Source organism: Elaeis guineensis, chromosome 7 (assembly GCF_000442705.2).
Source record: "Elaeis guineensis isolate ETL-2024a chromosome 7, EG11, whole genome shotgun sequence".
Lineage (NCBI taxonomy): Eukaryota > Viridiplantae > Streptophyta > Magnoliopsida > Arecales > Arecaceae > Elaeis > Elaeis guineensis.
The window spans coordinates 5,681,528-5,753,616 of record NC_025999.2 but is presented as its reverse complement, the minus strand read 5'-3'; the positions used below and the strand labels follow the sequence as shown (position 1 = coordinate 5,753,616).

The 72,089-nt window shown below is 39.3% G+C and overlaps 3 protein-coding genes across 4 annotated transcripts in view; 2 read left to right on the top strand and 1 right to left on the bottom strand.

Moving 5' to 3' along the window:
• Positions 1-6,914, bottom strand: part of LOC140859254 (uncharacterized) — a 9,085-nt gene extending 2,171 nt beyond the window's left edge. The window contains exons 1-3 of the mRNA XM_073260945.1: positions 6,780-6,914; positions 2,849-3,091; positions 2,272-2,784 (exon numbers count right to left, since the gene is read on the bottom strand). Coding sequence (XP_073117046.1) covers positions 2,272-2,784; positions 2,849-3,091; positions 6,780-6,914 — 891 coding nt within the window. The remainder of the gene's footprint in view (positions 1-2,271; positions 2,785-2,848; positions 3,092-6,779) is intronic.
• Positions 6,915-37,310: 30,396 nt separating this feature from the next.
• On the top strand, positions 37,311-43,981 carry LOC105035705 (uncharacterized). The gene is given in 4 exon segments (XM_073261206.1): positions 37,311-37,857; positions 39,586-39,774; positions 42,953-43,004; positions 43,007-43,981. Coding segments are annotated over 4 exon segments (699 nt in total). The 5' UTR covers positions 37,311-37,680; the 3' UTR covers positions 43,288-43,981.
• Positions 43,982-57,814: 13,833 nt separating this feature from the next.
• On the top strand, positions 57,815-63,969 carry LOC140859118 (4-hydroxyphenylpyruvate dioxygenase-like). 2 transcript variants are annotated; one of them, XM_073260664.1, is made up of 2 exons: positions 57,815-59,026; positions 63,158-63,428. In XM_073260664.1, the coding sequence occupies exons 1-2, from the start codon at positions 57,870-57,872 to the stop codon at positions 63,168-63,170; spliced, it is 1,170 nt and encodes a 389-aa protein (XP_073116765.1). In that variant the 5' UTR covers positions 57,815-57,869; the 3' UTR covers positions 63,171-63,428. The 2 variants fall into 2 exon arrangements, with proteins under 2 accessions (XP_073116765.1, XP_073116764.1); XM_073260663.1 differs by lacking the exon at positions 63,158-63,428 and adding an exon at positions 63,486-63,969 and having other exon boundaries at positions 57,817-59,026.
• The last annotated feature ends 8,120 nt before the right edge of the window (positions 63,970-72,089 follow it).

Genomic DNA, 72,089 nt, shown 5'->3' with positions numbered 1-72,089 from the left:
ACAACGCCCTAATGTGCCCCCACAGTCCTGTTAGGGACAGGAGGAAAACCTCGCCCTAACTTGAGCAAAGTCAAAGGCCCGGTTCTTTTAGACTGGATGGGGGGAGAGGCCTTACAACGCCCTAATGTGCCCCCACAGTCCTGTTAGGGACAGGAGGAAAACCTCGCCCTAACTTGAGCAAAGTCAAAGGCCCGGTTCTTTTAGACCGGATGGGGGGAGAGGCCTTACAACGCCCTAATGTGCCCCCACAGCCCTGTTAGGGACAGGAGGAAAACCTCGCCCTAACTTGAGCAAAGTCAAAGGCCCGGTTCTTTTAGACCGGATGGGGGGAGAGGCCTTGCAACGCCCTAATGTGCCCCCATAGCCATGTCAGGAACAGGAGGAGAACCTCGTCCTGACATGAGCAAAGTTGAAGGCCCGATTCTTTTAGACCGGAGGGGGGAGAGGCCTTACAGCGTCCTAACGCGCCCCCACAAGCCAGGCTGATAACGAGAACCTCGCGCCGGCTCAAGCAAAATGGAAGACCCGGACTCCTACGGGAGCCGGGTTCCGCCGCAAAGGTAAACTCCACCCGGACTCCTACGGGAGCCGGGTTCCGCCGCCAGAAAAGCTCCACCCGGACTCCTACGGGAGCCGGGTTCCACCGCAAAGGTAAACTCCACCCGGACTCCTACGGGAGTCGGGTTCCGCCGCCAGAAAAGCTCCACCCGGACTCCTACGGGAGCCGGGTTCCGCCGCAAAGGTAAACTCCACCCAGACTCCTACGGGAGCCGGGTTCCGCCGCCAGGTAAAGCTTCACCCGGACTCCTACGGGAGCCGGATTCCGCCGCCACGGTAAACTTTACCCGGACTCCTACGGGAGCCGGGTTCCGCCCCCAAGAAAGACTTAGCCCGGGCTCCTAAGAAAGTCGGGCTCTATCCGCCACTTCGCCAGCAAGGGTTAGAAACGATGGCGAGGCTCGGCCACATGACGAGATCGGATGGAAGGGAAGAGCCCTTTCCCACGACGACCTCTAAGCCGAACAGGCCAAACAACGAGAAAGGGTCAGCGAACGACAATATTAATGCTACGCGCGGACAAGATAACACAAAATGCCTTTTTTTATTTTCGATATATGCACTACAGGGCCAGGACGGCCAGAAAAAGAGGAACAAAACGACAAGAAAAAAAGGGGGGGCAGCTACAAAAAGGGGGTAACTACAAAAGAACTCTAAGGAGGTCCTGCTCCCTCTAACATAGGGTGATCACCTCCATCCCCCGACCAGGACTGCCTCAGGGTCTCCACCATTTCCTCTAGTTCTTCCTTCTTTTGCAGCATATCCTGGAGCGCCTGACGAAGTCGCCGGCTTTCAGCCTCCGCTTCCCGATGCCACTTCCGCAAAACTTCGGACTCCGCCTCTGCGTCCGCGACGGCCTTCCGCTCAAGTCCCAGTTGGATTTTTACTTGTTGAAGCTCAGCTGTCTTCTCCCCAAGGGAGACAGAAATCCCTTCGACAGAGCCTCTCAGGGCTTGGAGCTCTTCGTTATCTTGGGCGTTAGCAAGCTGCGCCCTAGTAACCAACTCCTCTGGAGACGGACTACCTCGTCCGCCGCTCGACGGAATCTCCCCTTGTGCTCCTCTACCTGTCGGCGCCAGCTGGCCCGCTGCACATCGTGGCTCATCTCGGCATCTTGAAGCTGCTTCTGGAGGTCGGAAACTTTTTGTGACCATATCTGCTCATCCCACGCTGTGAGCCGGGGTGAGTTCCCTTCCAGCTGGTCGATCCTCCTCTTGGCAGCCGACAGCTCCACTTTAAGAGCGCTGATCCTGGCTTCTTGAGCCCAAGTTCGGTCGCTAGCGCTCTTCGTGCATTCTTCGAGCTCCTTCGCAAAGTTCGCCTTCCTCGGCTGTAGTCCATGATCGCCTTCACTTGGAGACTCCTGAAGTGGGCGGCCTCAGCGGCGGCCTCGGAATAGCATTTTTTCGCCTGGCGGAGCTCGCCCTCTGACTTTTTCAACTTCTTCGTCAGGTGGAGGACCTCCTTTTTTAGCCGTTGGATAGTTGACTTCAGCGGGACCCCCAGGGGCAAGGGAAGTGCTTCGGCAGGACGCTGCCATCGGAAGATGCAAACGTCAGAGACCAACTCTTTACAAGAAGAAAGGCAGAAAAGAAGAAGCAGGGGGAAGGAAAGGTCATCCACAATAAGAAGTTGACTTTATTGATTAATTTTGAAGACAAGCGGAAGGAAATATGGCGACAAAAGAAAGATACAAGATCGGAGGTCTCAGACCTCGGGGGCAGGAGGTGGAGAGCTCGACGCGGGGGGCGCGGCTGCGACGGCGGCGGACGGAGGGGCGGCCCAGTCGTCAGACTCCTCCAAAAAGCCGAGATCAAGGTCGGGATATCTGCTGGCCATCCTCTCTCGGCAGAGCTCGAACCCCTTGGTGAACGCCTCCAGGCCGAACTGGACGTTCAGCTCCCTCATCTCCGCGGAGGTCTTGAACTCCTCCACTGCAAGGGTCCTGGCCTCCGAGACCAGAACCGGAGTTTGCTCGGCCAGATGGGCGACTTCGGCCTCCGCCTTCCTTGCCGATTCCTCCAAACTTCGCCTCTCCTCCTCCCGGACTCGCCTTTCCTCTTCCCGGTCTTGTCTCTCTCTCTCCAGAGCCTCCCGGAGGGCGGCCACCTCGGCCGTCTTCGCTTGAAGACGAGCAACCTCGTCTTGGCAGCGCTCCTCCGCCCGAAGAAGATCCCTTCTCATGCGGCCTGACGCCTCAACATAGGCGAAGAGCTGGTGCCCGATCTGCAAAGACAGATAGAGAATTACAACAAAGACCGAGCAACTGAGCAAGTAAAAATCCGCTTACCTCAAGAAAGGACCCCAAGGTGTCCCAGGCCCGCTGCTCGGGATCGGCGCGGTCGATCCTCTCCACGACATCGGACAGGATGCAACCATCGAGCAGCCGGCGGATTAGGGCCTTGTCGTTGAAGGGGTTCTCCGATCCCCCCTCGGAGCAGACGGACTCGTCTGCAGCGGCTCGGTGGCTGCTCGGCCTGCGGGCCACCGATTTTCTCCTCCTCCCCGCGGCAGGCGCCTCCGCGGGGCGGACCTCCGGAATGGGGACCCCAGTCGGTGGGCTCCCTAGGGGAGCCCGGGGGCCGCTGGCTCGGCATCCGAAGGAATGTCGATCGGGGGTCGCCTGGACGGGCGCGGCCAAGCTCGTCTCCTCCACCCTGGCCCTCTTCGCCGAGCCGGAAGTCGTCGCGCCCTTCCTTTTCTGGGCTCTCATGGCCTTGGCGAGCATCCGTGTGGCTTCGGCGTCCATTGCTAAAAAAAAAAAAAAAAAAAAAAGGAAAAGAAAAGAAGAAGGAAAAAGCAGCACCAATCAGTCCAAAAAAAAAAAAAAAAAAGAAAAGAAGAGAAGAAGAAGAAAGAGAAAAGAGGAAAAAGGAGAGAGAAAGGAAGAGAGGGAAGAAGAAGACAAGAAAAGGAAAGATGTATACTTGCTGGATCTTGAGGGCTCAGGCCGATGTTGAAGAGAAGCGGCTCCCTCAGTAGATTTGGAAGGGAAGGAGCGGGGTAACTCAGGAGCTTCTGGGCGGCCTGAAGGTCGTCCTCTCCCAGGCCGGGAGCCCGGCGGACGGAATCCCTCAGAGACCCCCAAGGGGTAGGCCCAATTCCAGGGTCGGGCAGTAAATGAAGAGAAATTTTCCCTTCCAGTTGTGAATCGAAGAAGGGGCGCCCTTCAGCAACCCCTTCTTACCGAACTGGGGGGAGAAGTACCACCAATCCTTCGCTGAAGGATGGCGTTTGAAAGTGTAGAAATGTCTGAACAGGGAGAGGAAAGGCTGGACCTCGGCTATGTGACAGAGGGAGAGAAACCCTATCAAAAACCTAAAGGAATTCGGGGCGACAGAAGCGAGAGAAATATCTAAGAAACGAAAGAAGGCGGCAACAAAAGCTGGAAGCGGAAGCCGGAGTCTGGCACGGAATGCCTCCTGGTACAAACAGAAGCGACCAGGAGGGGGAGCGCTGGCCCGGTCGGAGAGGCCAGGAAGCTCCAGATCGTACTCTGAAGGGACCCCGTACCGAGCCCTTATCAGGAGAAGTTCGTCCGGAGTCGACGAACAAGGAATAGCGCCCGGTGCGAAGACCGGGCGAGACCCTGTCCCAAACGCGGGTTCGTCCGCAGAGACAGGGGCCTGGGGGTTTGAAGCAGAAGAACTCCCAGAACTTACGGGGGCAGAAGAATCGGAAGACATTTTTCTTTGCGGGAGAACCTAAAGGGCCCTAGAAATGCAAGCCGAGAAAGGAGGGGGACGCCGGAAGTCAACTCAGGAGAGGACACGAAAGAAGAGGAAGGAGGAGAGGACCCTAAGCAGTAAGAAGGAGAAGGTGGGCACTAACCTATCTTGCTCTGGGGGCCTAGAGAGCGAGGAACGGAAGGCGCCTACGGCTCGAGAGGGCGTTCGCTAGAGCAGACTCTCGGGAAGATGACAGACGCCGGCAAGAAATCAGAAGCAGAGTGGGACGCCTGAAAGGGGGGAGGACGGGTTTAAATAGACCCTGGGATCCGACGCCATAATGATCTCGAATCCCCCCAGGCCAGTCCGCATCCGACACGTGTCCCACTCCCCGTGGCAGACGGCTGAAGATGGCTGGCGGTTGGCAGGGCCATAATTGCGCCGTACCTAGGCCAGCGTACCTGCGGGATCTTCGAAGTGTCCCCTCGTACCGCCCCAATTCGAAAAGACTCCGGCACGCGCTCATTTAATGCCAAAATATCTGAGAGCGACGGGGCACGGGATTCGAAGGGATGGTTCCGGTTGTACTTCTGTGTACTTCCTTCGTTTGAAATTCAAAACTCGGATGTAGGGGGACTGGTGTTGGGTATAAAATACCCACAGCCGGAACCCACGGCGGAACCACCATCAGCAAGTGCAGCTCCGCCCTGACTCCTACGGGAGCCGGGCTCCTCCACCATCAGCAAGTGCAGCTCCGTCCGGACTCCTACGGGAGCCAGGCTCCGCCGCCATCAGCAAGTGCAGCTCCGCCCGGACTCCTACGGGAGCCGGGCTCCACCGCCATCAGCAAGTGCAGCTCCGCCCGGACTCCTACGGGAGCCGGGCTCCGCCGCCAACATCAAAACAGCTCTGCCCGGACTCCTACGGGAGCCGGGCTCCGCTCCCAATATCAATTGCTGGTAAGCTCAATCCGGACTCCTATCAGAGCCGGACTTCACCCTTGACTTTGCTTGCAGCGCAGCTCCGCCCGGACTCCTACGGGAGCCGGGCTCCGCCGACGGCATCAGCGCAGCTCCGCCCGGACTCCTACGGGAGCCAGGCTCCGCCGCCATCAGCAAGTGCATTTCCGCCCGGACTCCTACGGGAGCCGGGCTCCACCGCCATCAGCAAGTGCAGCTCCGACCGGACTCCTACGGGAGCCGGGCTCCGCCGCCAACATCAAAACAGCTCTGCCCGGACTCCTACGGGAGCCGGGCTCCGCTCCCAATATCAATTGCTGGTAAGCTCAATCCGGACTCCTATCAGAGTCGGACTTCACCCTTGACTTTGTTTGCAGCGCAGCTCCGCCCGGACTCCTACGGAAGCCGGACTCCTACGGAAGCCGGACTCCGCCGACGACATCAGCGCAGCTCCGTCCGGACTCCTACGGGAGCCGGGCTCCACCGACGACAGTTTCGACCATTGCCGAGCTTCAATCGACAGATCCACGCCCCCTGACAGGCCCTCAAAACGGCCACGACCCTGCTCCACCTCCTGTGGCGGACTCCACGCAGTATCATCATTCCCTGACAAGCCGCAGCTGCCATAGCCGCCCTGCTCCACTTCCTGTAGCGTACTCCGCACAGCTCCATTATCCCCCTGGCAGGCCACAGTAACGACCACGAACCTGCTCCACCTCCTGCGACGGATACCATGCGATTCTCCTGACGATGGACGCCGCTCCACCCTTCATAACGGATTCCACGTGGCGAGTCGAGGTGATGCCCACGTGTCTGCTCCATTATCTTTCGCAATCAATTCCCCTGACCGTGGGCGGCCCACTACCAGGCGGTTACACCCGTCGCCGTCAGTCCGTTGCCTCCCCCGCCTATAAAAGGGGGGACTCAGATACGTTATTCTTTAAGCTCTTTTGCCTTATCTCAAAACTCTGCTAAATTCTCCGTTCGAGCACTCCATTCTTGTTGAGGCAGAGAACTGACTTGAGCGTCGGAGGGTCTTGCCGGAGCAACCCCACCTCCGGTTTAGACTTCCCTTGCAGGTCCCGGCGGCGACCGCGGCTTCCTCAACTCCAGCTTCTCCGGTGCAGGCGGATTTTTGCGCCAACAGATGGTATTTTGGGACGATCAAGATATACTTTTCATATAGTTTTTTGAAATCTATGCCATGGCAACTCGGGTGGAATCTAGTTGAGATCATTTTCAAGGTTAAATTCTATTTTTTCAACTAATTTTGGGCCTATTTTTATGTTCGAGTCCTATTTTGATAGCTTTTTTCTATTCTAATATATATATATATAATAATAGTAAAGCGATGCATGAGTATCAAAGGTGGTATTCTATATTGACATATGGGTTTTTAGGAAAAAGAAGAGGGAGCTGCGTGGCATCGCCTAAGCTTCCCTATTTGAGAGCATGCACAGAGATATATAGAGAGACCGAAACTCTACTAAGCAAGACTAATGTTGCAATATTCGTTCACAGAAGCTGCCTTATAAAACCCGTGAAAGCTTTCGAAACTTCATGCTCATCCTCCTCATTATTGACGAGGATGTACCATCATTGGAGGAGGATAAGATGCTGAGATGGGGCAGCGACCATTGTTCACCGATCTGTCCTTGTGGCCATCGTCGAAGGAGGCAAAATCAGGATGAGACAGCGACCGTCGTTCACCACCTGAAATGCATCCCATTCTATGCATGCACAATGGAGCTGCAGGAGGAGGTTCATTGAGGGAGATCGACGATTAATTAAGATGGATGATTTTAAAAAATAAATAATTAATAACTTATATATAATAAATTTGATGACTATAAATTAGTAATCCTAACCCCCTCTATCTATTATTGCATCTCATCTTATTTCCGATTTTCTCTTCTTCTATCATTGTTTTCATTTTCTCTCCTTACTTTTTTTTAAATTTATATATTTAATTAAATATAATTTTATATAATATATAAATTATAAATCAATTATATATATATATATATATATATATATATATATATATATATATATATATATATATATATATATATATATATATATATATATATATATATATATCGGTTCGGCCGCTCCAAGCCTCCCATGGGGCCACCCAACTCGATTGAGACCCTAAGACCCCAAAAAAAAAAAAAAAGAAAAGAAAAAGTGGGGAATGTGAGTAATTACCAAGGAGAGGTCGCCTGCTTAAAATCGGCCGTCGCCTAAGCTTCCTTTTCACTGCTCTAATCCTCCCACCCGGTTGAGACTCCTGAGGACGGAAAACACAGAGAAAACCCAGGGAAACAGAGAAAAAAATCAACGAAAGCAAATGTTAGATAGAAAAAAATTAAAAGGTAACACCATTTCCCAGACCGATTGTTCCCTGTTCGCTTTTTTTTTTTTTTTTTCATTTCATTCTCTTTTTCGGAGATATTAGGGGAAGGAGAGCACCTGAGAGAGAATGGAGGGGTTTCGTAGGTTTCAGTTAGGTTTTTTATTTGGATTTCATGCGAGTTGTGGCGGTTTGAGTTGGTCCCTTGAGTTTTTGAGAGCTTAATCTAGGTAGAAGGTTTAATCAGCTGAGGATGGAAAAGGTAGGGGAAAATGAATGAAAACAAAGGGAAGACGGAAAAAAATAAAAGATAAAATCTTTTCCCGATTGATCATTCTTTTTCTTTTCATTTCATTTTCTTTCTCAGAGATCTGAGAGGAAGGAGAGCATGAGACAGAGCAGAGACATATCTTTGGGTTGGTTTTTTTTTTTTTTTTGTTGAAATCTGAGAGGAAGGAGAGCACTCGAGACGGAGCTTCCAGTTGGGTTTTTTTTTCCCTATTGAAGGACTTTTTCTCGAATATCTGGGAGGCAGGAGAGCACCTAAAACAGAGCAGAGAGGTTTCTTACATTCCGATTGGATTTTTTTTTTTTTTTTTTTTGAAAGGCATGAATGTATATATTATATATTATATTTATGATGAGTTTACATCCTAAAATATATGACATTGTCATTTAGTTTATAAATAGAAAGTAGTACACAGAAAACATAGATCCAAAAAAGGAGTTACATGTTTATATACATAGCAACACTACAGAAGACAAAAACTATAGTATTTGAAATTGGGTGTAGAACCAACAATATATCCAGCAAACAATAATTTGTAATGAGAAAAGTGGCACTATGTATTACACTGAAACAAGATTAACCACCTAGAACACAGAAAACAGGCTCAACTACACATGTAACAGCATATAAACAAGGAAATGAAGCACCGAAAAGTGTAGCAAAAATCCATTTGGTATTACTATAGAGAATAGAACTTTTATTGATGGAGCTTTAGAAAGGAAAGCATTCACGGGTAAAATTTTATAGTAAAAAATTATATTACAATATTATGCATAATAATATAATATTATTATTTTAACATAATATCACAAAATTATTGTAATATATATTATAATTATATAATAATACATTAGTAATTATTGTAACATGATTGTGAAAATATAATAATCATATGACAATAATATGTGATTATTGTATTATAATAATATAATATATTATGTGATATAATTATTATATTATGTTATTATAAAATAATAGTTGTTCCTTTAGGTTGCGGTGAGTTGTGGTGGGTTCTTATGCCTTTTTTTTCTATTAATATTTTAATTTTTTTGTAAAAATATAATATTAAGATTCTTAGTTATATTCTAAAAGAAGTTTATTATGTAAATTTTTTTTTATATGATACGGATAAAAGTTGGATTAATGATAATAATTTTTTCAATGAGAGATATAAAAAAGATGTTGAATACTTTTTTCAATTTACGAAAGAAAATATGAGGCATCTGGATGATATCATTTTTTATTCATACCGTAATTACAATAATAGGATATATAAGATCTTTAATCAAGTGAAACATGACTTATACTTATAAGGGTTTTCACTCACTTATAGAGATTGGACTTTGTATGGAGAAAGAATACCAATACATGATAGTGATAATGATATCGATGATGAAATGATGAACCGTACCAAATTTAGTGAAAACTTGGTAGGTGAGTTACATGAGTTGTTGAGAGAAATGAGGGAAGCACAATAATTTGATGATACTACTGGTGGATCACAAATCAATTTTTTTCTCTTGATAAATTAATTAAGGATGCACAACATGAACTATATTCAGGGTCCAAGTTTTCATTGTTATCTTTTATTGTCAAGATGCTTCATGTTGCGATTAATGGTCAAGAGATCGGATAGCTCGGATGGTTGGCTTATGCCTCCATGCGCATGCGTGAGGTATTGTCCGCTTTAACTTCTGATGCTGTCGCACAGAGTTTCACAATTTTTTTTTTAAATACCTCATGAGAGAGAGAAAATTTTAATCTATATAAGCCATATTTTCTCTTGACTCATAATCGATGTGGAACTAAAGAGGCTCTTTCTACATCACAACATAACCCCTCCAACCAAGAGGGAATATGTGTGAGTAGGAGGTGTTCCCACAGATGGCTAAGCTAATTATAAGCTTTTGAGCTCTCATTCTTGCCTCTCGACTATGTATTTTCTCCAGCTAACTTAAGTATCGGAGGGTCCCCCATCAGACAACTTTCGGCAAGTGGACTTATTTTGTAAGATCCTATCGCCTACCACTTAAGTGCAATAACTCGGCTCTTTGCCAACCATCTTAGTGGAGATTGGCTGCAACACTCTACATAAAGATTTTCAATAAATAGACCAATAAGTCCTTTGATATATTACTCAGTTTTTTAAAGAACTTGCTACCAAAAGATGCATCATTTTTCTCATCTTATTATGGGGCTAGAAAACTTCTATCTAGTATAGAGTTGGGTTATGAGCCTGTTGAGGTATGCAAGTATGATTGTGTACTCTTTTGGAAAGAATATGAAATAGAGAAATATTGTCTAATATGTAAAAAATCAAGATGAAAGTTTGATGATGGTAAGGGTATCAAGGTTCCTCACAAAATACTGTGATATTTTTGTTGCCCAAGAATTGATTTTGATGATCACAAACTATTTGAGGGGACTACTAATGAGTTTTCTATGTTTGAAGATTATTTTATGATATTTCAAGTAGTCCAAAAAATTGAGTTTGAAAAGCTTCATCAAATATGCCAAAAATTGAAGTTTCAGTAAGTTGGTGAAATTTTGAAGGTTTTTGAGAGTGTCCAAACTGATTTGAATTCATTTGAGAGCATTTGGATGAGTTCTGATAGATTTTGAACCTTAAATGTATGAAAAATTAGATTAGAACATGATGGGACGACCCATCTGGGTCATCTCCTTCTGTTAGGCAGCCGGCACGTAGCGTTTTGGGTCATGGCATGTTGTGGGATGACCCACTTGGGACGTCCCATGTAAGTGGGATGCCCCATGGGACACCCCACTGAGACCTGAGACCAAAACAGAAAGTAGGACTTTCTATCTGGCCAATTGGGATGCCCCATGGGACGCCCCAATGCCAGTGAGATGCTCCATTTTTTTGAGCACGCATAACGGCTAGTTTTCAGTCTATTTTTGATGTATTTAATGCGTATTAAACGCACTCCAATGGCTCAAAACCAACTCTAAGATATTCTCAAGGGTGACTGGCAACTATAAATACTCTCTTAAAGTGAAAAATCATAAGATTTTTGTAAGCTCAAAGATTAAATTCGAGAAAAATCATTTTCAGCCCTAAGAGAGAGATTGAAGTATTTAAGCACCTCACCAACCACTCTCCAGCAGCAATCAAGTATGGAATTCATTGAGAGTGTACAGTAAAGCTTCCACCCCTTAAGTATTGTATTTCTATTACTTTTATTATGTGTATTTAAGAGGTTTGTGTACTGAAATTTATATATTCTATTTTTCTTAAATAGTTTTTGGGTGTTTGAGTTTTGGAGGTTCTAAAACTCATTTGGGTTGATCCGAACCCTAAATCGAAGTGTTGAGGGTTGGTTTGTACCCGAAAAATAAGTGTTCTTACTTGAAAGGCAAGGATCGGAGGTGTCCAACGTGGAGTAATCCATTATTATCCATTTAGTGGATTGAATTTTCAAGTAGGGATTTGGAGAGTGGATGTAGGTGCAAAGTCGCACCGAACCACTATAAATCTTTTATGTTTGTTATGCTTGTCTCTCTTTTCTTGTTCTTTGTGTTCATTACTTGTTTACTTCTTATTTGTATTTAATTTTATTTTTATTGCAAGTTGATACACTTCACTCTTCACCTTGGCATATTGCTTAAGTAGTTCAATCTTTAAAATTTCAAAAAGATCCAATTCACCCCCTCTCTTGGGCTTCATATCTGGGCAACAAGTGTTATCAGAACCCGATACTCTAGTTCTTGCTTGATTTAACTATCAAGAGCTAAAGATCCATGGCAGCCTAATTTGGCACATCCGTATCCAAGGAGCATTCTACAAACCGACCTTCACTTTTCAATAGGTCAAACTACACCTATTGAAAAGCTCGGATGAAAATTTTCATTCAAGCACTTGATTATGACATATAGAGTGTTATAGTAAATAGACCACACACACCCACCAAATTAATTGATGGCTTATCTATTCCTAAACTGGAAGGTGAATGGGATGATTTTGATAAGCAAATGGCTCAGCTCAATGCTAAAGCCATAAATATTTTATATTGTGCTTTGGATGCTAATGAATTTAATCATATTTTTATATGCATGTCTGCTAAAAAAATTTGGGATAGGCTAGAAGTCACACACGAAGGCACAAACTAAGTAAAAGAATATGAAATCAATATGCTTGTACACAACTATGAACTGTTTAAAATGGAACCTGAAGAATCAATAACTCAAATATTCACTCGGTTCACTGACATCATAAATGGCTTAAAAAGTCTTGGTAAATGTTACTCTAACAGTGATCTTGTGAGAAAAGTGCTCAGGTCATTACCAAGATCATGGGAAGTAAAAGTCACTACAATCTAAGAGGTCAAAGATTTGAATGTTCTACCATTGGAGGAACTATTTAGATCCCTCATGACCTTTGAACTGACCATGAAGCAGCATACTGAGGAGGAAACCAGAAGAAAGAGGACCATAGCCCTCAAGTCAATAGCTTAAGAAGAAGATGACTCAGAAAAATTAGACAACAGCGAAGAAAATGAGGACTTGACCCTGATCACTAGAAAATTCAGATGGTTCATGAGAAGGAAAAGACAAGGGACCAAAAGAAGACCACCAGCTAAGGGGTAGCCAAGTAAAGAGAAAGAAAAGAGCAGCCCAAAATTTGCTATGAGTGCAAGAAGTCTGGTCACTTCAGATCAGAATGCCCTCAGCTCAAGAAAGGCCAAAAGTAATTCAAGAAGAAGAAGATCATGATGACTACATGGAGTGACAGTGATAACTCCACCACTGATGAAAAATCCAAGAAGAAGCTAACCTGTGCCTTATAGCACACAAAAATGAGGTATCATCTGAAACTTAACTTGAATTTATTATGATGAATTATTAGAAGCTTTTCATGAACTCTTAAATGACCTAAAAGTATTAGGAATTAAAAATAAAAATCTAAAATCAAGAAACCATGAATTAAGTAAGGAAAAAGAAGAAATTGATAAGAAAAATGAAGAATTAAATCTAAAGAATCAATCACTAATAAAAGAAAAAGATGAACTCTTTGGTCAAAATGAAACTCTTATAAAAGAAAATCAAAAACTAAAGGAAGGGATATCAAAGTTAAAACCTATAATTGATAAATTTACTTTAAGTTCAAATAAACTTCAGATGATTATTGACAGTCAAAAGACTATATATGATAAAACAGGACTTGGCTATAATACTCTAAAAAAATAAAAGTTTTTTAAAAATATTTTTGCCAATGAATCCATAAGAAATTTGCCAAATATTACTTGTTTTAGATGTCGTATGGTAGGGCATAAAGCATATACATGTTCATCAAATAAATTTAATGGTAGAAAGATTAAGAAAATATGGGTTCCAAAAGGAACCATTGTGACTAACTCTAAAGGACCCAAGTTAGCTTGGGTACGTAAGGTTAAAATTTGATCTCATGTGTGCAGGTGTGTTTTGCATCCCAAGCAACAAAAAGAAAATGGTATCTTGATAGTGGATACTCAAGACACATGACAGATGATGAATCACAATTCATCACATTGGAAGCCAAGAATGGAGGGATGGTCACCTTTGGAGACAATAGCAAAGAAAAAATTATCGGTATTGGTAACATTAGTATCACTCTCTCCACTTGTATTGAAAATATTTTACTTGTAGATGGTCTTAAACATAACCTGTTAAGTATTAGTCAATTGTGTGATAAAGATTATAAAGTAGTTTTTGAATCATCTATGTGCATTGTAACTAGTCCCACTAATGCTAGCACTAGATTTATTGGATATAGATATGGTAATATTTACATGATTGATTTGGATAATCTCTCTTTACAAAGCATGCAATGTCTTATGATCATGAATGCTAAAATTAATGAGATTAGTTGGCTTTGGCACCATAGGCTTGCACATATTAGTATGCACACATTTTCTAAAATTATTAAAAAGAATTTAATTTTTGGTTTGTCAAAAATTAGTTTTGATAAAGACAAAATATGTGATGCATGTTAATTAAATAAACAAACAAGAGTTTCTTTTAAATCTAAAAATATTATTTCAACTTCTAAACCTCTAGAACTTTTGCATATAGATTTATTTGGTCCTATAAAGATAACTAGTCTAAGAGGAAAAAGATATGATTTTGTAATTATTGATGATTTTTTATATTTTACTTGAGTTTTATTTTTGGCTTCTAAGGATGAAATATTTTCTGCATTCTCTAAGTTCTGCTAAAAGGTTTCAAATGAAAAAGGTTTACCAATTGTTTCTATTCGAAGTGATCATGGAACTGAATTTGAAAATAAAGACTTTGAAAAATTTTGTGATGAAAAAGGTATAGATCATAATTTTTCAGCACCTAGAATACCATAATAAAATAAAATAATTGAAAAAAAAATTGAATACTAGAAGAAATGACACGTACCATGCTATGTGAAAGCAAGCTTCCAAAGTACTTTTGGGCAAAAGTAATTAACACAACATATTACATTCTAAATTGTGCCTTAATAAGGTCAATTTTAAAGAAAACACTTATGAACTATGGAAGGATAGAAAGCGTAATATAGGTTATTTTCATATTTTGGTTGTCGGTGTTTTATTTTGAATAATGGCAAAGATAGCTTAGGTAAATTCGATGCTAAATCTGATGAAGCTATCTTTCTTGACTACTCCACTTCTAGTAAAGCTTTTAGAGTATTTAATAAAAGATACTAGTAATGAAAAAGTCAATTCATATTGTTTTTGATGAAACTAATGACCTTCCATCAAGAAAGAGAGAGGATGCTGATGATGATGGTATCATAGAAGATGGAATGAAGGAGCTCACCCTAAATGACTTGGATCAACAAAACAAAGATTAGATGGATGAAAAATATGAGAATGAAAACATCAATGATCAGAACATTCAAGAGCAACCTTAAGACATAAGTAATCTTTCAATGGAGGTATGTCCACAATCACTTTAAAGAATTAATAATTGATGATCCACACAAGGTGTAAGAACTAGATCTTCACTTAGAGATATTTGCAATTATGTAGCTTTTGTTTCTCACTTAGAACCTAAAACAATAGATGAAGCTGAAAAAGATAATAACTGGATAATTGCCATGCAAGAAGAATTAAATCAATTTGAAAGAAATAATGTATGGACACTAGTTGTAAGACCTAAAAATCATCCAATAATAGGAACTAAATGAGTATATAGAAATAAATTAGATGAAGATGAAAATGTTATAAGAAATAAAGCAAGATTAGTTGCTAAAGGATATAATCAACAAGAAAAAATTGATTTTGATAAAATATTTGCTCCTGTTGCTAGACCAGAAGCTATAAGAATGCTACTTGCTTTTACTTACTTTATAAATTTTAAGTTGTTTTAAATGGATGTTGAGAGTGCTTTTCTAAATGGTTATATTGCTGAAGAAGTTTATGTTGAACAACCCTCTAATTTTGAAAATCATAAATTTTTAGATCATGTATTTAAATTAAACAAAGTATTATATCAATTAAAACAAGCTCCTAAAGCTTGGTATGAAAGATTAAGTAAGTTTTTATTAGAAAATAATTTTTCAAGAGAAAAATTGACACTACTTTTTTTATAAAAAGAAAAGATAAAGAAATTCTAGTCATACAAATATATGTTGATGACATTATATTTGGGTCTACTAATAAAATTTATATCAAGAATTTATCAAACTTATGTAGGGGGAGTTCGAAATGAGCATGATGGGAGAACTCACATTCTTCCTCGAACTCCAGATCAACAAATGAAGGAAGGGATCTCCATTACCCAAAGTAAGTACACAAGAGAGCTATTAAAGAAATTTAGAATGGAGAGCTCAAGAATTGTAACTACTCTTATGACCCTTTCCTGTAAATTAGAAAAAGATGAGCATGGTAAAAGTGTTGATGCAAAACTTTATAGAGGCATGATAGGATCTTTATTATATCTGACTGCAAGTAGATCTGATATAATGTTCAGTGTATATATGTGTGCTAGATATTAATCAAACCCTAAAGAATCACACTTAAATGCTGTTAAAAAGAATTTTTAGATACTTAAAAAGAACACAAAATCTAGATCCTTGATTTCAAAACAATCATCTATGGACTTAATAGGTTTTTCAGATACTGACTTTGCTGGATGTAAACTTGATAGAAAAAATACTAGTAGAACTTGTCAATTTCTAAGAGTAAACTTAATCTCCTGATTTAGCAAGAAGCAAAATTCAGTGGCTTTGTCTATGGTCGAGGTCGAATACATTGCAGCTGAAAGTTGCTGTACTCAAATCTTGTAGATTAAGCAATAGCTCATGGATTTTGGCATTGAGCTTAAAAATATTCCCATAAAATATGATAATACTAGTGCCATCAATTTAACCAAAAATTCAATTCAATACTCTAGGTCAAAACATATAGAAATTAGACATCATTTTATAAGAGAACATGTTTAAAATAATAATATAATGCTTGAATATATAAATATCGAAAATCAATTAGCTGACATTTTTACTAAAGTCCTTAATGAAAATAAATTTTGTAAAATTAGGAGAGAATTAAACATCTTAGATCCTTCTATTTGAATTTCTATCATAATTTCGCTTCCAAAATTCCTCTAAAAATTTTTAATTCCATTATCCTAATTTGGGAGACATCTATCATTGTTGGGTATAAAATACCTCCCGACCAAAGTTTGTAAAAGTCTGACCCTTCCAGGGCTTTTCCGGCTTCCGACCTTGTGTGGCATCTCTCTGAACCCCCTCGACCGTCCGAGCTTCCGGACTTCTCCAACAATGAGCTTCTCCATTCATCTACCGGGCCGCTCCAAAGGCTCTCTAGGCTTCACTATCAGCCGACCTTCTACAGTGATCAACTATTCTTCGAATCCCTTCCAGACTTCTTCCGACTGTGGACGACCCTACTCCGAACTTCTTTCGGACTTCATCAATATCCGGGCTTCTCCAACGGTGAGATTTCTACAGTAACCAGACTCCATCCAAGTTTCTACGATGGTCGACTATCTTTCGGATTCCAACCGAGCCCCTGCGGGAGCCGAACTCCTACTGCAGACGGTCCACTCTGTATATCTACTCCGAGCTCCTATAGTGGATGGATCTCGGATGAGCTTCTACGATGGGATAGGATCTACCGATCGGGTCGCTACTCCAAGCTCCCACGACAATCGATCTTCGACCGAGCTTCTACAATAAGCAGTCTCCTTTCAGCCTTCTACAAGAATCAGACTCCGTCCGAACTTCCATAGCGGATGGATATCGAACGAGCTTCTACAACAGACGGGCTCCAGCAGCTAGATTTCTACAACGATCGATCGCCTCCGGTGTCTGCCGAACCTCCCCAACACCATTCGAGGTCCACCACCGGTCTATCCTCTGCCAGATTCTTCATAAAACCGGACTTCTTTGGTAGATAATCTTCAGACGAGCTTTCACATCAGGCAAATCCCAGACGAACTTTCCTATCAATCGAATTCCTGTCGGACTTCACCAACAGAAAGTCTCCATCGAGCTTCTACAGCAGATGACTCCCGTCTGTAGCATTAGCGCCTGAGACATCCGACAACAGTAGACTCATCAGCAACTTCGAAAACATCCGAGCTTCTCCTAGATCGACGAGATAGGGAGCTATTCCGCTCCATCAGACATCCCAGCCAAGCTCCAGCCGACAAATCCGAACTCTTTGGCAAGTCACGACAATAGCCACTATCCTACTCCACTCTCTGCAATGGATTCCACGTGGCTCCACCACTCTCTGACGAGTCGCGATAATGGACACCACTCCACTCTCTGTAACAAACTCCACGTGGCCCTGAACGACCCCTGACGCCACTACTCTCCGTAACAAACTTCACGCGGCTCTGAACGGTCCACTACCAGGTGGTTACAGACATCGCTGTCAATCAGTTATGCTCTCCACCTATAAAAAGGAGATTCGCAGATACGTTCTTCTCTAAGCTCTAAACTCTATCTCAAAACTCTGCTAAAATTCTCACTCGAGCACTCCATTTCTGTTGAAGCAGAGTACTGACTTGAGCATCGGAGGATCTTGTCGGAGCACCCTCAACTCCGATTTAGATTTCTCTTGCAGGTCCCGACGGTGACTGCGGTCATCTCAACTCCAGCAACTCCGGCTTCGGCGGAATTCTGCACCAACAGAATTGGCGCTAGAGGAAGGGTGGCTGTGTCTTCGCAGTACCCTTGTTCTTAAAGGAGTGCTCAATGGGACTGCCTCCGATCATCTTCTCCGACATCCTCTTCTCCTTCTCCTACTAGATCTCTACCTGATGCCTCCCCAAAAGGCATCCACCAGACGATCCATGGCCTCCGCGGTCAGATCTCAGGCTCTGGCCTCACCTCCAATTTTCCAGGCTCTTCCTTTTCCTCCGGCTTCGACAACGGTGGTCGGCATGGAGCAGTTCGACCTGCTGGTTCAGCAGGTCAGAGGCCTCACCGAAGCGGTGCAGGCCATGCAGCAGCAGCAGCAGCAGCAGCAACAGTCGCAGGCATCAGTGCGGTTGGAAAGAGCATCATCGGAGTTCCAAAATCCAGCAGTAGGACAGGCCACTTGGGCCAGTCGCCCTGTCTTCCCCGAAAAGGAGAATCCGAGGGTGGAGAGCCCTCAGTCTGATCACAATTCCACTCCCGGAGGATCCCTACCTCCACTCTGCCAGAAGACCCTCGAGACTCGCAGTCGAGAGGACCTCCTAGATCGAAAGCTCCAGAAGATGAACTGACGGATCCAAGAGCTCCGCCACGCTCCCCCTGCTTATGGTAAGGACATCTGTACTGACCCTCCTTTCTCTCAAATGATCATCAACACCATCTTTGGAGGGCCCCGAAAGGGAGCGGCCAGTGGATTGGCCGGACCGCTCAAGCGGCAAAGAACTAAAGGATCTATAACCTTTACTGAAGAAGACGCCCGGGAGATCCAATTCCTCCATAATGATGCGGTTGTGGTTTTTTTAAATATCACTGATTATGATGTATGCCGCATTCTTGTTGATAGTGGAAGCTCGGTCGATATTTTGTTTTACGATGCATTCTCAAAAATGTCCATCCCTGATGGTCGGTTAGGGCCGATTAGCTCTCCGTTGGTAGGGTTTACTGGCGATGCAGTGCCATTGGAGGGAGTAATAACCTTGACTGTAGTTGCAGGTCGGTATCCGAAACAATCTAGAGCGCTGGTGGATTTTCTAGTAGTGAGGGCACCGTCTGCCTACAACGCAATCCTCGACCGACTTGGCCTCAATGCCCTCCGAGCTGTAGTATCGACCTATCATTTGAAGTTGAAATTTCCTACTAGCCAGGGGGTCGGAGAAGTCAGAGGAGATCAAGCCCTGGCAAGACATTGCTTCAACATAGCCCTTCAGAGAAAGGGACAATCCGACCCCTGCCCGGTTGATGGATTGGACACTCGTGACGATCTTGCTGAAGAAAGGGGTGAGCCAATTGAAGATCTTGTCTCAATTTCTTTGAATGATGGGAATGAAGAGCACGTGGTGAAGATCGGCTCCAACTTGGGGAAAGAGGTGCAGACACAGCTTATCAATTTTTTACAAAAGAATGTGGATATTTTCACTTGGACTCCAACGGACATGCCAGGGATCGATATTGAAGTTATGGAACACCATCTGGCTATTGATCCCGAACACCGACCGACGAAAGAAAAAGTTCGAAGTCATGCACCGGAAAGGCAGATGGCAATAGCTGAGGAAGTTGATAAACTCCTGAAAGCCGAGTTCATCAGAGAGGTCAACTATCCGAGCTGGGTTTTCAATGTGGTCCTAGTTAAGAAGGCGAACGGTAAATGGAGGATGTGCATAGACCTCAAAAAGCTGAATAAAGCCTGTCCGAAGGACAGTTATCCTCTGCTCAAAATCGATCAATTGGTGGATGCAACCTCGGGCCACGAGCTTCTCACTTTCATGGATGCATTCTCCGGCTACGATCAAATTCGGATGGTGCCAGAGGATAAAGAAAAAACTGCTTTTATTACTAACCATGGCCTTTATTGTTACAGGGTCATGCCTTTTGGCCTAAAAAATACATGGACGACCTATCAACGGTTGGTAAATAAGATCTTCAAATAGCAGATCGGCCGCAACATGGAGGTCTACGTGGACGATATGCTCGTAAAAAGTAAATCCTCGATGAACCGCATCGTCGACCTTGAGGAGACCTTCAGCGCCCTCCGAAAATACAAGATGAAGCTGAACCCAGCTAAGTGCACTTTTGGAGTAACCTCAGAAAAATTTCTGGGCTTTATGGTATCAGGGCACGGGATCGAAGCAAATCCGAAAAAGATTCACGTCATCTAGAAAATGACCGCCTCGAAGTCAATAAAGGAAGTTCAGCACCTTACTGGGAGAGTAGCGGCCTTAAATCACTTCATCTCAAGATCGGCCGAGTGGTGCCTGCCTTTCTTTCAGACTCTCAAGCAGCCGAAGAACTTCTGTTGGACCTCTGGATGTCAGCAAGCGTTCGAAGAGCTGAAGAACTACCTCGACTCATCTCCACTATTGGCAAAGCCCGAGCCTGGAGAGGACTTGTTCCTATACCTGGCGGTCTCCCCTGTGGCCCTTGCAGTAGTTCTGATTAAGGAAGAAGCAAAAATTCAATGGTCGGTCTACTACATAAGCCGAGTATTGAGAGACGCCAAAATCAGGTATACTAAGTTAGAGAAACTAACTTACGCTTTGTTGGTTGCAGCTCGAAGGCTCCGACCTTACTTTCAAGGACACACCATAATACTGCTCACCGACCAGCCGATCAAGGCGGTTCTGCATCGAGCGGATGCCTCTGGGAGGATAGCGAAGTGGGCAGACTTCGTAGTGGAATGCACTATCCCGGAAGAGGCCGAACTTAGACGAGATGAAGCCGACAACCCAGGGCTCCAGCCGAACTCCCCTGAAGAAAAAACAGATCTCCCTGATGGTTTTTGGGCCCTCTATGTGGACGGTTCTTCCAACATGTCAGGCGCAGATGCGGGCCTGATCTTGATCAATCCAGATGGAATTATCGCAGAGTATGCGCTGCGTTTCGAATTTCCTGTGATAAATAACGGAGCAGAATATGAAGCTCTGATTGCGGGACTAAGGATCGCCAAAGAGTTAGAAGTAGATCGGCTTCAAGCCTACAGTGACTCTCAATTAGTAGTGGGATAGGTCAGTGAAAATTATGAAGCTCGGGAGGACAGTATGGTCAAGTATCTAGAAAAGGTAAGGGAGATCATCCCTACCTTCGGCAGCTTTGATATCAGGCAGATCCCAAGAGCAGAAAATACTAAGGCCGACCTTCTTTCAAAGTTGGCTACACTGGCCCCGACCGAACTGCCTAAGGAAGTCTTCTTCGAAGTTCTGAAGCACCCAAGTATGGAAGAATCACAGCTTATGATGGAGATCAGCCATGAACCCAGTTGGATCGACCCACTGGTTGCATACCTCAAGGACGAGGTTCTTCCTCCTGATGCAAAAGAAGCTCGGAAGCTTAAGAACCAGGCCTCCCGATATATCCTTTACGAAGGCTAGCTATACAAGAGGTCGTACTCTTTGCCTCTCCTGAAATATCTTCGGCCTTCTGAAGCCAACTTCGCCTTGAGGGAGGTACATGAGGGAGTCTGTGAAAGTCACCTGGGGGCCAGATCTTTATCCCACAAACCGCTCCGACAAGGCTATTACTGGCCTATCATGTACCATGACTCTGTCGAATATGTCAGAAGGTGTGATCGGTGTTAGAGATATGCAAATATCCAGAGGCAAACTGTCTCCGAATTTATACCATTGAGTGCCCCATGGCCATTTGCGCAATAGGGGATGGATATCCTCGGACCTTTTTCCATGGCATCCAGACAGTGAAAATTCCTCCTGGTGGCAATAGACTATTTCACCAAGTGGGTCGAAGCTGAGCCTTTGGCAAAAATCACAGAAGCTAAAGTGCAGGACTTCGTCTGGAAGTCAATTGTCTGTAGGTTTGGCTTACTCAGAACCCTCATTACTGATAATGGACGATAATTTACTGGAGCAAGATTTGCTGAATTTTGTAAGGACCTAGATATCTCCCATAACTTCACTTCAGTAGCCCATCCGCAGGCAAACGACGAGGTCGAGGTGACTAACAGGACTCTGTTGCAAGGAATCAAGGTGAGACTTGAAAAAGCAAAGGGAACTTGGGCAAATGAGCTTTATCATGTTTGTGGGCATACCGAACTTCTCAGAGATTGCCCACGGGGGAGACCCCCTTTGCCTTGACCTTTGGGACAGAAGCCGTGATCCCAATTGAACTCAAGCTTCCATCGGCACGAGTCGTGGCATTCGACGAGCAGCGCAACCCACAGGATCTCAAGGCCAATCTCGACTTGTTAGAAGAAAAGCAGGAGACAGCTCAAGTTCGGATGGCAGCTTACAAGCAGAAAGTAGCCCGCTACTACAATTTTCGGGTCAAAAGCAAAGCTTTTAGAGTGGGGGACCTGGTACTTCAGTGAGCCGCTGTCTCACAACCTCAGAATCAAGGAAAACTTGCCCCGAACTTGGAAGGCCCGTATGAAGTCAAGGAGGTAGTTCGGTCCGGAACGTACTATCTAAAAGAGCTCGAGGGAGTGGAGCTTCCATGATCATGGAATTCGAAAAATCTATAGATGTATTACCAATAACTTTGTCTTCAATAAAAATTTTATATTTGCATATTTATCCTTTTAGCATGAGCTTATAACAACAGGAAGTAACTCCCTCATTCAATCGAAATTAAGCATGTTAGGAACAGGAGGAAAATCTCATCCTAACATGAGCAAAGTCGAAGGTCCGGTTACTTAAAGACCGGACGGAGGGAGAGGCCCTCACAACGGCCCTTATGTGCCCCCACAGCCTTGTTAGGAATAGAAGGAGAACCTCATCCTAATATGAGCAAAGTCGAAGGCCCAATTACTTAAAGACCGAATGGGGGGAGAGGCCCTTGCAGCGGCCCTTATGTGCCCCCACAGCCTTGTTAGGAACAGGAGGAAAACCTCATCCTAACATGAGCAAAGTCGAAGGCCTGGTTACTTAAAGATCGGATGGAGGGAGAGGCCCTCGCAATGGCCCTTATGTGCCCCCACAGCCTTGTTAGGAACAGGAGGAGAACCTCGTCCTTACATGAGCAAAGTCGAAGGCCCGATTACTTAAAGACCGGACGGGGGAGAGGCCCTCGCAACGGCCCTTATGTGCCCCCACAGCCTTGTTAGGAACAGGAGGAGAACCTCATCCTAACATGAGCAAAGACGAAGGTCCGATTACTTAAAGATCGGATGGAGGAGAGATCTTTGCAGCGGCCCTTACGCGCCCCCACAGTCCTGTTAGGAACAGAAGGAGAATCTCGTCCTAACATGAGTTGAAATTGACTGTTGGAAATAAGAGGAGAATCTCGTCCTGACACAAATAAAAACCCAGTCGATCAAGATCGGATGAGGAGGAAGGCCTCCTCAATGGCTCCTCTACGCTCTCACGATCCCGTTAAGAGCAGAGGAAAAACCCTCACTCGAACACAAAAAAAAAGAGAGAGGGGGAGATGAAAAGAGAAAGCGATGAACTACACCAGCGATAAGTGAAAAATAAACTACATCAAAGACACAAGGGACCTCGTCTCAATGAGGAAGGATACTCCTATCAAAAAATCCTCAGTCACTAAAAGGAAACTCGACACAGACCGAGGAGAAATCAACTTCCTCGAAGTAACGAGAAGTTTGGATCTCCAAGCTCGAGCATCGAGAGGAAGCGTCAAACTCAAATGGCCTTGAAAAGACCTACGGTCATGAACCTAAAAAGGCAAATCAACACGACGACGATCAGAAACCTTCAAACAACGTTGGCATCGAACAAGACAAAAGATAAAAGAAGTTCGGTAAACAACGACTCAAAGCAAGAGTAGACGAGGAATCACAAATAACGCCGATGCCAAACAAGACGGAAGACAAAAGAAGTTTGGTAAACAATAATTTAATATAAGAATGGATAAGGTAATGGAAAATTTTCTTTTCATTTCATTAGTGAAGTGTACATTACAAAGCTTGAAGGTCAAAAAAGAGAAACAACAAGAAAGGAAATGAATACAAGGCAAAAGAGCTCCAAGGAAGTTCGGTACCATCAGACTTCGAACTCTCGATTTCAGCCATCGTCGAGGATTGCTTTAAGTACCCGACTTCTTCTTCAACCCCCTTTGGATTAACAATTACTCCAGCATTATCTTCAAAGTACATGTAGACGCCGTCCTTTTTACGCCATGGCTTCCGCTGTCTCACAATGACGGCAGGCATGACCTTCTTTCTGAGATCGAATTTCTCCTTCTTTCTGACTTCTTCTTTCATTCCCCCTTTGGCTTCCCCCCTCCACAGGATCGGAAAGTACTCGCGCTCGAAGATGTGCCACAAGCGCAGGCTCTGGCGATCAAGGCAAAATGCGGCCGGATCTGTCTCTTCAACCCTCGTCTTCTTCGCCAACCCGGAAGCTGCAGCGCCTTCCCTCTTGTGGGCTTTGAGACTCTTGGCTGACATCCAAGCCGCGTCTGCATCCATATCGACAACGAAGGAGGGACCGAAGAAACTCCTGTGCAAAGTGAGATCCCCGAAGGGGGGAGGTGGGTTTAAATAAGCGATGGGGTCTACTACAATAATGACTGCAGGACTCCTCTGACCAGTCTATAACCACCGTGTGGCCCACTCACTGTGGCAAGCGGCTGGAGGTGGCCGACAGTTGGTAAAACCATTATTGCACCGCACCTAGGGCAGTGCTCCAGCGGGAATTCTGAAAAAATCTTTCGGATCATCTTGATTTGAAAAGACTCCGATACCAGTGCGCCAAGCGCCAAAATATCTGGCAACCACTGAGTGTGGAAATCGAGGGGGACAACTTCGATCGAGAGAATTTCTCTGTACTTCTTCATTCGAAACCCAAACTCGAAAGTAGGAGGACTGCTGTTGGGTATAAAATACCCTCCGACTGAAGTTTGTAAAAGTCCGACCCTTCCAGGGCTTTTCCAGCTTCCAACCTTGTGTGGCGTCTCTCTGAACCCCCTCAACCGTCCGAGCTTCCAGACTTCTCCAACAATGAGCTTTTCCATTCATTTACCGGGCCACTCCAAAGGCTCTCTAGGCTTCACTATCAGCCGACCTTCTACAGTGATCAACTATTCTCCGAATCCCTTCCAGACTTCTTTCGACCGCTGACAACCCTACTCCGAACTTCTTCCGAACTTCGTCAATATCCAGGCTTCTCCAACGACGAGATTTCTATAGTAACCAGACTCCATCCAAATTTTTACGACGGTCGACCGCCTTTCGGATTCCAACCGAGCCCTGCGGGAGCCGAACTCCTACTGCAGGCGTCCACTCTGGATATCTACTTCGAGCTCCTAAAGTAGACAGATCCCGGACGAGCTTCTATGATGGGATAGGATCCATCGATCGGGTTGCTACTCCGAGCTCTCATGATAATCGATCTTCGATCGAGCTTCTACAATAAGCAGTCTCCTTTCAGCCTTCTACAAGAACCAGACTCCGTTCGAACTTCCATAGCGGATGGATATCGGATGAGTTTCTACAACAGACGGGCTCCAGCAGCTAGATTTTTACAATGGCCGATCGCCTCCGGTGTCTGTCAAATCTCTCCAACGCCATCCGAGGTCCACCGTCGGTCGACCCTCCACCAGATTCTTCATGAAATCGAACTTCTCCGATGGATAATCTTCAGACGAGCTTTCACATCAGGCAAATCCCAGACGAACTTTTCTAGCAATCGGACTCCTGCCGGACTTCACCAACAGAAAGTCTCCATCCGAGCTTCTATAGCAGATGACTCCCACCTGTAGCATCAGCGCCTGAGGCATCCGATAACAGTAGACTCGTTAGCAACCTCAAAAATATTCGAGCTTCTCCTAGATCGACGGGATAGGGAGCTATTCCGCTCCATCAGACATCCCAACCGAGCTCCAACCAACAGATCCAAACTCTTTGGCAAGTCACGACAACAGCCACTACCCTACTCCACTCTCTGCAATGGATTCTGCGTGGCTCCATCACTCTCTGACGAGTCACGACAACGGACACCACTCCACTCTCCGTAACAAACTTCACGTGGCCCTGAACGACCTCTGACGCCACTACTCTCCGTAACAAACTCCGCGCGGCTCTGAATGGCCCACTACCAGGTGGTTACAGACGTCGCTGTCAATCAGTTACGCTCTCCGCTATAAAAAGGAGACTCCCAGATACGTTCTTCTCTAAGCTCTAAACTCTATCTCAAAACTCTGCTAAAATTTTTACTCGAGCACTTCATTTTTGTTGAAGCAGAGTACTGACTTGAGCATCGGAGGGTCTTGTCAGAGCACCCCCAACTCCGGTTTAGACTTTCTTGCAAGTCCCGACGATGACCGCAGTCATCTCAACTCCAGCAACTCCGGCTTCGGCGAAATTCTGCACCAACAATCATTTTTTGAAAATTTTTCAAGTCATTTAAAAATTCTTCAATACTATTTAGATACCTTCTTGGATTTTTATCCATTGAAATTTTCTGTCAAAAATCACATCAAAATTTACATAGACCCTCCATTACCTTCTTAACTCGATGTGATTATTTTTTAAATTTTTTTGATTTTTTCTTCTATTTAAATCATTTTTTCCATCACCTGAAAGAGCCTGAATGGGGCATCCCATGGGACATCCCATTCATGCGGGTAGGTCACTTATAAGTGAGCCCACCCGATCATTTTTTAATAGCACAGGGAGTTGGGATGCCTCAAATCCCAAGCCTTCTCCTCTCCCTCTCATCCCAATCAAGAATCCACATCCTTACTCTCCCAAAAATCTCAAAATCCCTCCAAACCAAAACTCATTCTTCCCAAATCCATCTTTCTCACGGGTCATTTTTAGTTTTCCCCAAATCTTCAAGCCCTAGCCATCAAATCCATGTGAAATCACTCAAAAACCCTCTTCTCCTCTTTGATTTCGATTCAATCTAATCCTTCTCCACTCTCTAGACCACTTTTCATCATCTTTTTGCATCATGGCCCCTAAGATGAGGATGCCGCAAAGGAGAAAGTCTGTGAGATCCTTGGAGGCTGAGGAGAGAAGGAAGAAGATTGCTCAAGAGTTGCCCCATGCTTCACCTTCTGTGACACCAAGTAAGATCCCCTTGTCTGTTAGAAAAGTTGCATTGGGTAGGAATATAAATTTTAAATTTTTAAGGCAAGATGGATATTTTATTGGAGAGAAGATGATTAGGCAAGGTTGAAAATTCTTTTTGAGCTTGTCCAAACCAATTTACATAGATTTGGTGAAGAAATTTTATTCCAATCTATTTTTCTCGAGGGAGTCTTAAAATCTACTGTTAAGGGTGTTCAGATCATTTTAAATGCTCCAAGACTAGGTAGATTGCTTCAAATGCCCTGTGAAGGTAGTTGTTTGGATGAATTGCCTAAGAAAGAAGTTGGACTTAAGACCATACTTGGGAGGGATGATGTGGAAGATTTTTTAAAAATTGAAGCTAAGGATCTGAGTGTGGAGATGAGACTGCTCCACCATATAATTTTCAGAATTTTCTTTCCTAGAGGGGGAAGGTATGATCTGATGATGGGGAGAGACATATGTCTCATGCACCATGTTGTTTCAGAGTCTCCTCTGAACCTTCTATTTTTAATGATTGATGCTATGGAGAAGCCTTAAACAGGTTTAAGGCTCTCTTGCCCTATGGTATGGCCCTCACAGTTATCTTTAGAGAGAATGGAGTTAGTTTTGATGGAGAGGCTATTTCATAGTTATCTTTAGAGAGGATGGAGTCAGTTTTGATGGAGAGACTTTTTCATAGTTATCTTTAGAGAAGATGGAGTTAGTTTTGATGGAGAGACTATTTGTAGGCTGTCATACACTGACACCTACAATAACCACTCTCTTAGGAGGTGGAATTTGTGAGAGTGGATGGTCGGTGGGCCAAAAGTCATGCTGCAGAAGAGGATAGTGATGAGAATGAGGAGCATGCTGAGGGGGAGGATCCTTCTTCTCCTGTGCCTAGGCCGAGCCCAGTAGATCACCATGTTTCAGAGCTTGAGGCAGGACCCTCAATCAGAGTACCTCCATTGAGCCGTACCGTGCTTACTTTCAGTTTGGGGGATGTTGATATAGGACAACTAGCTGAGAAAATGATAGAGATTTTATCTGTTCAGCTGCAGCGATTTCAAGATCAGCTTCTTCAACAGTCTCACCAGTTCCAGTAGCAGATTCTACAGCAAGTTCTCTAGCAGCAGGCATAGCAGCGGCCACAGTAGTTTCACCCTGCCTTTTCGAGTGCCTTCTCTGCTCCATTATTGGATTCATCTATTGTGCCATACTTTTTCTTTTTGATGGAGCTCTTGTTTGTCTTGAGTACGAGACTGGAGGGTGTGGAAAGCTCCCTTCTCAGATTCAATGACAGGATTTTCGATATAGAGAGGGAGGTCAGACGGATTGTAGTCTCTCTCTCTCTGTTGGAGTGGGCACATCGACTTTTTCTACACTGCAGATAGATGACCTAGCTCGAGAGATAGAGAGACTCCACAGTCAGCTTCGTTCCTCTCTTGAGCTGCTTCGGACAGACATCAGAGACTCCAGAGACTTTCTATCTGCTGATCTAGATGGGCTCCAAATTACTGTGAGGAGGATCTTGTCCCAACTTGATGCCATCAGGACTCAGCTTCAATTTAGGTCCTCTGCATCTAGTGAGCCAGCCTTTGTTTAGCCTATTGCTTTCTGTCCTCTGGCATCTTCCTCTCGATCCAGATCCTTCGATCGAGGATGAGGCTGATCATGTCTCATTTTTTTAATCTCATGCTCGATGCCCAGTCTCACCGATTTCATCATTTTATATTAGATTACTTAGTTATACTTTATAGATTGGATGTATGAGAGCTTTATGCTCATTATAACTCTTGTAATCTCTCTTTTGGTATAAATGAATGAGGTTGTTTTCATTTGACTCATATCTCTTTGGATGAATGTTTATTATCATATCCCTTTAATTGTATGAATGTTTATTATTATGTCTCTTTGGATGAATGAATGCTTAGTATCATTTCTTGTTGGATGGATGAATGTAGTATCATGCTTTATTTTTTTGATACTTAACTTAATACCATGAACATCCTACTTTTCTAGTTTATTCTTTTTGATGATGTCAAAAAGAGAGAGAAATAATGGAACATAAAAAAAATATATAATAATGATAAAGGGGGAGAAATAAAGGTAAATAGAAAAATAATGCATTTGAGGAAGAAATAATGATAAAATATGAAAATGATGTAGTTTTTAAAATTTTTTGAAAATTTTTTGCTCTTTTTAAGCTTTTTAATAATTTTTACTCTGATACAGTATTCTATACTAAATGGTAAAAGCTTTGATATTATTTCACCCATTTTTTTAAAAGCAGCTCTGATATTGATTCAAATTTTTTTAAAAAACTCTAATACATCCATTTTTATATTCATTTTGATACTATTTGAAAAACTGCTCTAATCAACCTATTTATCTTAAATACTCTACTAATCTTACTTTTGCACTGATACCAAATTGACTCGATATATTCATTTTTGATTCTTGCTCTAATTATCTTAGTCTTACTTAACATCAAGACAAGAAAAAGAAAAGAGATACACCTTCTTATATCTATTGCTCTGATATTAGAATCAAAGAATTTTTTTTATATACACTCTTTATATAAGAAAGGAGGAGATTTATTTTCAAATATCAAAATAATCTAATCTATACAAGAAAAAAGAGGATTTTGATTAAATAAGGACAATCTTTAGAAATTCTCTAATTCATTCATAAATTATTTGAGTTAAATGAGTTAATTTATTAAAGTTTGTATATCATGATCCTCTATGATTGAACTCTTAGCATGGTTCTTCTAGTGCTTCACAAACTCAAATTACTTGAGCTTTAAAGATAATTTTTTATGAACATTCAAATATTTTGTCATCATTAAAAAGAGAGAGATTGTTGTCCCAAAAATTAATTTTGATGGTCACAAACTATTTGAAGAGATTACTAATGAGTTTCTATGTTTGAAGATTATTTTTATGATGTTTCAGATAGTCTAAGAGATTGAGTTTGAAAAGCTTCATCAAATATGCCAAAAATTGAAGTTTCAGCAAGTTGATGATGTTTTGAAGGCTTTTGAGAGTGTCCAAACTGATTTGAATTCATTTGAGAGTGTTTGGATGAGTTCTGATAAGTTTTGAACCTTATATGCATGAAAAACTAGATTAGAACATGATGGGACGATACACCTAGGTCATCCCCTTCTGTTAGGCAACCGACAAGCAGCGTTTTGGGTCATGGCACACTGTGAGACAACCCACCTAGGATGCCTCATGTAATTGGGATGTCCCCTGAGATCTGAGACCAAAACAGAAAGCAGACTTTCTGTCTGGCCAATTGGGATGCCCTAATGCCAGTGGGACGCCCCATAGGATGTCCTATTTCTGCGAGCATACGTAACGACTAGTTTTCAGTCCATTTTGATATATTTAATGCATATTAAACGCACTCCAATGGCTCAAAACTAACTCTAAGATATTCTCAAGGGTGAATGACAACTATAAATGCTCTCTTGAAGTGAAAAATCACAAGATTTTTGCAAGCTCAAAGATTAAATTCGAAAAAAATATTTTCAGCCCTAAGAGAGAGATTGAAGCATTTAAGCACCTCACCAACCACTCTCCAGCAGCAATCAAGTGTGGAATTCATTGAGAGTGTACAGCAAAGGCTTCCACCCTTTAAGTATTGTATTTCTATTACTTTTATTGTGTGTATTTAAGGGGTTTGTATGCTAAAATTTGTATACTCTATTTTTCTCAAACAGTTTTTGGGTGTTTGAGTTTTGAGGATTTCAAAACTCTTTTGGATGATCCGAACCCTGAATCGGAGTGTTGAGGGTTGGTTTGTACCCAAAAAATACATGTTTTTGCTTGGAAGGCAAGGGTCAGAGGTGTCCGACATGGTGTAATCCATTGTTATCTATTTAGTAGATTAAATTTTTAAGTAGAGACTTGAAAGTGGATGTAGGTGCAAGGTTGGCATCGAACCACTATAAATTCTTTATGTTTGTTGTACTTGCCTTTCTTTTCTTGTTCTTTGTGCTTATTACTTGCTTACTTCTTATTTGTGTTTGATTTTATTTCTATTGCAAGTTGATACACTTCACTCTTTACCTTGGCACATTGCTTAAGTAGTTCAATCTTTAAAATTTTAAAAAGACCCAATTCACCCCCTTCTCTTGGGCTCCATATTTGGGCAACAGTTTTCCATTAAAATCAAGATTGCAAAGGCTCTTCATGTTTAGTAAGATGGCTTCATATATAAAGTGGCATAGTGAAAAAACATATTGAAGAGGTTGGTATCATGAGATATCCAGCTGACACTCCTGCATAGATGGAGCTTGATAAGCAATATTCTTAATTTGTAGTAGATTTTCGTAATGTGAGGCTTGTTTTGGTCAGTGATGGATTCAATCCATTCGGACATATGAGCAATTCTTATAGCATGTGGTCGATTTTTTTTATGTCTTATAATTTACTACCTTATGTGTTCGAAAAGAAACCATATCATTTCATGTCACTGTTGATTTCTGATCCACATTCTCCCGGAAAGGATATAGATGTTGATATGAGGCCCTTGATAGATAAGTTGAAGCAATTATGGAATGAAAGTGTGGAAACTTATGATTCTTATAGTGGTAAAAGATTTCAAATACATGCAGCAGTTTTATGGACTCTAAGTGATTTTTCAACTTATGGTTATTTATCTGTATGGGTCACTCAAGGCTACAATGCTTGCCCCATATGTCTTGATCTGATTGGTTCACAAAAGTCAAAAGGTAAGATAGGCTACATGGGCCATCGTCGTTATTTGCCTCAAGAACACCCTTGGCGTAATAATAAAGCAGCATTTAATGAAAAAACCATTTAGAACCCTCAAAATTGTCAAGAGAACAAGTATTGTAATGGTCAGAGTGCTTGGAGGATGTTTTTGACAAATTTGAAAAACATCTAAGTAAGAGAAAAAAAAGTGTGGTAGCGGTGAAGGAAATTGGATTGAGAAGAGTATTTTTTTTGAGCTACCATATTAGCAAAAACTCAAAATCAGATATACTCTTAATGTCATGCACATAGAAAAGAACTTCTATATGTGATAATGTGCTTGGAACATTATTAAACATTGCAAGGAAAACAAATGACACAGAAAATGCTCGCGAAGATTTACGAGATATAAAAATAAGGAAAGAGTTGTGGATGTAAAAAGAATAATAAATTGAAAATTTTACCAACCTGTTACATATTATCTTGAAGTGAGAGGAAAGCTTTTCTAGAATTCTTGACTTTAATTTAGTTTTTCGATGGAATTGCTTCAAACATATCAAGATGTGTTAAAGATGATAAGGTGACAGGTTTGAAAACACATGATTGTCATATTCTTCTATAGAAGCTTCTTCCAATTAGAGTTCGTGGCTATTTACGTAAAGAAGTTAGCCAAGCATTGTTTGAGCTGAATGATTTTTTAAGGAATTCTACTCAAAGATCTTGAGAATTGAGGATGTAGAAAGATTGGAGAAGAACATACCTATGATTTTGTGTAAGTTAGAGTGAATATTTTCTCCTATCTTCTTTAATGTTATGGTACATTTAGCTGTTTACTTGCCCAAGCAAGCTAAGATTGTCGGACCAGTAGGCTCGCGATGGATGTTTCTTTTTAAAAGGTAATTAACTTATAGTTTCTATTAATTTTAATTTATGTATTCTGAAATAATTAAGAGTTTAACTTCTACTTATTTATTTAATTAAGGCATTCGGCTCTCTCAAAGATATGGTTGGTAATAGAGCGCGTCTTCAAGGTTCAATCGTAGAAAGATATATTGTGAAAGAATATATGATATTCTTATCAATGTATCTCAAAGGTGATGAAACTAAGTTTAATCAACTAAGAAGAAATTATGATGGAAGCTAAATCCAACAATCTGGAGGGCTTGGAGTATTTTTTTTAATGGCTCGTAATTTTGGATATATTAGGCCCGAACTTGAAATATCTCAAAAAGAATTGGATATGGCTTAATGGTATATTTTAAGTAATTGTAATGAAATCACAAAATACTTGGAGTAAAAAAAAATTTAAATATTATTTTTATTTATTTTCTTAAATATTTTAGTATTATTAACTAAATATTTACTAAAATAATTTATAATATATAGGATGCACAGGCAAGAACTATTGAAGGTGAGCCATCTTAACATTAGTGAGAGACAACAAAGCAATTTTCTAATTGGTTTAAAGAGCATGTAAGTTGTTCAGTTTCAAATAAGATAATTTAATATTATTAGTGAAGAACTTATAACATTTATAATTTGATTTTTATATTTATTATGTAGACGAATCATTTACATTACCAAGGATGTAAAGAAGTCACAGATGAATTATGAGCGTTAGCAAATGGTCCCTCTAAATCTAACACAAGATGTTACTCTAGTTGTATTGTGAATATGAAGTTCAATTTCATACAAAAGATCATAACAACCTTCCTAGAACTCAAAGCAGTAGATTACTTGTAGAAAAAGAACATGAAGGAATATGGTTGAGTTCTTTGATTTTTTGAAGAGAGTTGTTCAACTCACAATCCTTAAAGAGTATAAAATGGTACTATTTGAGCATGAATGGTTTAACACTTGAAGCAGTCAAACAGTACAAGATGATGGATAATTCATAAGTATTGATGTGAGATCATGGTGGTATAAGAATTGTCCTTTTGTGTTATCAGATCAAGTTTAACAAGTTTTTTATATCAATGATAAAAAGATGGGCTGTAATTAACAACTCATAAAATGGATGCAACATTGACATTGATGAAATCTTCTTGAGTTAGAATTGATAGATGTGGAAGATGGGGTTGATGATGAAGCAGTATAATAATTTCAATCAAATGGGATAGTTTCAATTATTAAAAGCGATCACAAACAAACTCAAGTAATCATTCGTAACTCCCATACAGTCATACTTCGGACTCTAAGATCTTTCTTAGTCGACTTCAAAAATGATAATATAATATTTTTAGTATTTTTATATTTTTAAAATATTTAATATACATTAAGATTAATGAGTTATTTAATTTTTTTTATTCTAATTTTATAAGAAAAATTCAAGTATGGTTGATCTATTTAAGGATACACACACAAAAAAAGATGATAAAGAATTCAATAATGAAATTACTCAATCAAAATTTGTAAGTATAAGTATATTTTTTAATATTTTTTATTTATAAAAAAATTATTTTGATGTCTAAATTATCTTTGAAAATTTCACAGGATAAAATGACTAAATTAAGACAGCAACCTTCGGAGGAAAGTGTAGATAAGAGGTCAGAAAATCAAATTTTAGTTAGTGTGCTTAATAAAAAATAGAGATATTTGAAAGGGATGGGATATGGCATTAAAATTAGAAGTTCAAGTTCATCCTACGTATCAAGCTTACGTGATAATGAGCTCAGAGATCAATTTTCTATGACTGAGTCTCAAGTAGAAAAAACCAACAAGAAGATTGCTGAAGCCAACTAGAAGATTTTCACATATAAAGAAAAGATGAAGACTTATAAAGATCAAATGAGAAAATTTCAGTAATTTATGAGAGAGATGCGGCATGATCAGGCTTAATAGTTTACTTTTCTGATGGTAAAGTCACTTATTTACTATCTTTTAGTTATAATAATTTGATTATTATAATTGATGATTGTTTGTGATGGTGATTTGAAAATTAAAAGTTCATATGATTGTTATGGTGGTGGTTGATAGTTATGAAATGATTGTGATGGTAGTTGCTGTGGTGATGATGGTTGCCATTGTTGTATTTGTGAATAGATAGATGTATTAACATGACTACATATTGTATTACTTAGGGTTACATGGATAGTTATGGAATGGTTATAGTAGTAATGGTTGTAGTGGTGGTTGTCACTTATGAGTATATTTTTGAATAGATAGATATATTAGTATAGCTATATATTGTGTTATTTGTGGTTGTTTAGATAGTTATAAAATGATTATAATCGTAGTGGTTATGGTATAGTGGTTGTCATTATTATATTTTTTAAATAGATAAATATATTAGCATGACTATATGTTGTATTACTTGTGATTGCTTGGATAGTTATGGAGTGATTATGGTGATAGTGGTCATGGTGGTGGTTATCATTATTATCTAGTTATGGTTATTTAATGTTTGCAATAATTTCATATAAATTAATACAAAATATCTTATATGCATACTTGAAGATTTTCTAATTTTGCATGCATGCTTATATTATTCTAATTTTTTGGGTTTATTTATTTTTCATATTGTAAGTTGTTGAGAAAGAAATTGACTTGCATGGGAGCTTTATGGAAGCTTGATAACTATTATGGTGAAGAAGGGATTTGACTTACATTAGAGCTTTGTAGAAGCTTTATGGCTTTATAGTTGTTGATTAAGACTTGGGCATTTCATAATTTTTTGGATGATGTATGAGACCTATCATTTTATTTGTGAACTTTTGTTATGAAGTTGATGTATGGAGAAACATATAGGAAGCTTTATATGGCTATATATTTGAAGGATATTTGAATTATTATAAATAAGTTAATTAATTTGAATTTTAGTGTATTCTTCTTGTTTATTTGAAGAAAGAAACAGTAGGTTAATTTTTTTGTGACAATAAATTTCATCACTGATGGCAGGTTAATTTTTATGATAATAAATTTTGTTACTAAAAATTATTTTTTAATGATAGATTAATTTTTTATGACAATAAATTTTGTCACTAATGGTATATTAATTTTTTTATGATAATATATTTTGTCACTAAAAAAATATTTTACTGACATGTTAACCTTTTGTGACAACAAATTTTATCGCTACAAATTATTTCTAAATTGCAGATTAACTTTTTGTGACAAAATATTTTATCATTAAAACTATTTTTTTTGATAAAATATTTTGTTGTTTAAAGTATATATCCTATTCTACTAAAATTTCTATTGTGATAAAAATATTTTATCACAATATTCAACTTTTAGTGATAAAAATATTTTGTTGCATAAAATTTATACTCAAAAATCTATTGTGGCAAAATATTTTGTCGCAAAACAAAATTTTTAGTGACAGCATATTTTGTCAGAAAGCTAGATTTTTAATGATAATTTTTTTTTTGTTACTTAATAATGCATATGGAATAAAATTTTATTCTTTTTAGTGACGAAAATACTTTTGTGATAAAATTTTATATCTTTTTGTGATAAAATATTTATCGCTAGATGAAACTTTTTTATGACAAAATATTATATTATTGCTAAAAATATATTTTTTATGATAAAATAAGTTTTGTCACAAAAAGTCAGTCATGACTTATTGTGACGGGGCTTTAGGAGCAATTCAACGATGAATTTTTTCGTTGCAAAAGGTTTTAGCAACAAAAAATAGACTTTTTGTGATAATTTTTTTTGCCATATATTTGTTTTGTAGTGTATCTCTATCCATCCGAAAATGAAAAGACATTGAGATCGAGAACCTCATAAGTCCTTTGTGATGGTGTATGTTCTACAAAAAGACTAGCGTGACAATGGACCAATTAGGATAGGTTCTAAACCAATGAGTAACCATACCCTATGTTTCATTAATATGGACCGATCAGATTGAACTAGTGCAGATACCTGTCCTAATATTGATCAATATGCCATCATCTCATATTTCACATTTGCCTATCAAGGGTAGGGAAGAAGGAAAAAATTCTTTCAGCCTATTTGACTTAAATATTTATAAAAAAATAAAACATCAATAAAAATAGGATTTAGATTTTTTTTTCTTTTAGAATAATAAAATTGAGTTATAAAATTTTTATTTATAATAATGAGGTCAATTTTTGTATAATTTTAGTTAAGTTTTAATTTTTTAAATATTAAGAGATATGTGCAATCAAAAATTTTTCAAAAGTAAAACTTGCACGACTAGCTTGTTTCGAAAAGATCGAAGTAGCCTCTCCTCCCACGTAGGTGATATATTAAAGAATATTTCAAGTAAGAATACAGATGAATCGAATAATTCGAAAGTTGCTCGAGTTTAATTTAGATTTAAGCTTGATTCAATTATTATTGAGCTTAGGTAGCCAAATATCCAGCTTGAAGCTCTAAATCTGATTCACCGTATATAGCTTTAATAATATTATATTTAATTTATATGATAGATTAATTTAATTTAAAAAAAATAATATTTATATTTTTAATTTGATTTAATTTTAAATTTTTAACTATATCTTTTAATTACAATTGAGACTTGAATTCAAATGGAACTTCATATTCAAGTCAAATCAAAAATCAATCTTATATATATATTTGGATCAAATTGATTTTGAATTTGGATATTAAGATACCAATTGATCACGAGTCAAATTTGAATTCTGATTATTTTGAATCGAATCCAGCTGGAGCCTCGAGCACTCCTAATGGTTTTAGCTGGATTGCACCCCTAATTTTCAAACCGAAGGAAAGCAAACAAATCTCCAGACTCGCCTGCGCCCAACCATTTCTTGTTCCATTTCCTTCCCCTTTCTTCACTCCTCCGGAATTCCCCGATCCCTTGCCTCCACGAATCTAATTTCCCCATTCTTACTCTATTGGATTCCGCGATTTATGTCTCATGTTCCATTCTTCAAGTTTTCAATCATTCCAATCCCTTTCGAGTCTGATCGGGATTTTAGGTTTCTTTTCTTTAAAAAAATTTCGAGTTTTGGGTTGGATTTTCTTGGCATTTGTATTGGCTCGGTTCGCGGGCTGGGAGGACAATTGAGATGGCGACGGCTCTGAACAAGATCGAGAGGGCGCATCAGATGTATCGAGAAGGGCAGCACGAGGACGCGCTGGGGCTCTATACAGAGGCCCTGGCCCTGGCCAAGACCAAGGCCCAGAAGATCGCCCTCCACAGCAACCGGGCTGCCTGCTATTTGAAATTGCACGACTTCAAGAAGGTTTTCCATCATTCTTCATCTCTTTGTTCACCAACCTATTTTATTTTCCAGCTCTGTTTTTAGTTGCAAAAATATTGTGATCTTGAGGTTATCATCTAAGAAAATGATTTACGATATGCAATAAAAATTTGATCTTTAACCATTTTTGTATCATCTTATGATTAGAATCGTGTTTGAAGGATGAGATAAATAAAAGTTGATTTTTTTTTAGTTTTTGATCTTTAGATGCATGTACTGAATACTTGTCTCCTTCAATTATCATGGATGGTAGTCGCCCACGTTGATCTTTCAAAACCCAGACTTTGTAAAAAAGCAAAAAAGTGGCAGTTTTGAACCATTTTTTATCAAGTTTTGGTTTCATTTTTATGAGTTTGGTGATAAGCTAATGTACAAATCACTGAAAGGAGCTGGTCCAAACTGTTTGAGAATAATTTGTGCTGCTCTCGATCACTTTAAGTGGTCCAATGTGTATTGCCAAAACCAGCTCGTTTAATTTGCCTTCTGAAAGGTTGGCATGCTTAAAGACTGGCAATGTGAAAATTCTCATGTGTTAGTGGAAAGAAGTTGAACATGCTGAGAGTATGCGTGCAATATAATTGCATCAAAGATGAGAATATTGAGGTATATGTAGTAAATGTGGGAAGTATATAATTAGAAATGGGCTGTCAAGGAAGTCTTGAGGATTGCACTTTAACAGATCTGTACTGCTGTGAACTTGATCTAGTGAAATATATGTGAGGTAGTCACTGAAACTGGTGCTATGATACTGATAAACTTGTTTCAAGTATTCCGTTTACCCCACTTTGTCTCTAACTGAACACCTTAAATGCAACCAAATAAGCTGTTACTGCTAAAAGGTTAGCAATTTAGTTTAGTACCCAAGTGTTATGAAATTTTGCTTATCTTGCGTAGTGATGACATAATCTCTCTCCCATTTGATTCTTATGTATGTAAACAAGCAGCATGTTGTTTGAGACCATATTGTTTTACATTTTTATTTTCTTTAGGAACATAACATTTTAGTTAGTTGGGAGAGGGATGAGTCCTTTCATTTAAATTTGTTATTCATATGTAACTGAATCCAACTCCTATATACGTAATCATTCAGCATTCTAATAGATAATTATAGCTGAAGAACTTGTTTCAGTAGATATGAGTTGGTTGACTGATCAGGTTCTTGCTTTCAATTCTAGGCCTTCAAATGCTTATTTTGTATATTCAATTGTGTGTGCTGTTGTCACTGAACTTTGGAGTTCATTTGTATGTAATTTCGCAAATACAATGAGAAAATATTAACTATTGTATTGTTATAACATCTTGTTTTGCACCATACTTGCAGCATATTTTTTTGGTGTACAGGCTGTTCTTGTATGATAAATGAATGCAATATTGTGGTTTACCTTGCTTTGAGTTGAATATAATTTTTTTTTCCTCTAAAGCAGAGAGTTAAACCGTTGTTAGTTTATTACTATTATATCGGTGAATGAAAATTAAGATCATCTTTAAAGGTTGAAGCACCCATGTTTTTGAAGCGATAAGCATGGCACTTGTGCAGCATTTATGGTGGTCACTTGAAGTTTAGGAAATGTCCTGAACATTTTAACATGCAGAAACTTGATTATATATTTAAACAAACTTGCTACATTGCACTACCACAATAATGATGCTTCTGCATTAATTGCTGTATGGTTTCTGCTGAATTTAACTCAAAATGACCACAAATCTTAGGCAGCAGAAGAATGTACTTCAGTCCTTGTGCTAGATCACCAGCACTCAGGGGCACTGATGTTACGTGTGCAAACATTAGTCACGCTTAAGGACTACCAATCTGCACTCTTTGATGTCAACCGGCTGATGGAGCTGAATCCATCTTCTGATGTATACCAGAACATGCAGGCTCGACTAAGAACACAATTGGTATGTTTCTTTCCTTGTTTATTTTACTCATGCAATGATGCTGAAAACTTTTTCAGCTATTTTGGATGATAAAATAGCTAAATAATATTATGATTGTTCCAACATAATTTATACTGGATCTTGAATATTAAATGTAAAAAGGAATAAATATCATATATCTATTGTGTCTGCATATCTGTGATTTACATTTCAGGTGTTACATATTCCAACAGTTTAGAAGTAGTATATCTCAGATTCTCCAACAAGTCCTGCATCAGATTGCTTTGATTTTTCATAATAGATTAATAAATGTACCATCAAGTACTATGGGTATTTGTTCACTTGCCAGGGCGTTCAACCTGTGAAATTGTAGAAGAAAGGGAATTAATGAATTTAACCAGGCTTTTGAGTGGAAGCTAATGATCTAATTATGATATATAACTATGTCACTGCATCATGTAAAATTGTCCAGTTAAACTAATTCCTGTCAAGCTATCATGTTGGAAAAAAATGTGTTGCTTTGTGGTCATGATATTTTCACATGACAATAGTTATTATCTGCATTGTAAGTTTTCTAAAGGTGGAGCATACCTTCAGCACCGTTATATCCCAGCCACTGACTCCTGCACAAGAAGTACTTGACTTATTAATGACACTGAACCGATACTTTTTGTTGGTTATGCATCATTAAAATACACTATTTCATCTAATTGTATGTTTTTTCTCATATGAAGGAAAGGATTGTTCTTTGCATTATGAGAGTTTGTCCATCATGCTACAAATGTATTGTATGTCCCTGTATCTGTCCAAACCCTAACCGTGCAAGTCCCGTTTGGATCCAACATCTACAAAATCATGAGTTGTGTTGGTTTAGACCTTGTTTGTATTTCCTTGTCATGCTTCTTCTCCCAATTTTAGACCCAAATCCAACCTAATCAAACAAAGAATGATATATGGACTGAAATGGTTAGGTGGCTCCCTACCCGATAACACCTGATCCAGCCCGTATGTGTCTATATATATATATATATTATTATTATGTATGTTTGTGTTGTACATATGTGTTTATTTTATTTTTTTTTTTTTTTTTGTTTTTGTTTTTTTTTTATATATATATTATGTATATATAAATGAAATTTATTTTTTATATATATGTATGTATGTATGTTTGTGTGTGTACATATGTGTGTATATATATGTATATATGTGTGTATATATATGTATATATGTGTGTGTGTGTGTGTGAGTGTGTGTGTGTGTGTGTCTATATATATATATATGTATGTATATATATAAATGAAAATTTGAGTGTACTTTTATGTGATTAGTTAGTAAGGCTCCTAAACTAGTGATATCGAGCCAAGATAGCAATAATGCAAAATGGTCTGATAGGTTTCTCTATGATAGGATAACCTAGTTATGATGCATATATTATATCTTGGTACCTAATACTTACATTAGAATTATATAGAATCTAACTGATTATTATTGATATTTGGAAGTCACTTAACCCTCAAGATACCCTGAGGCGAGACCCAACTTGACCGAACCCCAAAAATATGGGTTTTGGATGGATATGAGTCTATCTACTAGTCAACTCAACATGTAATAAGTGTATAGGCAAAGGTAGATAGATTATTGACTTTGTCAAACTAAAAGTTCAGCATTTTAAAATTAGGACTGAGAACTAATTGAATATGGATCTAATATCACTATATTCATGTCTGTATCCTATTATAATTGGCGAATGGAGATGCAAATACGGACTTAATTGACTGCAAAAATTCATATCCATTTTTTTTTAAACAGATATGGATACATATAATGAAAGTACTGATATAAGTCATATAATTAAATTTTGTGACCATAAAATCAAATGTATTATTTAATAAAAGGTAAATTAAGTCAATAACATGTTGATATGATCATTTATTTTTCTTAAAAGTTCATAAGTGTTATATAAAATTAAATAAGATTATAAATAGAAATGGATATTGGGATGTGGAGTGGATAGTTGTCTATCCATATTTGTATCAATTTGTTTTCGACAGATATGGATAAGGATACGAATATTAGCTAGATGCTCAAATTTGTATCCCACATCTGGATAGATTTGGATATGAAAATGGATTTGGATGGATATTATCTGATTCACTTTCACCCTAATTTAAAATATAGTGCATATGTGTATGTGGTTTGTTGACACTTGACACTATGTTGCCTACACGGGGTTACAATATGCATCATACTGCAAATGGATGTCCACTTAGTATTATGCAGCCAAAAACACTGCCTCCTCAATGTTGTATGGTAATGAGTCCACTAGCATTCTGGAGCCATATACATGGCCTACTCTTATATGATCTTATATAGGCCCGTGCAGGGGAATTGGGTTCAAGCTAATGGTAGGTTTGATGTGGGTTTCAGATGAACCTGATATGTACTATTAGTGTTCACATGTTATAATTATTGTTATCAGGTATTAGGTACTGAGCAATAAATACTAATTGCTAGTTATTATTGCTATTAATATTGTTTGAAAATTTTACTATGATTATTATTTTTATTCTTATATTTAATATTAATTTTAAAATAGTCAAGGAATAGTAATAGCATGAAATGCTGTACCGTCTCATACCTCTTGTATCGTTCTACCATACCGTACCGTACTATCTCATATCAGTACGCTGTCTCGGAGCATACCACATTACCGTATCGAACGCATACCGACATTAATAGAATTTTATCGGTATGGGGTCCAGTACCGAGACGGCGAACCTTGAGTAATAGCATATACATTTGTGTATGTTGTTTGCATACTGCATGTGCACCATGCTGTCCTTTGACCGTCTTCTTGCTGCAACTGTTGTTTGAAACATTGATAAAATTAACTTTTCATAAGATACTTGGGGAAGGAAGAAAAGCTAGAAATATATCTATAGCCACAAACATAATTTATTGAAGAATCCATGGGTGATATCAAGATCATTACCAACTTCATGTTTAATATACCGTCCCATCCTTGTGTTCATTAGGCTTTTGGAAAACTTCTTGGTAACTTTACATTTATCACTTCACGGGCCTTCATCTTTGGCTGCAAGAGAGAATGGAAAGTGGAAGTGCTAGTTAATTTACAAACAAGATATTGTTTGATCTTTTTGTTGTTTCTGTCTGATTATTTTTAATATTTTTGTTGAAGTCACTAGCTCCAATACCTGAGTCTGAGGAAGAAGCATTGTATCATGAAGAAGGTGGCAAATCCCCTCTGACAGGGGATGCAAAAAGCAAGCCCCTAGCAGTAAGCCTGAAATGCCTGTCACCCAAAATCAGAACCTTGTGGTTCCTTCTGATATGCCTTCCAAACCTAAAGGTTGGGAAGCAATCCCAAAACCAAAAGGACATTCAGGTCTGGATTACTCTCGATGGGACAGGGTGGTAGATGATTCAAGTGAAGAGGAAGAAGAAGTTGAAGAAGAGCAGCAGCCACAGTATCGGTTTTGTGTTAAAACTGTTGGTGTTAGGCCTGTGAAGTGAATGAGCTCTGGGTGAAGTTCAAATGAAAATGCATGGATACCTGATAAAGGGATGCCATGAGCATGATAATTCATGGTATCTATCTGGTTTGCCTACTCTTACAAGGAGTGTCATGTAAATGTCCAGAAGTGGCTGATTGAAGCTGAAGACTAGCCTGTTATATTGTCAGTTACAATTTACATGCGGACAGTTAACTGTGCCTGTTGATGGATTGGTCCTTGGTGGAGGATGAACTACATCTGATCACTTGTCACTGCCTCATCATTAAGAAATACAGGTACTTTGGCTAATTTTTTATGTGGCGTTTAAGATTTGTGCTGGAATCCAACCTCCCGACTTTTCTTATCTTTGTTACCATTTATCTGTTGAATGCAGGACCTTTTAATTGAATTACTTGGGGAACACTCTGCTGGAAATTTAGTATGAGGTGGCAACAGTTTTTTTTTTTATCAACAATGATTATAATTCTGCAAGCTGCTTCTGTTCATTGATAGCATTAGGAGAGATGACATATATTCTTGTGGTGAGGAATCTTGGTCCAAATGCAATATTTTCTTATCTTAGATATGTCAAGGATGATGTTGAAGGATAAGTTTTTTGTTTTCAGCCTTCTATTTTCTGCCCTTGGACTGACACTATAGTTTCAATTTTTCTGTAACATATTCAAAGACATGTAGTTCTATCGATGCTTTCAGGACTATTCTTTTAACTGACCTTCACCATTGACTTATTTGTGCTTTTAAGTAAGATAAATGTTACTCAATTACTAAATGGTATGTTCTAAAGTTAGGATGATTAGTGGTATATCCGTCATTTATGTAGCTGATTTCTAGTGGTATTGCTCTTCAAATACGAACTCAGTTCTATCAGGCTTATAGAGCATCAATAGTGATGTACTTCAAGAAGATTACTGTCCGCATGACTGCTATGGATGCCAGCAACTAGGTAATGGTATGATGAAGATCGAACCGGTAGATATTGTCCTTTTGAGAAAAATTGAGTAGGTCTCCAATTGTGCTTTCACCTGATGATTCTTGTGACACTTAATAACTAGCTTTATTATTATAACAATTATCTTTATTATTATAACTTGAATTAATGGAGGAACTTCTGTTATGATGGAGCACTGTTCTATTTATGAGGTGACCAGTTCTTGTATAAGGTAGACAAACAGGAGTGCATTTATGGATGAGGATCACAGCTATTCATGCTTTCTCTTGTGTGATCACAGCCGTCCATGTCACCCTCATGCCATTTGCCTAACACTAGTTTAATAACATAGGCTTCTTATACCTGTTCATACTTTGATACAACTAATATTGAATATAAATCCATGACATTATCTATTTCTATTAATGTTGGTAATTTGTAAATACATTAAAGGGTCTGTTTAGCACTGTCATTGTTTTAAGTTTTTGTTTTTGTTTTTTTTTCTTTCTTTTTTTTTTTAAGAATAATATTAGGATTTGAATCTTGGATCTTCTCAAGCACAAGTCCTTAGGAGAGAGGTGCCAACTGAGCTAACACTACTAGTTGGTTTTCGTTTGAAAATTGATGTTGGAGATAGTATTTGCATGGAACTTCTCTGCTATTACTTGTTTTAATTTTCATCTTGTTGGTTTGGAAGCAATAAATCTTTCCTGCCAAAAGCTCTAAAAATTTGTAAACAATTTCATAAAACAAAGTGTTTTATCACAAGTGTTCAGTCTGGTTCCTTAGTCTCAGATTCTTTGAAAACAAAAACAGAACAAATGCAAAACAAACCCTTAATGTACAAATGTTTACATGTGCCTGGCCATGGTTTCATAGCGTTGGAGGCCATAAAACTCGGTCACTTTCATCTTCTTCAAATCTTTATATATATATATATATATATATATATATATATATATATTTTTTTTTTTTTTTTTGGTAAAGCTTCTTCAAATCTATTCATTCTGAGGGTTGTCTTCTGACTTTCTTGGATAAGGCTCGTGAAACTTGCCCAGAACAATGTCGTGCAAGTCTCTGTATGCATGAATCGACCCTTCATGACCATTATTTTGCTTTGTTTTTTTCCCTCGTCGCCAACAGTCTCATACACATGTTAGAAAAAAAAAAAAACACTAACTTCTATGATAAAGATGACAAGAAACATATGCAGGACCGTCTTTCTGCTTGTTTGTTGCGCAAACACATCATATTTACGTGGGTTTGTCATCATGCATGGGTCGGATAAAATGGCTTCGATAAAGATAGCGTCTACATCTTTGGATATACTTCTTAGGTCAGTGCATATCTTTCCAAGCCTTCAAGATGAAGGCTGAGAAGTCTGTCTTCCAATAGGGCTCTCTTGGATGAGCTTTGCCTGGAATTTGTTTTCTTGTTTGAAAAGTTTTACTTTGGACCCGGTGGTCTACTGTAGACCTTCTAATCACAATTCTATATTCTATACTCCTGCATTAAATAAGAGTCCCGTAGCCTGACGCATGTACTTTACTCTGGTCCTACCACGTGTCTACTTTCTTGGCATTGGTGTTGGCGAAGTGATCCATGCGGATGCTTCTACAGTACCCAAGCTAGCAATATTGGTTGAAATACATGCTGGAGTTACAAATAAGAATAAATTATAAAAATATTTTGTTAATTTTAATTTAATTTGATTTATATTTTTTTATTTTAAAAAATATCAAAATGATCTTTCAAGTTTTTGAGATGTTTGAAAGGGATTCTATCATTTATTTTTGTTAATAGAATGATATTACATGACCATCACATGATACCATTATTTTATAAAATAATTAAAGTATCCTCTTCTTCTTCCCTCTCCTTTCTCCTCTCTGATTACTTCCTTTCTTCTCGACCATCAATGTCCCTCCTTCCTTTTCTCCGCATCCACTTCTCCTCCTCTAAGCTCACTTATGAGCACTCCCCATCCTTATAGCTCCCTTTATTTCTATCCATTCTCGTTGATGATCTCTTCCTCCTTATTAACTTTTTTTTTCATCCTTCTCCTCCTTCAAGCCGGCATATGAGTCCTTCTCGTCCATGGCAGCTCCTTCCACTCATTTCTTGTTGGCAACCCATTCTTTTTGTACTCCTTCCTTCTCATTTCATTCTCCTCTTTATCATTCTCCTTCTTAAAGTCTGTCCATGGGCCCTCTCCCTCTACGATGACTCTATCTACCTTCGCCCTTTCCTTGCCGGCAATTCCTCTTCCATCATTTTCTTCCTCTTCACCTCCTCCTACCTCTCCTCCTTTTTCTCCTCTGATTGCTCCCCTCTCCTTCCCTCTCCTCCTCTCCTCCTCCTCCTCCTCACTCTGACCTCCACGACCCCATCCTCCCCCTCCAAGATAACTCCTTCCACCTCCGTCTCTTTCACGTTAGTGACCCCTCCTTTCCTATCCTCCCTCCTCACTCTTTTTTCCTCCTCCTACTTTGGTTGCTCCTCTCCCCTCCCTCCTTCTCCTCCTCTTCCTCATCACAACCTTCGCAATCCTGCCCTCCCAATCCATAGTAACTTCTTCTACCTCCACCTCTTCCTTGCCAGCAACCCATCCTTCCTTCTCATCCCCTTTTTCTCTTTTTTTTCTTTTGCTCCTCGTTGTCCTCCTCTTCTAAACCCACCCATAAGCTCTTTCTCTCTATAGTGGCTCTCTCTACCTCTATTTTTTCTTCACTGGTAACTCTTTTTTCCTCTTTCTTATCCCTTCTCCTGCTCTTCTCTTCCTCCTCACCCCTTCTCCTCCTTTTCTAATCATGTCCATCATGTCTTCAATGCTGCCTTCTCCTTTATGCCAACTTTCACTCCAATCCCATCCATGAGATCTTTGATGCTGCTCTCTCTTCCACACCAACCTCCGCGACCCCATCCTCCTTCTCCTCGGCGGCTTCATCCCCTCTTTGTTAGTGACCTTTCCTATATGATGACGGATATTTTCGTCTATTTAAATGATAAGCTCATATCATTTATTGGTAAGTAAACGATATGACAACTTTGAAATATTTAAAAAATTTGGCGGCTACTTATACTTTTTAAAGTAGAAGGGATATAAATGATATTGGACTAAAGTTGAAGGGTATTTTTATAATTTAATCCTAAAAATGGCATGCCCATGTTTAGTGCAATTAATTGTTGAATCTTTATCTTGCATCATCAAGAAGTCTGAATAAAGTGTAACTTGACTGCAACAATTTCTCCTATCATATTACATAAATTGATGGCAATTTCTTCGATATAACTCAACCCTCTTTTGCAGTTTGGATTATCAATGAGTTTCTTAAGCTTCTCTAAAAATATTGTCTCCAGTTACTGTCTTAGCATGTGCCATAAGTTTCAAAGTTTATAATCTACAACTTAAATACGAAGCTTTGGAGGAGAGGGTTAGTCTTTCCAAGCAAAGTTGATGTCTCTAACAAATTATAATTGTATGCACTTAAAATAGCATTATGATTTTGTTTGCATACCCAAATAACCCCTAATTTAGATTTTGACACATCCAAGAACCTGGATAATGACGCAGTTGCACCGTGCTTGTTGCATAAGGATTTGCCTATGAGCAAGCCTACTTGACCTCATAATCCTTAATTTGTATCTAGATGGAAATTGAAACATTTTGATTGAACATGGAAATTGAAATCCATGTCATGAAATAAAGATATCAATGGCGCTTGATGATACTCCGTAAAATTAGTCGCAGAAGCAAGTTCCTATTAAAAAGATGCTGGAATCTTCAATTGGAAGGAAAGAGAAGTCTTTCAAGATAAGAGGAAGGAGAAATTAGGGGCTGTGTAGAGCTTCTATTTCATGATCATAGACTTCTATGGTTTTGGACAGGATCAAATGAAAGCTAGCTCCCCGCCCTTCAACATCAATTGAGGTGCTCCCATAACAGGTTCTTGTCAATTTGGTGGCTAGTCTCTGTTTGTTCTGTTGTTTTCTTCTTCATCTACCGTTTCCTCTCTTCTTTCTCCATTTCTGTCAATTTGGTGGCTGTCTCTGTCAACCCCATCCTAAGACGATAGGAACCACAAGTCTAATGGCAATTTCAGCAAAACCCCTTTCAATCCACGCAATTAGGACGTCCTGCTAGTTGCTTGGTCCATCTATCATCACTACTGACTCGGTTGCTGCTCAGATTTTGCCATCGTCATCTAATTCGACCCAACAACATGCGACATCTAGTGACACCAATTTACATCATGCAGCGATGCATATGTAGCCACTTGGCTCATTCGAGGCCCGGCATTATACCTCATGGCTTAATGGTGGATCTCTTGCTGTCAAATGAGTCTGATGATCGAACCGCCAAGCTTACATCCACTGGTGAAAGCTCAATTTCTCATAGCAGCCATTTGATGATGACTCGTTCTAAGGATGGTATCCTAAAACCTCTTAATTTCAATGTTAAATACTCTGACTTTTATTGCACATGCTGATTTAGTTGAGCCCAATTGTTATACACAGGCTTACACAGATGCCACTTGGTGTCAAACTATGGGTATAAAATATAATGATTTAATTTCTAATAGCATTTAGGAATTAATTTCCTCTTCACCACATCAACACATTATAGGCTGCTGATGGATTTATAAAATCAAACGCAAATCCAATAGTTCGATTGATTATAAACTTTGTCAAAGGCTTCAATCAATAAAAAGGTAATGATCATAGCGAGATCTTTAGTCTTATGGTGAAATTGGTGATTGTCTATACAGTACTCTCACTTGTAGTTTTTAGGAGATGGCTCATTCACCAATTGGATGTCACGAATGTCTTCTTTCATAGATATCTCGATAAAGAAGTCTTCATAAAATAACCCGACTTTCCTAACTTAGCTTATTCACGTTATGTTTGTCATCTTCGACGCTCTGTACATGAGCTAAAACAAGCTCCATGGCTTTATTTTGCCTTAGTTCTTATTTTCATGATTTGAATTTTTTTTGTGGATCTTGGGTTGATGTGTCTCTCTTTATCACATGCATAAATATCTAGATTCTTCTTCTTCTTCCTATATATGTTAATGATATTATTCTCACAAATATTTCTAATCCTTTGCTTGATGACCTAGCTTTTTGTCTCACTTATGATTTGTTATGAAAGATTTGGGCCCACTCTATTATTTCTTAGGCATTGAGACCCACTTTGTATAAAATGGCTTAGTTTTTATACAATCCAAGTATATTCCTCATCTTCTCAAGAACACTCACATGGATGGCTCCAAGCTTGTTATTACTATGGTACCATCTGGGTCCAAGCTCTCACTACATGCGAGTGATTTGTATTCAAACCTAACTCATTATCATAGCATGGTTGGGTCTTTCAATCCTTCAGTACTTTATTCTCTCTTGGCCTGATATTGCCTGTGTGATAAATTATGTGTATCATTTTATACAGAAGCTAACTAATGAGCACTGGAAGGCCTCTCCAGTGCTATTTCCATATTGCACTATACGGAAGTTATTTTGGAGGGTAATTCCTTCACTATTGTTTCTTCGATTTTTTGAAATTCGATGTCATCAGAATTCTTCTCTGCTTCTATCTGATTTGTTTCACTTTATTTCATCTCTTAAGTTCTTTCATGTACAATATGTTTTTAGAGAGGCAAATCAAGTGATAGATTAACTCACGGGCTTAGCTTCATCATTTGATCTTCAATCATCTATTCCTTCGGCCCTTTGTCTTCTAGCATCGAATGCTTCAAGAGTTTGTTTTTTCTATTTTTGATTATTTTTGTTTTATGTTCATATGTGTTTTCTTTTAATTGTTTTTGTCATTGTACCAAAAAAAAAAAATAATAATCCTACTGCACTTGAGGGGGGATATTGGCCCAATTATGATGATGCCATGATGAATGCTTGGTCAACAAATACCCAACTACCGTTTAATTGTCATAAGACCACAATCATGGAATTATTGCTAGAAGGACAATATTGCTGGAAACAAGCTTGATTACCTTCCAAATATAGCATCCCATTCTTGGGAGACAACTTTGGTTGAGACCAAGGATTTTACATCATGATGGGATTGGGGGCATCTCGACAATCCTTTCCCTTCTTGCGAGAAAATAGAATCGGCACAGGGTGGAAACTTTGAAACTCTCGAGAGAAGAAAATAAAAAAAATAAAAAAAATAATAAAAAATAATAAAAAGAAAGAATAAAAAAAAAGAAGAAAGAAATGAAGAGAGAAGAAAAAGAAAAAAGAAAAAAAAAAAGAAAAAAGAAAGAAAAAGATAAGAAAAGAAAAAAAAGGAAAGTAAACAAAAAGATAGAGAAAGAAAGAAAAATAGATGGAGAATACCTATTGGGATGCATTACTACAGCTGGGATGTACGATTGGGTTGTTGTCAGGATGGGATGAGATGAGATAGTAAAGCATTCTATTTGATGAAAAAACTGAGATATCTTTATCCTACAACATCCAAACCTTTTGTTAAGACAAATTCAATTACTTTCCTATCATGATTATGATTACTTTTATGAAATATCATTATACAATCCTATATTATCATTATATGATATTCCACAGTTGTAATTTTCCTTTATCATTGAGATTTGATTCTTTACTAATTTGTATATAAAAACATAGCATTTCAATGAATATGATTGGAAATTATAGTTGAAATAATTCCTCTTATAATACTCATTCTTGTGGGACATGTTACTTTCTATGGGATGAAGAAAATTTTAGAAATAACAAATTTTTTTTCTATGTTTAATATGATTTCTAGGCTGCCCACAAACTTTTCCTAGTAGAGAAAATACTAAAAATAAACCTAAAAGTAGCACCGATTCATCCTTAAAATGGTAAATTTGTAATTATTAACAAGTTCAGAAAAACAATCAATAACTCTTAATCATTTCAATCATACAATCCCTATCTGCCTTTGGACTGAGATGATTTAAGATAAATGATGGTGGATACCATGCAATAGTCGGATTCTCGAATATATCTATTCTAATTGTGGAGCATTTTTGAAATTTATATACGGTAAAGTATTTCTTTGAATGCAATCTGACAAATTAAGCAAACATAATAATAATTACAAAATTTAAATGTTTAAATATCTATTTCTCTAGCTTGTAACACTATTTGAATTGAGGGCATGGTAGTACCTAAACTTCCCCCTTGATTGAATGTCATTGGCTTTAGAAAAATCCCAAAGAATATCTTGAATTTCTCTAGATGCCTTGGGAGGCGAGCAATGGCCCTTGGTTGGACCTCTTCCTAGACGTGATCCATCAGAATATGGTTGAGGAATCTACCTATACCTCAGAGAGTAGAATGGTACAAGTAACTTATCAGATTTGACTATCCAGGAATAGCTTAATTTTCGAAGCTGAGATGGTGCCTGCACATTGGATGCTGGAAAGAGCCATTTGCTTCACTATAGAGTATAATTGTTTCAATACTATCTGTCCATCCTTGATGCTTGTGATTCCTGGGACCCTCATGCTACTTCTGTAGTGATCTGAAGGGTTATTTTCATTTTCTGGGAGATCCTCCTTTGGGGTTTGTCAAGGATAATTTTGATGCCAGTGTCAAGATGGCAAGGGTGGTACTGGCTATATCATCCGAGATCTAGATGTCATATTACTGATGGCAGGGGGCTCATATCTTTTTGAGCTTTCTATCCTCGAACTTAAGCTTCAAGCTGCTTAGACGGGCATTATCTGTTCCAGACAGGAGCTGGAGAAGATTTTCATAGAGAGAGGTTCTGCCACTGTTATAGTTGGATTCAGGATGATATGAAGCAGCTGGAGGCCATTTGCTCCTCCATGATATCTGGATTTTCTTTCATGATTCTATCACAGTGTCTTTTCGACATATCTTTGGAAAGGTGAACAGCGCAGTAGATTATGTTGCATCTTATATCGTTGAGCATATGGGAGACTGGACCCGATGATCGGATGAGACTTGTCTGTAGCCCTTATAGGATCTTTTATTTTCCGACTTCATAGGTTGTACTTACACTAGAGTATTGTGGTCGCTTTCTTATACAAAAACATGCGACATCCTTTTCAATTTTGCTGACCTTTAACCCTTAAATTTTCTTAGATATTTCTTTATATAATATGATACAAGATGAAGCATGCTCATACCCGCTATTGTTATATTTGTTAACTTCGATCTTTGGTTACATGTAATCAATCAATAATCCAACGTATCTAAAAATATTTACTTGGGACAATTACTACTTGTGAGATAGTCACACTCCGACTGTCACAAACAAATATGATATACTCAAATAAAATAAACTTGAGAAGGTTCACATGGGAGATGGCTAACGCTACGGAGGGGGAGGTGGAAGCTCTGCAACAATGATTCACTTAGGTGGTAGCCTTTGTCGAGGAAGAAATCAACAAAGCTTGCGACCTATGGAAAATGGCTCTAATAGATAAGTTCTTAGGAAGAGGGCTTCCATTAGAGCTTGTTAAGCAAGAGAAAAAAGCAACGATGGAACATCCAAGGAGAGTTCCAAGTCTCTTTGCTGAGGGGGTGTTAATATTTGATCTACCTTCTGAGGAGGTTCAAGAGAGAATCTTTGCTAAGGGTCCATAGACACTAGCAAGACAGCTTTTGGCCTAGGAAAGGTGGAGGCCAAGTTTCAACCCTATCCAGGATAAGATTCACCAGGCTAGGGTTTGGGTGAGTCTACTAGACCTGCCCCTGAAATTTTGGGATAAAGAGAAAAATTTCAAAATTGTCTCTGTGGCTGGTACTCCTATTTTATTGGACGAATGGACAGAAGCCTTAGACAGAAGTGATTTTGTGTGAATGTGCATCCTTATTGATATTGAGAAGAATGTCTGCCTAGGGGCTAAGATCAGGGTCAAGGACATGATAATTTGGCAGCAATTCATCTATGAAGAGCTGCCAAATATATGCTATGCCTGTGGATTGCTAGGAAGAACTCTGAAATTCTGTGGATGTATGGAAACTCAGGGAGTCAAGTTGCTATACAGTCTCTGGATCCATGCATTTAGGGTACCAATCTCACCAGAAACATTGCAGGGAAGCTGTAAATCACCAAATCTTAACCCTGCTGGTGGACAAGTATCCTTGGCATGGATGCAGCCAAAAATAACAATAAGGAAATCATCGTCAAAAGCTTCTCTTGTTGAGGATGAGGCAGGGCCATAGGCTATGTCAGGAAAAAGATTTGCCTCACTGATGAGCGATCAATCTGAGGGGCAATCATAATCCCAAAATATGGAAATAGTATTGATACCTGAGTGTCTAATATCGCAACAAGTCCAAGAGGGAGCAAGGAGAAAAGAAAGAGATCAGCACCAAAAAATGATGCATTGGACATTAGAAAAACAATGGCTCAGATTGGCTACCACGATCTAAGGTCATCATTTTGGAAAAAATAGGAGAGCAGGGTCCTGATCAAAACAAGCAAGCCTCTGCAGCAATATTTCCAAAGCAAAGGAGTTCTTGCAAGGAGGTTTGGAGGCCTGTGGCTCTTAATGCAGGAGAACAAAGGAAGAAACAGATGATGGAGGCAGTAGGACTGAGCACGGGTCAAGTTCGATCGGGTTGGGAGAAATTTCATCCGATCGAATCCAATCGGATTGGAAAACATTCAATCCATCGTCGATCATTTATCATGTATCAACTGTTTGAAACCGAAGTGAACGATTTATAGCGGATTCGGATGAGTTGTGTCGGTTTGGACTTCAATATTGATCCAATATTAATTTTAAATCTAATATTAGTCTACTTAAATTTATTTATTATTTTGTTATCAATTTAATACAAAAAGATCTAAACCTTATAAATTACAAATTTTGGACTTATTTTTAAATCTATACAAAATAGAACAGAAAGCAGAAGATTTACTCATCTGAAAGCAACTACATCTGAAAGCTTTCACTTTAGAATTATCTCAAATTGATGTGCTTCCATCCATAATTCAATATTAATATTCTCATGAATTCAAATGGATGACGCGATATTTTTTAGAATAAAATATTAAGCCTAAAAGATGTTGTCCTAAAATGAAAGTGAGTTTGTGAAATACCACGTCGGTTAGATTTGATTTCATTCGGATTAAAAATATAGAAACTGAATTTGATAGTAAATAACTTATTTTTTACAAACCACAACCCGATTCCACCCGATTTATGTTTTTCAACCGATCGAAACCGATGTTTATTAGGTCGGATTGGATGGATTTCTTCGAGTTTTGATTATTTGCTTAGCCCCAGGAGGCAGCTATCAATCCAAAGAAGACACATCAATACTGTAGAGGAGAATCAACAAAAACAGGGTAAAGGTTTTCATTCTCATCAAATTTATTATACAAAACTGAAAGAGAAACTAGGGCCTTCTAAATTTGGGGACATGGGAGATAATCAATATCAAATCTAGATAAGGAATCTTCCTTTAGTCTGATGATGTGTGTTCTAAGTCAACTAGCTGGTGCAAGTGATAGTAGATCAGCTGCATCAAAAAGTTGTGAATCATGAAGATTTTACCTTGGAATTACAGAGGGCTAAGTTGTCCTTTGCAAATTATGCAAAGAATCTAATTGGACAACAATGTCCCGATATTTGCTATTTTTTTGGAAAGCAGACTATCTAATGAGACCATTAGAAGGGTTAGAAGGCTGATGGGTCCATAGTAGGATATCTATATGATACCTACGCGGGGTTTATCAGGTGGTATTATAGTGGTTTGGAGGAGAGCAATAGCAACCATAAGTTTCGCTCATGATGATAGACATGTGGCTTTTGGAGTTATAACAGTTGAAAACAATCCTTCTTGGATTGTAGGTGTGGTCTATGCCAACACAAATAGTTTGGAATGTAGGTGCGTGTGGAGTGAAACTGAAACAATCTTAATTACCTCTCATTCTGATCGGGGATTTTAACTGTGTATTAAATGCTTCAGATAAGAAAGGTGATAAGGCTTTACAGGTGGATTAGGATATCAGAAAATTTAGGAGGTATTTAGTTGGGATAATTAAGATCTGGAATGAAAATCGGAATGGATAACTCCTATTCAAATGTTTGATAGGGGAGAATTTCATTCTGATTTTCATTCTAGAGAAGAATGGGAATAATCTATTCCTTTCTGTAGTCGAATCCGGCCCCACCTCAAGAGAGTCAAAATCTCATTCCACTAGAATGAGATTAAAAAAAAAAAATTATTAGACGTGGGATGTGGGGTGTGAGTGCGGAGGAGGGAATGGAAGAGGGAGAGCTTGGGGAGGAAGTTGGAGGGACGTCGGTGGTGACGATGAAGGGGCGACAGTGGATGAATGGATGAAGGAGGGACGAAGGGGCGGTGGTGGCTCGGAGGAGGTGCGGGCCATCGGGGGGGGGGGGGGGCATGGGGGAGCCATGGACCACCAGGAGTTTGGAGGGGTGGGTCGGAGAAGGCGTTGGTCCCACGAGGGTGGGGGAAAAGGTGGTGCAGAGAAGTAGAGGAGGTGGGGGGGCCGGGGATGGTGGGGTGGTGGCGGTGGTTTGGAGGAGTGGCGGGCCACAGGTGGGGGGTGGGGGGCACAGAGAAGTGAAGGAGGCGCGAGGGAGGCCTGGATGTGGCACAGAGGAGATGCGGGGGGCCGGAGGGAAGGGGTGGGGGGTAGCGTGGAGGAGCCGCGGTTTGTGCTGGCGGAGGTGGGGGGTTGGGCACGGTGATGCCATGGGAAGAGGAGGAAGACGGAAGGAAAAAAATAAATAAATCTCCCCTCACCCTTTTATCTCATAAAAAATAAAAAAATAAAAAAATAATAATAATATTCATAATAATAATAATAAATAAAATATTATTTTTTAAAAAATAATATTTTTGATTTCGATTTCTTTAAATGAATCAAATAGCAATAATGGGATTCATCCATTCAATTTTGATTTTGGACATGAACCAAATGCTTTAGGGAATTAGGCTATTCTGATTCCGATTCCCATTGATTCCCATTTCGATTTCTATTCTATTCTGATCGCAACAAAATACTTTTTAGATTTTTTGTTCGGAGGTTGCGACTCATTCATCTGGGTACCAGGACCTGACTATAGATGGTGTAATAGAGTTAGCTAGTCAAATTCTATTTAATATCAGTTCTCTATGGATTAAAGTGGTTTGGTCTAAGAATAGGTTCTCAGGTACTTGGGTTAACTATGATAAGCCCAGGAATTGTTCCACTATATGGAGGAAAATAGTTGACTATGGAAAGGTTGTTTAGCATCACTGCATTTGGTTAATCAGGAGTGGCAATGAAGTGAATGTTGCATTTGATCCTTGGATTTCAGCTGTGCCTATAGCTGAGTGGCCTACCTACATTAACATGGATACAAATATTGGTCTTCTGAAAGTGAAAGATCTCATCACTCTCTCTCTCTCAGCAATGGAACTTGAGCCTTATCTCACAAATGATGTCCACTGAAATGATGACCCAAATTAGCAAAATGCCCTTAGAACCAGCTAGTTGCCCTGATTAGTTATTATGGGATCAAAATTATTCTGGTGAGATAAGACTCAAGGATATATATTCCATAATTTGGGAACCTCAAAATTGTTTGAATCAGAATTTAAAATGGTTATGGAAGTTAAATGTGCCTCTGAGAATTAAATTATTCTGGTGGAAGGTTATCTGGAAATGTTTACCTTGCAAAAAAATGCTTATGCGGAGGGAAATTATGGATGAATCGTTAGCACATTGCGATCTATATCCAGATATTATAGAGGATATGTATTATGTGTGAATGCCCTTATGCAACTGCTTGCTGGGATTTATTGAAAAGGTGGTATGCAATAGATAGAGTCGTAAACTTTTTTTTTTTTCGGTAAAAGAGTTCCAAACTTTTAGAGAGAAGAAACAAGGCTTTGATAGCCCGCTGTGTGTAACTCATCTTATGTTGCTATTTCTTGGTCACCTCCCCCCTCTGGATATCTCAAGATTAATTTTGATGCGCTGTGCTGACAGATAAGGTGGTTGTGGTCTATACTATTTGAGACTGGGACGGAACTCTTGTTAGAATAGGGAGCAAATAGGTATCTATTTATCCTGCTAATTATGTATAATTACTTGCAATTTGGTAGGGTATATTTGTTGCGGTGGTAGAATTGCATTCATACAATATCCATCTTGAGGGAGGTTCCTTGTATGTCATGTCTCTTATCTCTAATCAATCAAATAAGTACTACATATTTGATTGACAGCAGGTTCTTCTATGTACCACATGATGGTAGATCTGCTATGGTGTTGAAAGCGTCGAGCCCCCGTTACCAAAAAATAAAATAAAATAAACTTCACAAACAAAATTTTAAGTGCATGAATATTATAAAATTTGGCAGGATAATTTTACCACTTAAGCATGGCTCACGTGGTCCTCACCTGCAATCTATTAAACTCATACCGTACTAAGTCTCAACGGCCCAGATCAAATCTCTAGACTTAAATTTTCTTTCAGAGTCCAGACGAAAACGCCAATCAATCACGACCAAGTGGCAAGTACCACCCACACCTATCAAGGCGATATCTACCCGGCACTCCAACCTTGCACGTGTCATCTTCCCAGGTGGTTGTTTCCCCACCCTTTTTATTGTCCCCCCGCACACCGGAGGGAGACACAGAGCGAGAGAAAGATGGGGACGGCGGCGGAGGAGCAGGTCGGCAAGAAGGACTTCAAGCTGGTGGGTTTCGACCGGTTCGTCCGGACCAACCCCCGGTCCGACCGGTTCCCGGTCCTCAGCTTCCACCATGTCGAGTTCTGGACCTGCGACACCACTAACGCCGCCGGCCGCTTCTCCTTCGGCCTCGGCATGCGTCTCGCCGCCCGCTCCGACCTCTCCACCGGCAACCCCCTGCACGCTTCCTTACTCCTTCGCTCCGGCTCCCTCCAGTTCCTCTTCTCCTCCCCCTACTCCCCCTTCACTCCCGCCGCCACCGGCGCCACCGTCGCCGACCCCGGCCGCCCCCCGATCCCCTCCTTCGACCCCGACCTCGCCCGCCGATTCACCGCCTCCCACGGCCTCGCCGTCCGCGCCGTCGCCGTCCGCGTCGCCGACGCCGCCGCCGCCTTCCACACCAGCGTCGCCCACGGCGCCCGCCCTGCCTTCCCCCCCGCCGACCTCGGCGCCGGCTTCTTACTTTCCGAGGTGGAGCTCTACGGCGACGTCGTCCTCCGCTACGTCTCCCTCCCCGCTCCGGACTCCTCCCAAAATCCCTCAAAGATCCCATCTTTCCTCCCGGGGTTCGAAGATGTGGGGGAATCCAGGCCAGATTCGCCGGATTACGGCCTCCGGCGGCTGGACCACGCGGTGGGGAACGTGCCGGAGCTGGCGCCGGTGTTGGCGTACATCGCCGGGTTCATGGGGTTCCATGAGTTCGCGGAGTTCACGGCGGAGGACGTCGGGACGGTGGAGAGCGGGCTGAACTCGATGGTGCTGGCCAACAACGAGGAGACGGTGCTCCTGCCGCTGAACGAGCCGGTCCACGGCACCAAGCGGCGGAGCCAAATCCAAACATATCTGGACCACAACGGCGGCGCCGGCGTGCAGCACCTGGCGCTGGCCAGCGACGACGTGCTCCGGACGCTGAGGGAGATGCAAGCGAAGTCGGCGATTGGGGGGTTCGAGTTCTTGGCGCCGCCGCCGCCGACGTACTACGAGGGAGTCCGGCGGAGGGCCGGCGACGTGCTCACAGAGGAGCAGATCAAGGAGTGTGAGGAACTGGGGGTGCTGGTGGACAGGGATGACCAGGGTGTACTGCTGCAAATCTTCACCAAGCCAGTTGGAGACAGGTGTGCTGCCATCTTGATCTTCTTTGTCATATCTGATTGGAATGGACGGCTAGAATTTATTTATCTACGTATTTATTCATTTATCTTGCAGATAAATATCGACCATATTTTCTATAATTTTGGGGGTGTTTGGTTGGGGTAATTAAGGTTTGGAATGAGAATCAGAATGGATGACTCCTATTCCAACTGTTTGGTTTGGGGGAGTTTCATTCCGATTCTCATTCCAGAAAGAATGGGATGGATCCATTCTTTTTGTCATTGAGATATTTGGTTTGGGAGAAGTGGGGTCTGGAATCGGAATGGATGACTCTCTTTCCAACTGTTTGGTTAGGAGTCCTATTTCGATTTTGATTTCGGGGTGGAATGGAAATGGGTCAATATATATAAAACTCAATCCCTACTCTCCTCTATGAATTCAACTTTTTATTCCGATTTTGGTCACAAACCAAATTTTTCGGAGGATTTGACCATTCCGATTCCAAGCCATTCTCATTTTCATTCTTATTTTGATTCCGGTTACGAACCAAACGCCCTCTTAATGGAATCAAAATCTCATTCCACCGGAATGAGATTAAAAAAAAAAAATTGGATGATGCAGCCGGCCTCCTTCGTGAGCTCGCACCCCAGCAATGACCGAAGGATCAGAGCCGGTGGCGGTCCCTATCCCCACCACCGTGCCTTTATCGACAGAAGCCGTCAGGAATGGGTCCCCTGCATATCCACCCCCGCCACCTCCATCCACCAGTCGCCGTCTTTTGGTGGTGATTCCGCCAACGTCTCGGGCCTTAATCTCGGTGCCGATCATGCAGCGGGGGGACCTGGCCGGTGATGGCGACCATGGGGACAGAGTCGAGGAGGGAGTCGGTGAGGCCGGAGATCAAGATAGTGGTGCTAGGACTGGAGGTGGAGACGTAGATGTTGGGCTGCCAATGGAGCAGGCATAGCCGGAGGCGGCGAAGATCTCGCCCTGCTCGTGGCGAAGGAGGTGGTTGATGATGGAGGGAGAGCAGATGAGGGCCTGGTGGATCTCCATGGAGGTGCCGCCGGGGTAGGCGAAGACGTCGATGATGCTCTCTCATTCGAGGGCTTCGACGAGAAGAAGCGGCGGAGAAGGGAGGGGGTGGCGGTGGAGGGGGAGGCACGGGAGGTGCCTGGAGTTGGGGAGGAGAGGCGACGGGGTTTGGGGGCGTCGGAGCCAAGGGAGGGGGTTTGGTGGCGCCGGAGCTAAGGGAGGGGGTTTGGTGGTCGTGCGGAGCCAGGTGCGGTGCGGACGGCGGTGGGATGGGTCTACAATAGGGGCGGTACGATCGCAGGAGGAGGGGGGGTTGTGGCAAAAAAGAAGCAGGGGGGTTGTGGCCTTCACCTCTCTTTCTTTTTTTCTTCCTTTCATTTTCTTTTCTATTTTTCTTCTTTTCTTTCGCTTTCTTTTCTATTTTTCATAAAATTATTTATATATTATATTTTATTTCATAAAATATTTTACTCTTATTATTATGTTTAATTTTTATTTAATATTAATTTTTAAAATAATTAATTTTTAAAAATTTTAGTTAAGAATAAAAATAAAAATTTGAGTTGACTCCGATTCCTATCTTTGTATGAACCAAGCAATAACAATGAGAATTATTTATTTCGATTTTGATTTCGGTCACGAACCAAATGCTTCAGGGGATTAGGCCATTCTGATTCTGAATTCAATCCATTATGATTCTCATTCGGATTCTAATTTCGATCGCGAACCGAACACCCCCTTAATTAGTTGAATAAGATTTTACCATACCAATATTTAGGATTTAGTTAAACTAAGGGACTGTTTGAAATTCCGTAATTAATTTCGAGCCAGTCTACTTTTTTGGATGCCTGCGACTCAAATTATATGGTGAGGAGTGTTTGGTTCACCGAATCAGAATGGAGATTCGAATCTTTGGAGAGAGTTGGGATTGGATTTTAGGAGAGTTGGGCAAATTCCCATGCCACCTCAGAATCGGAATCAGAGTAGACCCCCAACCAAATAGTTGGAATAAGAGTCATCTATTCTTATTTTGTCCCATGCCAGACCCCAACTCCTCCAACTAAACACCTCTTGCAGCCGCTCGATTGGGTATCTTAATTCAAAATAGAATTTTTTTTTCTATTTTCCTCTTAATTCAAAATGGAATTTTTTTTTTCCTATTTCCCTCCCCTCTCATCCACTTTGCCTCCTCCACCACTATGCATTTCCTTTGGCCCTCCCACTCTACACCTTTCCTTCACCTTCTCTACGTTTCTCAAGGCTTGCATGCACCATTATCCACTCCCCCCTCATGGCAACCTGTCCATGTTGCTGGCTATCTGGACACCGCCTTTTCATCTAGAACACCCTTTTTTTCATGTATGTTTTGTGCTCTAACTTGGCATCTGCTTGTAAGGTGTTTGATGAAATTTTTGTGAGAGATATCCATCTTTTTATCCAAATATCCTCGAAACACAAGAAGCAAGCTTTCTTATAAGTCAATTACTACTACAACTTAAGCTGCAGTGTTACTTCAACCACAAGGTTCCAAACAGCACCCGCATTTCCAACTTCTACAAAATTGGAGAAAAGAGATACCTCAAGGAACTTGGCAATTAATCTTGCTTGCTGTCTAAGTTGAGTCATAACCAATTGCAAAATGATCTTCAACTAGGTGTGTCCTCCTTTGGAGTATGGATTGAAAATTATAAATTTATTCGGGTCAAAATTAGAAAAAAAAACATGGGTGATCCTTCAAAATCATGTCCTGATTTAAGTTGTTTGTTTCTCTTTATGGTAAATAGATTTAGGTTGTCTATTGGTGCTATAAGAAAGCTTTTTTTATGTGTGCTCCTCCTCCAATCACAGTGGTTAGAGCGTCCATCAAACTTGACAAAATCTTGGTCCTTCTGTCCTCTTTCTTTTCTTGAAAATTGACTCTGTTCCATTTAACAAATTATGGGAGGTCAAGCGGTGTTAAACAACTCTTTTTTTTTTTGGTGGGGGAGGGGGGGGGGGTGGTGTGAATATGAACCAACTTTTAAATGGGGTAAACAATTGGATGCATTTCAAGTTCACTTCAGAATTTGGAGAAAGTGAAATTCATCTATTAAGCATATTTCTTTCAAGGATCTGATTACTACATTCTTTGAGTGCAGGAATGATGCACATCAGACCCTTGTTGGTCTGTGAGAAAAAGAAATCCTACTTGATTGTGGTTTATGTTTCATCTTTCTTTTCCTTTTTGTTTGTTTCGAGAAAGATATCATCTGATTTTTTTCTTTTTCGTATTGATTGTTTTACCTAAACTCTTCTGATTGAATATGAAAAAGCCTATAAAATAACGAGCTATTATCATTTCTTCATTATAGATTGAAATCTTCTAACTTGATGCACAAATAGATGGAATAACAGCAAATGGCATATTTCTTGTGCCGCTCTTCCTGCTGTTAACAGCACTTTCCTTACTGCTTTCCTACCGTTTTTTCTGGAAGTCAGACTACCCCTGAGCTCTGCACCAGGGTTCAAACCATGCCTCAAGGAAACAATAGCCCCCACAGCCCAAAGGCTATTCGGGGGATCCGAAGAGGCATCGTTCAACTAATGGTGCACTCTGTCCTTCTTCCAATCACTGAACTGCTGATGTGTCTTAGCAACTGAGGGAAGGAAGTCATGGTCTGTTTTTTCATTCAAGATTCAAAAATACAAAATCAATCAGTTGTTTGTAGTCTGGTTATTTTCTCAAATCTTAATTATCTACATCAATTTGTTATCTTCAATAATAAAATAACATTTGAGTTCTTAGGCTAGACCTGAAAATAAATAATTAACATGAATTTAGATAAATGATCTATATATTAGGGAGCAATTATTGCTTTACTGATTGGTAGCTGATCACGTACCAACTGGTTCTGAAAAAATGATATCAACCATGGTAGAAACTAGAAAGGTGGAAGTAGGATACCCAGTCTGGGAGAAACCAAATAGAATAATGAAAAAAAAATTTTTGAGAAATCTCCATTGTTAATCCTGTACCTCCAATAAATACTCTAGAGGGGGACCACAAGATGGCTTTATTAAGGGATAATGTTACATGATGATGGTAGTTCCTTAAGTTGTGTTTCTTGCGATTATGGCAGGAACAATTTGTGAATATTTATCATTTTACACATATCAATGATGGGAATTAGATGGCCTCCAATGGTAAGCTGTGGAATATGAACGAAAGGAACGCTTTGATATTGTAGAAGAAATGTTAAAGCTCTTAACAGCTTTATGCTGAAAATTTTTTTCAGAGCTAGTCAACAGGTTGGTGTATAAGTACACGAATTATTATATTTTTGACTTGTATTTTGATGCTCTGTTTGCAATATATTCTGTTGCAGGTATAACTTTTCCAGGCCTTACTGCAGTTGAGCTCTGTAAATTTTAATTGTCTCTAATCTTCTCAAGTAATTCTGGATGCAGGCCAACAATATTTTTAGAGATTATCCAGAGGGTTGGGTGCATGATGAAGGATGAAGAAGGGAGAGAATACCAGAAGGGCGGGTGCGGAGGTTTTGGGAAAGGAAACTTTTCTGCGCTTTTCAAGTCCATAGAGGAGTATGAGAAATCCCTTGAGGCCAAACCAGTTGCCTAGATGGAAAAAGGTACTACAATGATAAAACCTAATAGAGATCATCAAAAAATAGAACCTAATGATAGTAAGCAGAATAGAAGAACAAGAACTTCACCTTGCTCTTACGACTCTTGCTATGGTGCTCTGGGCCTTCTCTGGTATTTTGTTGATCGAGGTGGTACAATGTATAGACAAGGGGTTGTTTGAACCTATTCTTTGAATCTCTTTTGTTTGATTGTGAAGAAATTGTTGCTTGATGTGCATTTCTAGCTGTGAACAAATTGTTGCTTGATGTGCGTTTTTAACGCTCATTTACATGCATTTGTTTTTTCATGTTCTCTGTTCATACTTTCAGGAGAAATACTACTGTAGATCTTTTAGCTCAGAAGCTATGGACTTGGCTTTGATGGATTTTTCTTAAGTTTGGTCCAATTACTTGAGCCTGGCTCTCAGAATTTAGAAAGTTATATCAAGAGATCAGGAGGAATGGGATTTTTTTTTTTTTTGATTTTTCTTGTGCAAGAATGTTATTTATGAAGATACAGATGAGTATGGGATCGTGTGAGTCATCTCTCTATCTGGAATAACTTCACCTCTCAGGAGATGATCCTTATCTTAATCTTTTTCATTGGGTTTAGCTAGAAATTTTTTTTAAAAAAATTTAAGGAATCTTTCATATTTACAATCCTAAAAAAAAATATGAACACCATAATCATGATTTAAGGGGAATGCAAAATCCCCCCTTTTTTTTGGATCACGCAATCTTGTTGCTTCCGTGTCACAAATTCTTCTTTCCAATTTGTTCTCTGTGAAGTTTTTGCTGTTTGGATAATTTATTTATAGATAGCGTATACAGGCATCCAAATATCTCCTCGGTAAAAATATCATCAGCTTGTGTTGTGGAGAAGATAAATTCAAAGAATAAAGCAGTATGTGATTTTTTAAAGCAGCTATATCAAGAATTTGTTTACATTCTCCATCATTTTACAAAAACAAAAACAAAATCTACCTCCATATGTTCTGTCTGAGCATGAAATACTGTATATTTCATGATTGTTTTAGGTGGAAATAAATTTGATGTATTTATCTTTGTAATGTATAGTTTAATTGATCAAAATTATAATAAATATATATGAGCTATAATAATTGTTCCCATAATATGGTGGTTCAATTGCTTAGTCTCTATACCTTTTTTCTTAGTTTATAATAGAATCTCATAAATTTGCCTATCCGTAGCTGTGGAATAACACTGAAAGTCTCAAGTTTATTTTTCTTTTGTTTTCAACCCAGCATTATATTTTTCAAGTAATGATATTATTGACCATCATATATTTTCCTATTTTGTGGCAATTAGAATTGGTAAAATATATGGGTAGGTGGTTTCAGGATTCGAATGCAATTTTGTTGTTTCACAAGCGTTACAATAATCAACTATTTAGTCTATACTACGACTTTAGTGGTGGTAAATATAATTATTCTAGATGTGAGTGTAATGTAAGGCTGGAGAAATCTTGAATCATATGTGGTTACACTTTATATGAACCAAATGTTTCAGGCATGAGCCATGATCACAAGTAATCATAACTTAGACTATGATGATAATAAGGATTATTTGGAATTGGTTTTTAAGAATTTGGATATTATTGAGGTTTGGTGCTTTGAATTCGGCCTACAATAGTGAAATTTACTATAGCAAAGTCTAGATGCGGAGAAGCCCATACGTACAGGCCCAAGATGGATAGGCTCGACCCAGGCACTGGCCTACAGAGTGCGTGGCCCAGGCAGGCCTGCTGCACACTAGGCCAGTGCGGGCATGCGGCACAGGAGGCGGACCTAGATGCAGTCCATTGTGGACCGCGGGAAGAATCGCTGTCCACGCATCCTCCAAGGATCGCCGCGGTCCAGGAGCTGTTTATCGTGACTCGCGCACGTGCGGATGAGCGCACAACACGCAGCGTGCGCGGGATGGTTCTGGTTCACGCCAGGAGAGGTTCACGCATGGTTCAGGGAGGTTTTATGAGTGATCTTGTATAATCGGGCGGCCAAAAAAATGTGCGGGAGTGATCGGACGGTCAGAGACGTTGTTGAGTCCTGATAAAATTCTATTTTCGATCCAAACTTAATTTTGGATCTATAAAAGAGGTAGTACACAGCAGTAGTACAGAATGACTATAGGGTAGATTGGTATGAGCAACAGGCAGACCAGCTGAGAGTTTCTTGGGAACGGCTGTAGGAATGGCCGTGAGCATTAGGAGCAGAGGCTAAGGTATGATGTAGCGGCCGAAAGCATCATAGGAAGCATCCAAGGGCATTGAGGACTCTGGCATGGTAGGCTTGTGAGAAAATCTCCTTGTGAGATTTTGTGAGAGCTTTTATAAGAATTGTGCTTCTTGTTGAGAGAGGTTTGAGTATAAGAGTTAAGAGGATGTGATCTCCTCTTGTATTTATTTTTTTCTTTCATAGTGAAGCTTGTATGTCCCGTAGAGATAAATTTTGGACTGATCCACGTATTTGATTGTGTCTTTTATTTTATCCTTTCTTTCTTGCTATTACGGTATTGATACCGTCACCGATATTGAGATCTTGGACAAGGAGATCTATGTTCCGCACTCGTAAGGGATCCTTTTCCAATAAATAGTATCAGATCTGCAATAGATATAATGTCAGCTTGGATTATAAGTTGAATTTACATCAGCAATCTATTAATTTTACTTGGTTTAAGTGTAAAACAAATAAATCATTGAACTTTTATCTTGAGCTTTTGAAGGAAAAGCACGATATTATCTTATATCACACGGACTACCTTTGCAAAATATCCCCTAAAAAGGGGTTATAACATACAGCTCTGATATGTTTTTGGATCACTGAATTATAAAACACCAATGGAGTATTTTGATCATTCCATCTTATCGTCCCAAGTTGTATTTATCCATTTATTCAGTTGTATGTAATTTTAGATGAGTTAATTATGATTTTCTGATGGTTCTTTACTTAATTAAGAGCATAATTTACTGGGATAAAAGAAATTTAAAAAATGTAGTTCCTACATTCATCTGATATCTGTCATAAGATGATAACTATATTGTACTTTTGCTCGTCACAAATTAAGTTATTTATCCAAACCCAAATTTCATATTGATTCACATTTTCTTTGAGTTTTTTTTTAAAATTTTAGGTCCCTTAATTGAAACAATAGCTCTTGCTCAAGCTTGGGACTAAGATATTACATTATTGATGCTTTGTGTTCGAGAGAGAATGAGAGAAGATGTCCATCTTGATTCTTGAGAGTCATGGTGCACGTCATACCCTTCTTTCGAAGAAATAGTCCTGCTCAAATCGAGGCATTGCCATGGGACGTGACATATAGGTAAACTTCAGATCCGTATAAATCTTGATATTTTTATTATTGCTTTTTTAGCACCCAAAAAAAAAAAAAAACTGTGGGTGTAATCATTATTTCGGGTACTAAAGCTAGATGTATCAATTACTTAATTTCAAATAATACAAAATAATAATTGAGTCTAGATCGATTGCATCTGCACCATTAGAAAAAAAAAGACACAATTGAAACTAAATTTGAAAAAAATGATGTATTTTAACTTCTGTTTGGATGGTTAGAATAAAAATCTTATAGAATTTATGAATTATATTAATATAATTAAAAAAATGTGTTTGAATTAAGTTTTTTTTCAATAATATCTGGGAGCTTGTGGAGCCGACCATCTTGAATTCCATTGGAAGAAAAAAATAATCTGGAAACTCAATAATACCTAGGAGGTCATTTTTATCTGATTATAGGATTTGGGTTGGCCCACTAACAAAATAAGTTCTAGGTACTTATAAATATGATCTAGTCTAATCTATATAAAGTTCATTTCTAGTTAGCCATAATGATCCAATAGGATTTTCAACCAATCAGGCTTGTTTGGATGCCTGTGCCCAACTGCCAATGGAATTCGTGGGTTGGGCTTAGACTATCAACCAAATAAGATATATTTAGACCTACTGGTTTTTTGGATTCATATAATTATAAGCTTAATTTAATGTTATTTAACTGGCTATCTGGGCCTAAACTATGAACTTTAGGGGATTTTGGGCCTAAACATCCAAATAGGGCCTGTTTGGGTGTTCTTCTTGTTGGGCCCTAACCCAGTCTTCCAAGATCTTGTCCAAGTCTCAGTCCACCGATCCAAGAAAAAAAAAAGATTCATGGAGTTTCTTTTTAACCTTCCATGATATTAAGATTGGAAAGGTGTTGGATTGACACAGACTATGCTCAAATGGGCTTCCAAATTCACAAATCCAGTAGAAAATCTAGCACTATTCTATGGAGTATCCACCTACATCAGTTTTTGAAATTCGAAACTAGCCTTGCCCAACTAATATTGGAGTGATCATGCACTAATAGGTTGTTGCAATCCATACTTACCATTATACAAAGAGAAAAGCAACAACCGAGTATTCAGGCTAAAGTCCAGAAATGGAGCTAAAAAACTGATCTCTTGTGGATGGGGGATGGGGGCCAGGCGGTTGCTAGAACACAAAAGGCTAAAGTCTTGTTTCGCGAAAAATCTTTAGCATCATATCTTATCTTATAAAACAATCAATTCAACTAGATGCAGGTCACCTACCAAAATTTTGTGATTGCTAATGTTTAAATTTTTTTAATTATAGAGGCATATCTATCCATTATATTAAGTATTAAAGTTATCAAAATCTCATCTATTATAAAATTTTGAATATCATAGTTGCTACTTATTACTTGTAGAATATCAGTCCATTATAGAATTTTGAATATCGCAGCTGCTACATATTATTTGTAGAATCTTGGCATATTAACTTATTATAGAATCTTGAATATTGCGGCTGCTACATATTGAATATTGAATCTTGGCATATCGGCTTATATCAACCTCCAATGATCATAGGACCTGGTTATCACATTTATATTTAGCATATGTATCAAATCCTAGGATTTTGCTATTGTATTATACTATATCAGGTCTTTGGTATCTTTCTCATAATCATGAGATTGTATTGTTGTATTTTACCATACTAAATCCCTAAAGTCAAATGGCTCAACTTATATATATATATAGCACACTAATGCCATGAACATGAAAATAATTCAAGTCTCATGAAACATGTTTACTGGCATGATGTTATGGCCGATAAAATTAAGGTCTTAGAGCTTTATCATACTTGATCTGTAATGCCACTTCTACCAAGCAAACATGCCATTGGAAGCAAATAGATATAAAAGATCAAGTACAAATGGTGATATTAAATAGTATAAAGTAAGACTTATTACTAAAGGCTATACTCAAGCTGAAGGCCTAGATTATTATGAAATATTCACTCTTGTTGTCAAATTGGTCATACTTCGTTATCTTATTGCCATTGCAGCTACCAAATATTAGCTTTTGTATCAGCTTGATGTCAATAATGTCTTCCTCCATGGTGATTTGAATGAGAAAATTTTCATGCAATTACTATCAGAGTTTTCTCAAAAGGGGAAGAAAGGAGAATATTTTGCAGACTCAACAAATCCTTATATGATCTTAAACAAGCTTTCTGTAACTGATTTAATAAATTCTCTACAGCACTACTCCAGGCTGGTTTCACTCAATTAGTTGCGATTATTCACTCTTTACCCTCAAATCTAAGGATAGCATCATTATTGTGTTTGTATATATTGATAATATATTCATTACTGGCAGTGAATAGGTTTGATCATGGATAGAACTTAAAGTCTAGCAATGGATAATTAGGTCTCGTTTAGCTAGAACTTAAAGTCTAGCAATGGGTAATTAGATCTCGTTTAGTTAGATTACATTTAATTGAATGAGAATAGATAAGTTTTCTTAGCATTCCTATTGCTCATTTAAGAAAGCTGATTAATAATAGTATTTTTGATAGATGACGATGAGCAATAGAGAGGATGATGTTTTGGCGAATCCTGCTACTAAGAAGAGAGGAGCAAGAAGGACTACAAGAGGAGATGCCAACCAATTGATTGGGCAGGCTCCTAATGCATTAACCATTTGAACAGATATTGCTGGAGTATGCCAAGTGGTGGCTCAGCTAATTCAACAATAATAGCAAATACAAGCTACTCTTCGACCTACACTATCTTTAGAGTGATATTACGAGAGGTTTAGAAGGTTTAACCCATTACTATTTGAGGATGGACTTGACCCTTTGGTTATAGAGACATGGATTCAGAAAATGAAAAAGATGTTTGATGCACTACAGTATCCTGAGGATGTAAAGATTAGCCTAATCATTTCTATGCTAAAAGAAAACATCAAATTTTGGTGGACTGCAATAAATGCTGCATATAGAAATAATGATAATCCTCATATGGGAGAAGTTCAAAAAAATATTTTATGATTAGTAGTAAAAAATCTTTTATGATTAGTATTTTCTTAAGTCAATTAGATTAGTAAAAGAGAATGAGTTCTTGACTTTGAGACAAAAAGATGACGTGACAGTACTGAAATATACAAACAAATTTAATGAGTTAGGTCGATTTTGTTTCTAACTCATAAAGTTTGAAAGAAGCAAAGCAAATATATTTGAGCATGGCTTAAGATATAAAATTAGATCTCACTTGTCCTCTTACCTTTTTAACAACTATAAGGATGTACTGGAACGAGCTTTAAAAGTTGAATTAGATACTAAAAGATCAGAATAAGAAATGGAGGATAGGAAGAGATCTAGACCAATAGGAACTCGGAGTGACCAACATGAAAACTTAGAGAACAACTCTAAGAAGAACAAGGGAGAAGAGACTTGTAGGTATTGCAGCAAAAATTATCATGAACCTTATCTTGAGAAGCTTGGAGCGTGTTATCAGTATGGCAAGTGGGGACATTTGGCATGGAAATGTCCTAGTAAGAAAACAAATGACTCCAAAGTTGGTGGCTTAGTTGCATAAGGACAAAAAGGAAATGCACAAATATCTGCCTTGACTCTGCAGGACACTATGACAAGCAATAATATAGCGATAGGTATAGTTCCAATCAACTTAAAGAGATGCCTGTGTGATTATTGATTATAGGTCTTTGTTCTTTTATAGTTTATTATATCTTTGAATTATATTTTTTAGAAACTGGATGAGCCATTTCTATTATAAAGTTGTTCATGATGAACTTGTATATAAAAATAAAAAAAATTGCATTACTCAAAAGATGAAGCTAGTTAATAGAAAATAATTCAGAATATGACATCTAGAAGTATGGCTTAGTTGAAAGTTGCATAGCGAAAGTATGGTGAAGATGATTTTGAAGACTAAGCATCCTTACTTGTTTGAAGATGAAAGTATATTGATAATCGAGGATGAAACTCTTTTAAGGAGGGTAGAATGTGGTAACCTAAATCTCGAAGTAGCCAAAGAAAAAAATGAAAGAACTCCTGATAGGAGTTTTCTCTTCTGATGAATCTCCAGAAGAATGGGAGTCCTACGGTCATCGGGTCTCTAGAGCTCTCTGTAAATAAATCTCTCACCCTCTCTGAGGCCCTCCACTAGCGAAGATCGAGTCTCTTTCTCCCTCTTTCCTCCCATTGAAGCTGTGGCCTCCCTTGCTTGTGCCCATCAGAAAATGAAGCCAAGATGCCGCTGGAGCTTGAGGTAAGGCCCGACCCTTCTTCCTCTCCCTCTTTCGTTTCTCCTTATGGCCCCAAGCCTTGTCGTCGGCCACCGACTTTGCCAAAAATTCACACAAAAAATCTCCTATGTTCATGCTTTTCCCTATGATTTTTCTTGAGTCGGAGCCACACCACAACAGAACAGGGTATTAACGATGCAAAAAATTCATCGCTAATAATAGATTTTCATCGGTAATAGTTATTAGCGATAAAATTATTATCGCTAATATTTAGTCCCAAATAATAACATTGTTGATAATTTTTTATGATGAAAAAAATTTTCATTGCCAATAATGGATATTACCGACGAAAATTTTTTATTGTTAAATTTTTTTTTTCAAAAATTATTTACGATGAAAAATTTTAGTTATAAAAAAGAGTAGTTTTTGATGAAATATTATGTCGCTAATAAAAAATAATTATTTATGATAAAATACTTTCATCGTAATTAATTTAATTAAAAATTTTTATAAAATTTAAATTTAAAAAAATATTAGTGACATAAATTCTTCATCATAAATATGATAATTTTTGACATAAATTTTTATTACTAATAAATTATCGATTATTTATGTCAAAAAAATTTTATCATTATTAATTTAATATAAAATTTAATATTTTTAAACTTATAAAAAAATTATTTACGACCAAATTTTTTATCTTTTTTTGGTGATGAATCTTTCATCGAAAATAATTCTAACATTAAAAATTTACACATATTTTTTTTAAAAAATATTTTTAATTTATATTTATAATATTTTTTATAAATTAAAAATAAAAAATTAAAATAAAAAATTTACACA

What these genes read in the sequence shown, in the direction of transcription:
- LOC140859118 (XM_073260663.1), top strand. Translation starts at nt 57,870, where the DNA reads ATGGGGACGGCGGCGGAGGAGCAGGTCGGCAAGAAGGACTTCAAGCTG. An exon ending in ACCAAGCCAGTTGGAGACAG is followed by an intron (nt 59,027 to 63,485) that starts GTGTGCTGCCAT and finishes TTCTGGATGCAG; the next exon opens with GCCAACAATATTTTTAGAGA.